This window comes from Pseudophryne corroboree, chromosome 10 (assembly GCF_028390025.1).
Source record: "Pseudophryne corroboree isolate aPseCor3 chromosome 10, aPseCor3.hap2, whole genome shotgun sequence".
Lineage (NCBI taxonomy): Eukaryota > Metazoa > Chordata > Amphibia > Anura > Myobatrachidae > Pseudophryne > Pseudophryne corroboree.
In genome coordinates this window covers 268,010,873-268,082,961 of record NC_086453.1, presented here as the reverse complement: position 1 = coordinate 268,082,961, position 72,089 = coordinate 268,010,873, and the positions used below count along the sequence as shown (strand labels likewise).

Here is a 72,089-nt window from a genome sequence, read left to right as displayed (position 1 = left end):
GGGGGGCGGGCACTGCGCTTGGCGGCTGAGTGAGGAGAAGAAGCAGCGGCCAGCGAGCGGGAGCAAGAGGCCACATCAGCAGTGACTCCAGGCGGCATCATCGGACAGCGGGGATCGTCTGCCACTGTGACGAACAGGTAAACCCCCTGTCCTGCCAGCCCCTGGATCACTGCTTAAGCTGCCATATAGGTTTAGGGGTGGGGAGGCAGCTGAGTTAAAAACTAAAATATGGGTTTAGGGGAGGGAGGGGATAGGGGGGTAGGGACTGTCTGCCGTAATGTGTAAAAAAGGGTGATGCTGTCTGCCGTAATGTGTAAAAAGGGGGATGATGTCTGCCATAATGTGTAAAAACGGAGGCACTGTCTGCCGTAATGTGTAAAAAGGGGACGCAGTCTGCCATAATGTGTAAAAAGTGGACGCAGTCTGCCGTAATGTGTAAAAAGGGGGACAATGTCTGCCGTAATGTGTAAAAAGGGGACGCAGTCTGCCGTAATGTGTAAAAAGTGGACGCAGTCTGCCGTAATGTGTAAAAAGGGGGACAATGTCTGCCGTAATGTGTAAAAACGGGGCCGCTGTCTGCTGTAATGTGTAAAAAGGGGGATGATGTCTGCCATAATGTGTAAAAACGGAGGCACTGTCTGCCGTAATGTGTAAAAAGGGGACGCAGTCTGCCATAATGTGTAAAAAGTGGACGCAGTCTGCCGTAATGTGTAAAAAGGGGACGCAGTCTGCCGTAATGTGTAAAAAGTGGACGCAGTCTGCCGTAATGTGTAAAAAGGGGGACAATGTCTGCCGTAATGTGTAAAAACGGGGCCGCTGTCTGCTGTAATGTGTAAAAAGGGGGATGATGTCTGCCATAATGTGTAAAAACGGAGGCACTGTCTGCCGTAATGTGTAAAAAGGGGACGCAGTCTGCCATAATGTGTAAAAAGTGGACGCAGTCTGCCGTAATGTGTAAAAAGGGGAACAATGTCTGCCGTAATGTGTAAAAACGGGGCGCTGTCTGCTGTAATGTGTAAAAAGGGGGACGATGTCTGCCGTAATGTGTAAACAGGGGACGCTATCTGCCGTAATGTGTAAAAAGGGGACTCTTTTTGAGTATTTTGTGTGTGGCCCTCGAATATTCGTTGGAAGTGTTAAGCAGCCCCCCAGCTGAAATAATTGCCCACCCCTGCCTTAGAGGAAGAAAAATGAAAGATTAGGAGTGGGCAACAGGATTCCATCTTTCACACAAATTACATAAGCATCCTTTATAGGAAGGGACGGACTGGGACTCTAAATCAGTCATGGCACGTCACTGTGCATGAGCGCACATAACAAGAGGATAGTAGTCATGTCTTGCGGGGGCGCGCCATCAGTCATGGGGGTCCTGACCTTGCAGCACACCCCATCTCTGTATGCCAGGCAGCTGAGCAGAGCACCAGAGGCAGAGATGCTCGGCCAACCACTGTCTCCCTGTGCTAGTTGGCCGAGCAGAGTGTTTTAAGGTGAAGCTGCTCAACGCTGGTTCTCTGTGTGGCCGGACTCGCCTATCAAGCCATTGACCCTTCTGGCATTTGCCAGAAGAACCAGATGGCCAATCAGTCCCTGTTTATATGATAAATTACGTTTTTTTCATTCTGCATATGCTAATTGTTTTATTCTTTCTTATGTATTCTTTTCATTATGTAGCACCCTTTCAGAAATAATGGGAATGGTAATTATGTCAACAGTGTTCAAGTTCACTGACCTTTCTCTGTCGTGTAGAAATGCCTCCACCCAAGTCTTCAATGTTGGGTTGATAATGAGTGTAGATGTAGTCATACTACACCCTGTTAAATGGTCACACTAGAAAAATGTTGCGGGACAAACCACTATGGCGCATTTACTGTACACGGTAGAGCTAAATACAGGGATAGTGTTAAACTAAATTCCAATTGGGCATTTGGATATAAACCATTGGGAAACACAGAGTAATACACAATGCAACATTAACAGAAATCACAATAATTCAGTGATGTGCCAATGAAACACTATACTTCTCAATCCTATAGAAAGTCCATTTAGTGTAGCTGTACAGTCTTGTTGGGTACTGTTGGTACATGTAATATAGGACCCAGGTACCCGAAGTATGAGGTCCCTGTTAAAGTAGTATCTAGTATACAGTTGAAATTCAGTAAATACATAAAACATTGTTTATTAGATGTTAAAATACAGTATAATTATATCGGTCTTGTATGGACAGACTTATTATTAAACAACTTTGCATCAGATGCCAGCTTGTTACCCTTGTAAAACCTAACCGCAAGTCATCAAAATGATTAACAAATAGGCAAAATTGGTAAAGATGAGGGAATGGAAGAGAGGGAGTAGGCATTGTCCTCCACACAGGACTGGACAGAACATACATTAAGGCCCAGAGGGTGGCACTGTTGCATCCCTATGACACAAGGATCTGGCATGGCACCCTGCAGCCTAGAGTGCCATCCCAGAGCATCCCAGGTACATTATGGGCACTCAGCTCTATCCTGTTCCTGGCATCCCTACACCCTCATGGTGACATAATGACTATGGCCCTGCATCTAGCTAGATGGTGTCGCTGGTCAGCCCAGCCATACTGAGAAGGAAAGAGTAAAGCTATGAACCATCATTTTGCTGAACCACTATTATAACCACTTGGAGGGGGTCTTTTATTTTTCAGAGCATATGATTGTATTTATTGTGACGTGTGTAAGATTTTATATATAAATGACTATGAAGTAGCAACTCATTTGTGATTTATTATCATTAACAGTATTATTAATATTGCTACTTACCAGCCCATCAAAATGATGGAACAACATAACAGTAATGTCAGCGCCGGAGGCTGTGTGTGTCCGAACAGAGCAACACTTGAATTGCTCTGTTGGGCTCCATCTAGTAGCCGCCAGCATTCAAAACACTTGAATTCCCCCCAGAGAGGTGAGGTGCATCGTTAGCTTTTATTTTTTTATTATATAGGATTATTATTATTATTATTATTATTATTATTATTATTATCTAAAAATGTATGAAGGATTTACCATAATAGGTCCCATTTTAAAATGTAGACAGCAATGCAAAGACCTGTGCTGATTAAAATCACGTAAGGGCAGATGTAATTTTTGCTCAAACATATACTTAGAACCTCACTTATACTCCATACTGTTTGTACAGTTTATCATAATTATTTTGACTATCAGTATTCTTATTAGATATGTGCAGTTCGGTTCTCTAGAAATCTGAACCCGCCCAATTTTTGTGGATCCGAACAGAACCAAAACCCGTCCCAGATCTCTGGAGAAGATCCGAACTGAGTCCCAGTTCGAACCTTCCCACGGTTCAGAATTCAGATTTTAAATCCGAATTTTGATTTTTGGATTCAGTTTGGATTGCAAAAATAACACGATTTTAGCTGTTTTTGATAAATAAAATAAAAAAAATCCGGATCCAAAGCCAAAGCAAAAACCAGTGAGGTGGTTTATCCAAAACCCTCCGACGAATTAGAACCAAAACTAAAACCAGCAAAAATGGGCCAGCATACATCTCTAATTCTTATTATGTTTAAAATGATGGTGGCCAATCCAAGCCCCCCTCCCCCCTTTCCTATGACAGAAATGTGTCACATCACATTTACAAAATCTAAAAAGGGAAAATGGAAAAAGAAATGATATATAAAAACAATTATACATACGAGACTATACTAACCATTTCAACTCAAAGTCTGCATTAAGACCATTAGGAGATAAGGTATTGAGTAGGTAAATATCAGAGATGTATAAAGAGCCCCTGTGTTTTGGTTTTGGATCTGTAACTTCGTGTTTTGGTTTTGACAAAAAAAACACCCTCAGGGGTTTTGGTTTTGGATATTTCTCATACGTCCTAGAGGATGCTTGGGACTCCGTAAGGACCATGGGGTATAGACGGGATCCGCAGGAGACAAGGGCACACTAAAAGACTTTTACTGGGTGTGAACTGGCTCCTCCCTCTATGCCCCTCCTCCAGACCTCAGTTAGACTTTATGCCCAGGAGTGACTGGACACACACTAGGGGAACTCTACTGAGTTTCTCTGGAAAGACTTTTGTTAGGTTTTTTATTTTCAGGGAGACCTGCTGGCTACAGGCTCCCTGCATCGTGGGACTAAGGGGAGAGAAATCAGACCTACTTCTTCTTAGTTCAAGGGCTCTGCTTATTAGGCTACTGAACACCATTAGCTCCAGAGGGTTCGATCACTTGGTGCGCCTAGCTGCTTGTTCCCGGAGCCGCGCCGTCAGTCCCCTCACAGAAGCCAGAAGAAAGAAGCCGGGTGAATATGTGAAGATCAGAAGACTTCAGTGACGGCAGAAGACTTCAGTAATGGAGGTACAGCGCAGCGGTCGCGCTACGCTCCGTGCTCCCACACACCAACGGCCCTCACAGGGTGCAGGGCGCTGGGGGGGAGCGCCCTGGGCAGCAAGTTACTGATGGTCTCTCCACTGGCACAAGATACATATTCGGTGCCCGGGCACCATGTACGATACCCCCGCCAGTATACGTATAGCAGCGGTCGTGCTGCACGCCATTGCTCCCACACACCAACGGCTTTACAAGGGTGCAGGGCGCTGGGGGGGGGGGGGGGTGCCCTGGGTAGCAATATATGACCTCAAATTAGGCTGGCAAAGCATGTATACAGTGCATAGGCACTGTATACGGACCCCTGCCACCATAAAAAGATATATTTATAGCTTGGGCTGAAGCGCGCCGAGAAGGGGCGGGACTTAGCCCTCACAACAGATTTCAGCGCCATTTTCTCAATGTCCCCGCCAAAGGCAATGTGTACAGTACAAACGAGGGGGGGCACAGTTTTTTAGTGCTTTATAGAGGAAATATAGCACTATTTTAGAAATGGTCATCTAATCCTTGTGTTGTGCATATATATATATATATATATATATATATCTGTGTGTTTCCTGTCAGATATACCCACTATACCATTTTGGTCCACATATGTCAACACAACCGGCTGTGGGGATCACTGTCGGCATCGCCGGCGCCTGTGGGTGCTTGATTCGGTAGATGCAGTATCAGCTGGTCGGTAGTTGTATGCTTATCAAAAGTAAACACTGTATGGGAACCACAGTAGTATGTGGGTGACTCTGTCGGCATCAACTGTTATTACTGGGTGTAAATTAACATGTGTAACTACCTTATACCTGTATATATATTTATGTGTATATGTATGGTACGGTTCCCTGGGCCTGTAGCTCGAGCACAGACATGGTAGTATATGTGGGGGATTGTTATTAAATTTATTTATGTATACTTCCCTCGGACCCCTCGGGGTTGCAAGAATATTATTTTGCCTGGTTACTACTCCCTGCTGTCGACGAATACTAGGTTTTCTGTCGACCATAATGTTTCCTGGTAGATCCACACTCGCATTCAGTACATGGTCATACACATTCAGAACACATTAATGTCACTAGGGACCCGAAGGTTCCGGACAATCCGCTTATATGTATGTTATATATATATATATATATATATATATATATATATATATAAAGGATATGTGTGTAATTGTGTATTACATTATGTATATTTATATTATGATTTATAATGAATGCTGAGGTAATAGTAATCCTTCTCATGTGCTGGTCGCTCTGTTAATAAAGCTCTAGGTCGGCCGTGACGAGTCCCAGATCCTCTCAAGGAGTCCGAATGTTTATTCTTTTCCCGCCGCGGATAGAATACTATGAAATACTCCTGGTCGACACGGGGCTCTGTCACAAAGGATCGTATGCAGGAAGCTAAGTGATATTTTATTTCTATGTTTTGGGCTTATTTGCATTACATGCACATGAGGGAGTGTTTATATTCGGAAAGGCATCCGATAGAATTACCCTAAAGAGAGAGGGGATGTTTCTTCTGTTGCTTCTTCTCTATAACATTGCGGCAGGCTGCCGTGCGCATACAGGAGGTGTGGCCGGGGGAATGCTGAGGCTGACTCCGAGAGATACTGGAGTTTTTCCCGGTGACGGTGTACCGCTGTTTGGGGATGCCTCAGTTCAGTCATTCTCGGCGGATACTGCTGGTAAATCTAACTTCGTGAGTTAGTCTCCTTCACAATGGTTGGTGACGCATTCTTTTGTGGGATGCAGTCGTTTTAACCGTTCGATACCGTTCTTTTTTCCTTTTCTGTGCAGACAGTGGACGGTGAAAAGGTAAGAGTTCTGCAGCCTTGTGTGGTTCACAGAAGCGGGTGTCGTTTTCTGTTTCTACCACATTCACCACATGTCGCTGAGTCTATCTGGCTGGAGCCCACTCTGATGGGAAACTCGTCTGCTACTTTTCAGTCAGACCGGGAATAGACTAGGACCTGTGAGTTAATTATAGAATCCAAAGCGGGGACATTCTGGGGTTACAGATGTTTCCCCGCACTGATTTTCTAATAGATCTTGCCGGTTCCCCTCTGGAAGGGGAGGTAGTACGTGACGCCATACCAGCGGTGCGTCAGGTTCAGGGCATTGTCCTGCTGTCCCTGGTTTAAAAAAAAAAAAAACAACGAAGAGGTTTTGCGTTGTTCTCCGCATTCAGATTACCTGGGTGGATACTCAGGATTGTCTTTGCTATATCACCGGAGTGATGGCAGTGGGGTGGTATTTTTTCAATAGTAAGAGCCATTGATGTTCTGTACTGGGACACTCTCCTGATTAAGGCGAGGTCAAGACACAAGTGGTGCAAATCGTTGTTTTCTCTCTGTCTGTTCTTCAACACAGGGGAAGGCTGTTGTTCCCAACGACGCAGGCGTTGGAGGTGGGTATCAGAGTAGATACGGAACGGTTGAAGTTCTGTGTGTTCCTGTGGAAAGAGATCTGAGGACTCGGAGTCAGATGAGATTTGCAGTGACAATCCATCAATATGTTCCGTTGATGAAGAAGAAGATTGGTGCAGCTGGTCAAATGCCAGACTGGTTTTCACGGGGCCAGTTGGAAATGTGGTCCGGGTCTCACCTGCACATGTGCCGGAATATAATCCTAATGGCCAGGTTTTCCCTCCTGTGGTGTCGGCTCAGTTCTAACCTAGAGGGACGAAGGTTCGGAATCCAGGATGAGATCCTGGTATCCATGCATGCAGATCTCCGAGACTGGGGAGCAGTCCGTGCAAGGGAAATATTTCCAGAGGAAAAGGTCAAGCTGGGAAGCTTGTCTGCAATAAGCTTTCTTGAATTAAGAGCTATTTTCAATGTACATATGCTTCGTGATCTGTCCGTGTTAATTCTGTCGGATGACTTGACAGCAGTGGTGTAAGTAAGCCGCTAGGGCAGAACAAGGAGCAAAGCGGCGATGGCAGATGCCGGAAAACGTTTTCCGCTGGGTGAAAAGACTGGTAAACGCTATATTAGCAGTCTTCATTCCAGATGTGAACGACGGAGACTTAGATTCCTCTGAAGACGCGATCTCCATCCGGGAGAAATACGGTCGTCATCGAGCAGTTTTCACTGAAGTCTTTGAGGAGTGCCTCAATTGGACTTGTTGGCGTCTCGCCTCAACGAGAGATCTCAGTGATATTGTTCCAGGTCAGAAGACACTCAAGCTATAGCAGTGGACGTCCTCAGGACACCTCGTTGTTTTCAGTTGGTCTATGTGTCCCCTCAGTTTTCACTCTTCTGAAGGTGATAAACGTAAGAAAAACAAAGGTTCAGGTGATCCTCATTGTTCCGGTCTAAACGAGGAGGGCTTGGTATCCAGTTCTTCAGGATTTACTCATAGAAGATCTCTGGCCTCTTCCTCTATGTGAGGAACTGTTACAACAAGATCCGGGCGTGTATCAAGACTTACCTGCGGCTGCGTTTGACGGCGTGGCGGTTGAACGCCATATCCTACCCAGAAAAGGATATTCCCAGTGAAGTCGTTTCCACACTTCTTCGGGCTAGATAAGAAGTAACGGCAAAGCCTTACCACCGTGTTTGGAGAAAATGTGTGTCTTGGGGTGATTCCAAGAAGGCTACTACGGAAGGTTTCAGCTGGGTCGTTCTTCTCCATGCTTTGCAAGTCGGTGTGGGTGCAGGCCTAAAGTTAAACTCCATTTCAGTGCGGTTTTGGCCTTATAAATTTTCTTTCGAGAAAGAATTGGCAACCTTTCCGGAAGTTCGGTCCTTCGTGGAAGGAGTACTGCACATCCAACCTCCATTTGTGCCCCCATTGGCACCATGGGACCTTGACGTGGTGTTGCGTTTTCTTGTGTCAAACTGTTGGAACCTTTATGAAAGGTTGTGTTAAGAATTCTCTTTTGGAGAGTGGTCATGCTTTTGGCTTTGGCGTCCGCAGGGCGGATGTCGGAAGTAGCGGCTGGGTCTCACAAAAGCCCCTGTTTGATCATCCAGGTGGATAGAACGAATTTGAGAACTCAGATAATAGTTCTGCCAAAAGTGTTTTCGGTGTTTCGCAGAAACCTGCTAATTTGATGCCTGTGGTTGCTTAAGGATTGGCTGATTCAAGGTCTCTCGATGTAGTCAGGGCTTTGAATATTTATGTCGCCAATTTGGCTCAGATTGGGGAAACAGAGGCTCTGTTTGTCCGGTATGCCCCAGCGTGATTGGGGCGCCTGCGTCTATGTGGTCTGTTATACGCTGGATCTGTGATACGATTCAGCGTGCTCATTCTACGGCTGGATTGCCGTTACCGAAGTTGGTGGATACCCATTCTGCTAGGAAGATGGGCTCTTCGTGGGCGGATGCCCGAGGAGTCTCGGCGGTTCAAATTTGCCGAGCGGTTACTTGGTCGGGTTCAAACACTTTTGCTAAGCTCTACAAGTTTGATATCCTGGCTGATGGAGACCTCATGGTTGCTCAATCGGTGCTGCAGAGTCGTCCGCACTCTCCCGCCCGGTCCGGAGCTTTGTTATAAACCCCATGGTCCTTACGGACTCCCCAGCATCCTCTAGGACGTATGAGAAAATAGGATTTTAATACCTACCGGTAAATCCTTTTCTCTTAGTCCGTAGAGGATGCTGGGCTCTTGTGGTGTTTCTTTTCTGTCAGGCTGTTGCTGACGTTGTGCATGCCAGGGCATGCGGTGTCTTATTATTGGTTGTGTTGACACACTGGTTGTGTTACATATTCTCTCAGCATGGGGCTGTGTATTGTTCATGCCATTGGCTGGTATTCTATTGAATGCCACGTTCTACTGTGTGTTCGTGGTGTGAGCTGACACTCACTGTGTTTACACAATAAATTCTTTCCTCAAAATGTCCGTCTCCCTGGGCACAGTTTTCTAACTGAGGTCTGGAGGAGGGGCATAGAGGGAGGAGCCAGTTCACACCCAGTAAAAGTCTTTTAGTGTGCCCATGTCTCCTGCGGATCCCGTCTATACCCCATGGTCCTTACGGAGGCCCCAGCATTCTCTACGGACTAAGAGAAAAGGATTTACCGGTAGGTATTAAAATCCTATTTATTTATTTTTTATTGATAAAATCACATAATGTTGGTCTTCTTTTGTTCCTACAGTATTATTCACTTTAATAACATTCATTTCCAGTTATTTCCACTCAATTTTGACTACCTCACAGCTCAAAATATTGTTCACTAACACAAGCCAAAGGTTGGCTAGCTAAACTAAGCAGCAGAGCAGCGGCACAAAGACACGGCAGTTATTTTTGTTTGAAAATGTTTTGCGCTTACAATGGGAAGTGGCTCTGTGCACTCCCGGGCGTGACTAGGAGGACGGATTGCCTAGTCACGCTGGGAGTGCACATGTGCGCCCCAGCCAGCAATGATAACAGAGGCTCCATCTGTAGCTCTTTCCAGTTCCCTCCATATCTCACTGCCCTCCCACCCTGCACAACTCACAATTTCCTCCATCCCAGCACACTACCCCATTAAACCTTTCTGCCCATATAACTGCTTCCCCACCCGTCACTGCCCCCTACTGCTCACATTGTTCCCATCACAGCTCACTGCCCCATCACCCACCTCCGCCCGCACACTGTCTCCCTACTGCTCACACTGCACGCACACTCTACACACATACAAACACTGCACATATCCACACACACAATGCACATACATACAAAGCATGCACAGATACACACACTGCACATATACACAAACACTTACCTCACAAGCAACCGAGGATCTGCAGCAGCTGCCTCCACCTCTCTGACAGCAGCCCTGCCGGGTCCCATGCAGCTCCGCCCCCCTGCCCATACAGTACGTGTCTCTCCCTACCAGTCTCTACCCTAGTAAAAAAAAAATGGAGGCCTGCTGCTCAGATGCGCAGGCGGAGACCTGGGTTTTTTGGTAGTGGGAAAGGGTCCCTCAAAAAAAAAAACAGTTCAAGTGACCCGGGAATCCTACCCGGGTAGCTACCTGGGTTGGCCAAGGGAATGACCCGGGTGAGGGTGTAGTGTAAATGGGTTACCTGGGTCATCCCACCAGGGACATTTTTACAGCATGCCTAGAGCCCATATCTCCATGGCCGCAGTGTTCCGCGGGCAGTCAGGAGGTTGGGGGACTTGGCGCATGCTGTCAGCGCTGCTGTTATCTGCCCTGCTATGCAGACAGCAGCGCTGGCCGGGAAAGGTGTGTGCCGGAGGCTGGGGGCAGGCAAGTAGCTTCCAGAGTGCTGGGCTTGCCCCAAGCATGACGGTGGGCATCTTCGAATTGGGGGCGTGGCCTAACGGGACTAAGGACATGCCCCGAGGGTCCCGATCTGCCAGTTTTCCCGGTGCTTGGAGATGATGTCACTGCAGCGACCCGGGATATTCCCGGGTTGTACCGTAGAGGGAAAAGGGTCATGTCTCGGGTCTGACCTGGCTTAGAACAGTGTTCCAAATCCCGGGTCAGACCCGCGACTTTAGTGGAAAAGGGTATTTGGTTAGGATAGCCCATTTTATTATTGGACCAAATACAAAAATATAGGGGGTCATTCCGAGTTGTTCGCTCGCAAGCTGCTTTTAGCAGCTTTGCACACGCTAAGCCGCCGCCTACTGGGAGTGAATCTTAGCATAGTAAAATTGCGAACGAAAGATTAGCAGAATTGTGAATAGACACTTCTTAGCAGTTTCTGAGTAGCTCCAAACTTACTCGGCATCTGCGATCAGTTCAGTGCTTGTCGTTCCTGGTTTGACGTCACAAACACACCCAGCGTTCGCCCAGACACTCTATTCGTTTCTCCAGCCACTCCCGCGTTTTTCCCAGAAACTGTAGCGTTTTTTCACACACACCCATAAAACGGCCAGTTTCCGCCCAGAAACACCAACTTCCTGTCAATCACATTACGATCACCAGAACGAAGAAAAAACCTCGTAATGCCGTGAGTAAAATACCTAACTGCATAGCAAATTTATTTGGCGCAGTCACACTGCGGAAATTGCGCATGCGCAGTAGCGACTATTCACTCCGTTGCGACAAAAAAATAACGAGCGAACAACTCGGAATGACCCCCATAATGTAGTGTAATAATGAGTAGAGTAGGCAAAGCAAGTTAATCATATTTTTATTATGTATTTGGCATTCAATCAGAATCATTGAGTGATTGCTACAATATTGAAAATAAACCTAAAGCACTGAGCATTACAAATTGCAGTCACACCTAATAATAATACCTATTTGGTAAAATTAACATATATAATAAATGTTTGTTGTCATGAGACATATTTTTTCTTTTTAATCCATTAAAGCAACATGATATATATATATATTACCTTGGAGAGGGCGGCACTCAAAGACTTGGCAAAATGATGTAGGTGAAGAAAAAACCCCGCAGGGCAACCTTTATTGTGACGTTTCGGGGACTAACCCCTTCCTCAGACAACCTATATATATATATATATATATATATATATATATATGTAGATATATATATATATATAGATATAGATATATATTAGATAGATAGATAGATAGATAGATACATATATATAGGGTGGTCTTCAGTTTGCCGGCGGCCGGGCTCCCGACCGCCGGCATACCGACAGCTTTTCTCCCTCAGCGAGCCCGCAAGGGGCTCATTTGCGCTCACCCAGCTGTCGGTATGCCGGCGGTCGGGATTCCGGCACCGGTATGCTGGCCGCCGGGAGCCCTACTGCCGGCATCACATACTACATATATATATATATATATATATATATATATATATATTTATTTTTTTTATATACTATTATAATTAGAGTCACGTCCAGTCACATATAGGTTGGGATGTAATGAAGTCCGAGTTCAGTGGCTGTACGGGATGCCAGTCGAACTTGGAAGATTTTTTTAAAGGAGCAATCATGTGCAAGGCTAAACCATGCCTTGTATATGATTGCCCCCTTAAAAAATGTCTGAGTTGAGTTCAGACATCATCCTGCACAGCTGCCAACCTCGGACTTTGTGTATACTATCGTGTATACTTGTTTAATTGCCCTCCATGAGATCGTAACCTCCAATATATGCAACTTGATGGTGGAACTCCGAGACTGTTATTGCTGTAAAAATTGCTTTATTTGTTCAACGCTTTGGCATAAGACCCATCCTATATAGTTAGATAGATCAATAGATAGCTATCTGTATTAGTATACTGCAATGCATAGAGGCAGCTTATTTGGCCTAGTTGTCCAAGGTCTTCTTGGCCTGAGAGTCACGGAGCCGGTACATTTTATACAAGATCACACTGGCGAACACCAGTGCAGCCCCCAACATAGCAGCAATAATGAGTCCAACGACGAGTCCCATCAATGTTCCTTGGAGCTGTTTTGCTTCAGCGACACCTGAGAGAAGAGGCAACAGTTATTTTCTTTTTAAATTATGGCAGACATTTATGAAATGTATTGAAGTCATAGAGAGTAGATATGAATTTTTTTTATTTTTATAAATTCATTATTGAGATAAGGTATTTATCATGGGCATTTTTAAATACACACCAGACTTTGTCTGTAAAATCAGTGAAGGGTTTCGCTTTAGGCCTGAGCCTGAGCTAACTGTTGATAGGGAAACATGCTAGTCTGCAAGTTTTACTCACTGACTGGTGTTTGGTTGCTTTAAGTATCAGTTGCTGTCTCTCGAGGATGAGGAGAGCACACTTTTCTCATATAGGGGGTCATTCCGAGTTGTTCGCTTGCTAGCAGATTTTAGCAGCATTGCACACGCTAGGCCGCCGCCCTCTGGGAGTGTATCTTAGCTTAGCAGAATTGCGAACGAAAAATTAGCAGAATTGCGAATAGAAATTTCTTAGCAGTTTCTGAGTAGCTCCAGACCTACTCACAGATTGCGATCAGCTCAGGCCGTTTCGTTCCTGGTTTGACGTCACACACACGCCCAGCGTTCAGCCAGCCACTCCCCCGTTTCTCCAGACACTCCCGCGTTTTATCCTGGCACGCCTGCGATTTTCCGCACACTCCCAGAAAACGGCCAGTTTCCGCCCAGAAACACCCACTTCCTGTCAATCACACTCCGATCACTTCAACTATGAAAATTCTTTGTTCGGATGTGAGTAAATCTACTAAGTTTTGAGCTAAAATACTTAGCGCATGCGCCCTGCGTACCATGCGCATGCGCAGTTAGCGGCTAATCGCAGTATAGCGAAAATCGGCAACGAGCGAACAACTAGGAATGACCCCCCATAGTCACAGACAAGTTCCCGGTCTGAAATCTGAAGTATATAGTAGTAGTAGTATATAAGGAAAGCAAGTTACTCACTGTTAGACTGACTTGAGCTCAGGTCAGTTGCTTCTAGAAAGAAAAATGAATATGGAGAACAAATTGTTAGAAATTCATAATGTCACACTTAAAGGGGGTATTTATCAAAGCTTGGAGAGAAATAAAATTGTGAGAGATAAAGGGGTCTATGTACTAAGCTCTGAAGGGAGATAATGTGGACGGAGATAAAGTAACAACCAGCCAGCTCCTACAGATGTAGCCATGTACAGCTTTGCCGCAAAGATATAGGGTGATCACAAAAATACTCTTGGTACTGTGCAGTGGCGCACACATGGAGGGTTTCTGAGCACCCAGAAACACCCCCCCCTCCACCCAAAAAAAAATATATATAGATTTTTTTTTTGCTGCATTTTGTGAGCCGAGTATTATTAATGGCTGTCTAGTGTCCTCTGCAGCCTGCTGTCTTCCTGGTGGCACTTGTAAGTGCTTACTAAAAGTTTACTTTATTTTAATTATAGTACATATATATCCATGTTCATACATATATGCACATGTATATACATACATATAAACACACACACACATATATGATATATATACATGTGTATATATACATGTACTGTATATATATATATATATATATATATATATGCATGTTTAATATGCTATGTGTATACGTATTTATTTATATATATATATATATATGTGTGTGTGTGTGTGTGTGTGTGTGTGTGTGTGTGTATATACGGTATATATATGTGTAGATATGTATATGTGTATGTATGTATGTGTATATATATATATATATATATATATATATATATACACACACTGACACACTAGTTTTACGGACCCAGCATATACTGGGTCACCTCAGTCCCCACCCCCGTGCTTGGCTCCACCCAGTTCTGGAAATCCCCCCATGCAAATCCTGCGTTTGCGACTGCTGTGTGGCCATCTTAAGACTGCACCTTGTATTGTAAATAGGTCACGAGGCTGCTCTCTGTTATATGTATATATCAGTCACTATACTGTTCTGTGTATTGTATTTTGGACACTAGGATACTCTCTATACTGTACACAATTCAATAAGGTGATCTCTGAATTGTAGTGCAAAACATTCGGTATACATTGCTAAATCAGCTAGTATAGGAGCACTTATGGTAAAAGTTTTGCTAATGATGACTGTGTTTGCACAAACCAGGAAAGAAGTAGGGTAAAATAAGAATGTGGAAAGGTGGGGCTTACACACCCTAATTGTAAACATAATAAGAGATGCTGAGATTTGCAGGAAAAAGATAATGCAGGTGCACACTATTAGCACTAAAAATACTGATTGTTAAAATAATAATGATAAACTGTACAAGTTTCATGCAGTATAAATAAGGTTCTTAGCACATTTCTGCACAAAAATGCATACCAATCTACTACGATAAGGTGAACCTCATCAGATGGGTCCCTAACATCCCAAATATTGACACATTATATTAATTTATCAAGGATTTACCATAATAGTGCCCAATCCAATAAGAAGCGTTTATCCATACTTCCCAAGTATCCCTATTCCAGCGGTATTGTCCCACTATTCAGACACTATCCCGCTGTCCCACCGACGAGCCACAGTGTCCCTCAGGCAGGGGAGGAGGTTGGGGAGCCTATGATCACTTTGCAAAGCAGCGAGTTATCCCTGAACAGGTGAGGTGCATATGTCCACAGCATCTGTACAGTGCAGGGAGGTGAGCCAGGGGCTGCCCAACTGCTCGGGGAGCACTGGGCACAACCCCAAAATGCTGAACACAGGTAAGTCCTGCCCCTGCCACCTGAGGCCACTCCCTCTCCCACTTGCGGACACATCCCTCCCACTTGAGAAAATGCACATGAGAGGGTCCTGATCTGGTGAGGCCGAAAGCTGGGAGGTATGGTTTAGCATAAATATTTTGCCTATCAGTATTCTTAGCGCTTATAGTGTGCACCTGCATTTTCTTTTTCCTAAAATAAGAATATCCTACAAAGTATGGCTCACAGTAGGAGCTCCTAGTTTTTTGGTGCAGTGCTGAAACAGTTTCATAAAGTTCCATATTAAATTCCCAATCAATTTTCACCTGAGTGTAGTGCACAGTCACTAGATTAAAATGTATCCACTTACATTGCCCAGGGCCAGGAGCACTGGAATTGTGGCAAGGCCACAACTACTTCAGTGTGTGTCACTACTTTACAGTGTGAAGATTCTGCATACGTCACTCAATAGGGTGTTGCAACTTCCCCAAGCCTTTGCCATGCCACCACACTAGGGAGATCTCTTGGCGGCACTGACCAAGGCAGCAATAGTAATTACAGCCTTACGAACTCTCAAAACAGATGAGTTAATATCAGTAATAAGTAAAGTGTTTTAGAGATAAGTAACTGCATTCAGCATCAATCCAGACAATATAATGAAAAAAAAAAAAAACAGTTCACACAACAGTACAGTAGTTTGCTTAGGTCATCAAATCTACCCTCTAAAAAGTAAAATAATTATTGGTACCCATATCTGCTTATCTTATGAGTTTTTGGTGCATTAGGATTAAGGGAAAATAAGCATTGTACAAATGTGACCTTACTAAGTTTTGCTAAAATTGCACCAAAGACCCCTCTATCTCGTTACATAGTAATGGATACAGTGGCACCAGGTTATTAGTGGATCACGAGTTCTCTCAAAAGATTCTTGTTTGTCTATACTAAATATGCAAAAAAAATCAAATCAAATAACTAAAACTAGCAAAAAATTAATAGCAAAGAGCATTAGGACTACTCAGCGTCTATTCAAGACTACAAATGCGGCTAAACATGGAAAATCACAATGTACAAGCGACGCAGGGACCTATGACATGTGACAAACAACAATTGTAAAGCACAACGGAATTTGCTGGGCTATATAATGAAGAATTTGATTTTCCATGTTTAGCTGTATTGTCTTAATGTTTTTGTTACTTTTTGCAAATATCCTGCTACCTTTTCGCTAAGCTGTTTTTACTTTTGTGCGAATATTCCCAATTGAAAGTGCAAAATATTGAGCATTGGAGAAGCAGTGCAAAAATACACTCACAAAACCTTAGTGCAAGGTGGTGTCATTAACGGAGCACACATCTGTTGTCGCTCCATTGTAATGTGTAAGCGCAGAGAGCAAAGCTAAGGAAACATCTGTAGGTTATAGTATTGAATTGATACAAAGAAACAGGGTCACGTGATTGCATACTGCAGGTCTTGAAGGCAACTATTTTATACTGTACACCAGGCATGTCCAAACTGCGGCCCTCCAGCTGTTGTGAAACTACATATCCCAGCATGCCCGGACACAGTTATGCTGCCAGAGAATGCTAAAGCTGTGTCAGGGCGTGCTGGGATGTGTAGTTTCTCAACAGCTGGAGGGCCGCAGTTTGGACATGCCTGCTGTACACAATCCATCTTTTCCAAAGGCCTTACCTGTATCTGTGGTGTATATAGGACCAGACGAGACAGTGACGCGTTCCGTGGCCCCATCATTTTCTGCAAGTGCTACGTCTCTCCTTCTTCTCCCTGAAGTAGAACTTGGAGTGTTGCAAGCCTATTTGTTAAAAAGAAACCGAGTATAAAATATCCTGCGCAGACATAAATACATTATGGTCAGCGTTCCTGCCTCACAGTGGATTCCGACATGGGTGCGATGTGTGGTGTTTGTATGTTCTCCCCATGTTTGCATGCTTTTCCTCCAAGTGTTCCGGTTTTCTCCCACACTCCAGGTACATGCTGGTAGATTAATTGGCTTCTGACAAAATGGACCCTAGTATGTGTCTGATCCGGAATTTAAACTGTATCCCCCAAAGGGACAGAGACTGATTGAATGACAATCATTTACTATACATCGATGGATAATTTGATTGGAGCCATATAAATAAATGATAATATAACATTAGACATGATCAAGAGGTTCCTTTACCAAGGTCAGGGTCCTGTGTACAAGTCATGGAGTACACGCAGTATGTGACTTCTAGAATTTTTGCACTCTAAGCAATACTTGAAATCAGTGGCGTGACTATAATGGGTACAGGATATGAGGGGCACATGGGCCCCTCAGGTCCAGGGGGTCCACACCAAAGAATCACGGCACCCCCAAACACATCACTGTGAGGGCATGTCCAGCACTCACCAAGATGCAGGGCTCAGGGCAGTCGAGAGCCGGGCTGGGCCCAGGTACTTTTCAAGGGGCGTGGCCTAATCACAGGAGGTGTGGTCATATACCCTTAGAAAAAAATACTGAAAAAAAAAAAGTAATTTAAGCACCTCCATGGCCACACTGCAGCCCAGTACACAGCAGCGTGTGCTGGTGCTGAGGAGAAGAGCTGCAGCTGCTGCTGCCAGGTAAGAGGGAGGAGGTCCAGGGCTCCCTCTGAGCCCCCACTGGGCCCGTCCATCAGACTTGGGCACGGGTAATTTATACCCTCCCCCCCCCCCCTCTCTCGCCACCACTGGCTGGCCTGCCCGCAGGCTCCCCGCTGTGAATAGATGCCGTATGCATGTGCATGCTTCTATTCTCCTGCTGCTTACTGGCAGCATACACCAGTGGTATGGCCCGTGGGTGGGACAGCAGGTCAGCCACAGAAAAACTGAGGTATGATGCAAGCCCTTCTATGTTACACTATGTGGTAAGGAGGGTGTTGTCAGCACATAAAGGAAGAGATGGCTATACCAAAACGATACAACCTCGATTTTCAGTGGTGAATCACAAGAGTTTGTAATAAAATGTGGCCATGGCTGGATGGATTGGTGAAGCTTAGCCCATACACTGCTGACTGCCTAAGTCTAAGTACGTACCCTGTGCCAAAATATACAGCTGTTAGCACAAAACACACCTGGATATGAGGAATATCTCAGCAGCTGTATGCTGAAGTGAATAAAATGCAGAAAATCTTAGGGGCTGTTTTATCAACGAGTTTTATCATACAAGCTTTTATACTCAATGGGGTATATTTACTAAGCTCCCGATTTTGACCGAGATGCCGTTTTTTCATCAAAGTGTCATCTCGGTAAATCTCGGTAATTTACTAAGCACTAATCACGGCAGTGATGAGGGCATTCATAATTTTTTGCTAGTTCAGGTAAAAAATTACGAATGAATACACCATCGGTCAAAACGCGGCTGTTTAAGTATGAATCTCGGTCATTTACTAAGAAGTGCAAAGCAAAAAAACACAAAACACTGCCGTGAAAAATTACAACTCGTAAAAAAGTCCTAAAAAAAAACAGACCTGCTTTTTTTATCCGTGATTTGAGATGCATGCAGGGATCCATGAGATCCGTGCATGTATATCAGTGGGAAGGGGTGTGAAAGTGCTTATTTTTGCTAAAAAAATTGCGTGGGGTCCCCCCTCCTAAGCATAACCAGCCTCGGGCTCTTTGAGCCGATCCTGGTTGCAGAAATATGGGGAAAAAAATGACAGGGGTTCCCCCATATTTAAGCAACCAGCATCGGGCTCTGCGCCTGGTCCTGGTCCCAAAAATACGGGGGACAAAAAGAGTAGGGGTCCCCCGTATTTTTAAAACCAGCACCGGGCTCCACTAGCTGGACAGATAATGCCACAGCCGGGGGTCACTTTTATACAGCGCCCTGCGGCCGTGGCATCAAAAATCCAACTAGTCACCCCTGGCCGGGGTACCCTGGGGGAGTGGGGACCCCTTCAATCAAGGGGTCCCCCCCCCCCAGCCACCCAAGGGCCAGGGGTGAAGCTCGAGGCTGTCCCCCCCCCATCCAATGGGCTGCGGATGGGAGGGCTGATAGCCTTTGTTGTAAAATAAAAGATATTGTTTTTAGTAGCAGTACTACAAGTCCCAGCAAGCCTCCCCCGCATGCTGGTACTTGGAGAACCACAAGTACCAGCATGCGGCGGAAAAACGGGCCCGCTGGTACCTGTAGTACTACCACTAAAAAAATACCCAAAAAAAGACAAGACACACACACCGTGAAAGTATAATTTTATTACTTACATACACACATACATACATACTTACCTATGGCCCCACGCAGGTCGGTCCTCTTGTCCAGTAGAATCCAAGGGTACCTGTTGAATAAATTATACTCACGAGATCCAGGGGTCCAGGCTCCTCGGCAAATCCAGGGTTAATCCACGTACTTGCCAAAAATAAAAAAACGGTGTCCCGACCACGAACTGAAAGGGGACCCATGTTTGCACATGGGTCACCTTTCCCCGAATGCAAGAAACCCACTTTGCCTTCTGGCTAAGTGGGTTTCTTCAGCCAATCAGGGAGCGCCACGTTGTAGCACTCTCCTGATCAGCTGTGTGCTCCTGTCTTCACTGACAGGCAGCACACGGCAGTGTTACAATGTAGCGCCTATGCGCTACATTGTAACCAATGATGGGAACTTTCTGCCCTGCGGTTGACCTAAAGTGACGTCACCGCTGAGCAGAAAGTTCCCATCATTGGTTACAATGTAGCGCATAGGCGCTACATTGTAACACTGCCGTGTGCTGCCTGTCAGTGAAGACAGGAGCACACAGCTGATCAGGAGAGTGCTACAACGTGGCGCTCCCTGATTGGCTGAAGAAACCCACTTAGCCAGAAGGCAAAGTGGGTTTCTTGCATTCGGGGAAAGGTGACCCATGTGCAAACATGGGTCCCCTTTCAGTTCGTGGTCGGGACACCGTTTTTTTATTTTTGGCAAGTACGTGGATTAACCCTGGATTTGCCGAGGAGCCTGGACCCCTGGATCTCGTGAGTATAATTTATTCAACAGGTACCCTTGGATTCTACTGGACAAGAGGACCGACCTGCGTGGGGCCATAGGTAAGTATGTATGTATGTGTGTATGTAAGTAATAAAATTATACTTTCACGGTGTGTGTGTCTTGTCTTTTTTTGGGTATTTTTTTAGTGGTAGTACTACAGGTACCAGCGGGCCCGTTTTTCCGCCGCATGCTGGTACTTGTGGTTCTCCAAGTACCAGCATGCGGGGGAGGCTTGCTGGGACTTGTAGTACTGCTACTAAAAACAATATCTTTTATTTTACAACAAAGGCTATCAGCCCTCCCATCCGCAGCCCATTGGATGGGGGGGGACAGCCTCGGGCTTCACCCCTGGCCCTTGGGTGGCTGGGGGGGGGGGACCCCTTGATTGAAGGGGTCCCCACTCCCCCAGGGTACCCCGGCCAGGGGTGACTAGTTGGATTTTTGATGCCACGGCCGCAGGGCGCTGTATAAAAGTGACCCCCGGCTGTGGCATTATCTGTCCAGCTAGTGGAGCCCGGTGCTGGTTTTAAAAATACGGGGGACCCCTACTCTTTTTGTCCCCCGTATTTTTGGGACCAGGACCAGGCGCAGAGCCCGATGCTGGTTGCTTAAATATGGGGGAACCCCTGTCATTTTTTTCCCCATATTTCTGCAACCAGGATCGGCTCAAAGAGCCCGAGGCTGGTTATGCTTAGGAGGGGGGACCCCACGCATTTTTTTTTGGAATTTTACATTGTTTAATTTAAAAAAAAAAAAATACGAACCCCAGCACGGATCACACAGATCCAGCCGAGATTGATTGTAAAAAAAAACGGCAGTGTTTTGCTAATCACTGCCGTAAAATTAGGTAAAAAAACACGAATGACATCGACATCGGAAGCAAAGAAAAACCCGAATACGACAGCTTAGTAAATCCATCGTAATCAATTCAAAAAGTTGCAGTTTTACACTGTCGATGTCATTCGTGATTGAACTTTGACCTTTTTACGGAAATTACGAATCTTAGTAAATAAACCCCATTGTGTATGATGAATGGTGCTCTAGCCAATCAGCTCCTTTCTGCCATTTTTCAAATATGTTGAGGAGCTGATTGGCTGGAGCATCATTTATCATATGCAACAAAGCTCATTGCATATGATAAAACTCAATGATAAATCAGCCCCTTACACTGTAATAAAGCTCTAATGGGCCCAGGTACTGGGGGAAGGGAGGGGGGGGGGGCAAATCTTCCGGGGGGGGGGGGGGGGGGGGGCAAATCCAGGAAGATATGGTATAACTTGGTTTTATATCCACCTAGACTGAATTACATGTATTTGTTTGTATAGACGATGCTGAAGAACTTGAATCAATTCCTGCAGTTCAACCAAACAATGCATGTATTAGGAGAATACTGTAGTTATTAAATGTCGGGTTTTAGACCTGATAATTGTAATTTCATGTGGCTGCTTATTGTGGCAATAAAATAAGAATTTACTCACCGGTAATTCTATTTCTCGTAGTCCGTAGTGGATGCTGGGGACTCCGTAAGGACCATGGGGAATAGACGGCTCCGCAGGAGACTGGGCACAATTAAAGAAAGATTCAGGACTATCTGGTGTGCACTGGCTCCTCCCCCTATGACCCTCCTCCAGACCTCAGTTAAGATACTGTGCCTGGAAGAGCTGACACAATAAGGAAGGATTTTGAATCCCGGGTAAGACTCATACCAGCCACACCCATCACACCGTACAACTCGTGATATGAACCCCGGTTAACAGTATGATAACAACGGAGCCTCTGAACAGATGGCTCGCAATAACAACCCGATTTGTGGAACAATAACTAATTACAAGTATTGCAGACAATCCGCACTTGGGATGGGCGCCCAGCATCCACTACGGACTACGAGAAATAGAATTACCGGTGAGTAAATTCTTATTTTCTCTGACGTCCTAGTGGATGCTGGGGACTCCGTAAGGACCATGGGGATTATACCAAAGCTCCCAAACGGGCGGGAGAGTGCGGATGACTCTGCAGCACCGAATGAGCAAACTCAAGGTCCTCCTCAGCCAGGGTATCAAATTTGTAAAATTTAGCAAAAGTGTTAGACCCTGACCAAGTAGCCGCTCGGCAAAGTTGCAGTGCCGAGACCCCTCGGGCAGCCGCCTAAGATGAGCCCACCTTCCTTGTGGAGTGGGCTTTTACTGATTTTGGCTGCGGTAGTCCTATTGCAGAATGCGCAAGCTGAATAGTGTTACAAATCCAGCGAGCAATGGTCTGCTTAGAAGCAGGAGCACCCAGCTTATTGGGTGCATACAGGATAAACAGCGAATCAGTTTTCCTGATTCCAGCCGTCCTGGAAACATAAATTTTCAGGGCCCTGACTACGTCCAGCAACTTGGAATCCTCCAAGTCCCTAGTAGCCGCAGGCACCACAATAGGTTGGTTCAAGTGAAACGCTGATACCACCTTCGGGAGAAACTGAGGACGAGTCCTCAACTCTGCCCTATCCATATGGAAAATCAGATAAGGGCTTTTACACGACAAAGCCGCCAATTCTGATACACGCCTGGCCGAAGCCAGGGCCAACAACATGACCACTTTCCACGTGAGATATTTCAAATCCACGGTTTTAAGTGGCTCGAACCAATGTGACCTCAGGAATCCCAAAACCACATTGAGATCCCAAGGTGCCACAGGAGGCACGTAAGGAGGCTGAATATGCAGAACTCCCTTGACAAAAGTCTGAACTTCAGGCAACGAAGCCAGTTCCTTTTGAAAGAAAATCGACAGAGCCGAAATCTGGACCTTAATGGACCCCAATTTGAGGCCCATCGTCACCCCTGCTTGCAGGAAATGCAGGAAACGACCCAGTTGAAATTCCTCCGTTGGGGCCTTCCTGGCCTCACACCAAGCCACATATTTCCGCCAAATGCGGTGATAGTGAGTTGCAGTCACATCCTTCCTGGCCTTGATCAGGGTAGGAATGACTTCCTCCGGAATATCCTTTTCCTTCAGGATCCGGCATTCAACCGCCATGCCGTCAAACGCAGCCGCGGTAAATCTTGGAACAGGCAGGGCCCCTGCTGCAGCAGGTCCCGCCTTAGCGGTAGAGGCCATGGGTCCTCTGAGAGCATCTCTTGAAGTTCCGGGTACCAAGTTCTTCTTGGCCAATCCGGAACCACGAGTATAGTTCTCACTCTTCCCCTTCGTATTATTCTCAGCACCTTGGGAATAAGAGGCAGAGGGGGAAACACGTAAACCGACTGGTACACCCACGGTGTCACTAGAGCGTCCACAGCTATCGCCTGAGGGTCCCTTGACCTGGCGCAATATCTTTTTAGCTTTTTGTTGAGGCGGGACGCCATCATATCCACCTGTGGTCTTTCCCAACGGTTTACAATCAATCGGAAGACTTCTGGATGAAGCCCCCACTCTCCCGGGTGAAGGTCGTGTCTGCTGAGGAAGTCTGCTTCCCAGTTGTCCACACCCGGAATGAACACTGCTGACAGTGCTAGCACGTGATTTTCCGCCCATCGGAGAATCCTTGTGGCTTCTGCCATTGCCCTCCTGCTTCTTGTGCCGCCCTGTCTGTTTACATGGGTGACCGCCGTGATGTTGTCTGATTGGATCAGAACCGGTTTGTTTTGAAGCAGGGGACTTGCTTGGCATAGGGCATTGTAAATGGCTCTTAGCTCCAGGATATTTATGTGTAGTGAAATCTCCTGATTTGACCACAGCCCTTGGAAATTTCTTCCCTGTGTGACTGCTCCCCAGCCCCGAAGGCTGGCATCCGTGGTCACCAGGACCCAGTCCTGTATTCCGAATCTGCGTCCCTCTAGTAGATGAGCCCTCTGCAGCCACCACAGTAGTGACACCCTGGTCCTTGCCGACAGGGTTATCCGCTGCTGCATCTGGAGATGCGACCCCGACCATTGGTCCAACAGGTCCCACTGGAAAATCCTTGCGTGGAACCTTCCGAATGGAATTGCTTTGTACAAAGCTACCATTTTTCCCAGGACTCGCGTGCATTGATGTACCGACACCTGTCCTGGTTTTAGGAGGTTTCTGACTAGAGATGACAACTCCTCGGCTTTTTCCACTGGAAGAAACACTTTTTTCTGGTCTGTGTCCAGAATCATTCCCAGGAACAGAAGACGTGTCGTCGGGACCAGCTGTGACTTTGGGATATTGAGAATCCAGCCGTGCTGCTGCAGCACTTCCCGAGAAAGTGCTACCCCCCCTAACAACTGTTCCTTGGACCTCGCCTTTATCAGGAGATCGTCCAAGTACGGGATAATTAAAACCCCCTTCTTCCGAAGGAGTATCATCATTTCGGCCATTACCTTGGTAAAGACCCTCGGTGCCGTGGATAACCCAAACGGCAGCGTCTGGAACTGATAGTGAAAGTTCTGTACCACAAACCTGAGGTACTCCTGGTGAGGAGGGTAAATGGGGACATGCAGGTAGGCATCCTTGATGTCCAGGGAGACCATGTAATCCCCCTCGTCCAGGCTCGCAATAACCGCCCTGAGCGATTCCATCTTGAACTTGAATCTTTTGATATATGTGTTCAAGGATTTTAAATTTAAGATGGGTCTCACCGAACCGTCCGGTTTCGGTACCACAAACATTGTGGAACAGTAACCCTTTCCTTGTTGAAGGAGGGGTACCTTGACAATCACTTGCTGTGAATACAGATTTTGGATAGCCACCAACACTGCCTCCCTGGCAGAGGGAGTTGCTGGTAAGGCAGATTTTTGGAAACGGCGGGGGGGAGACGCCTCGAATTCCAGCCCGTACCCCTGAGAAACTACTTGAAGGATCCAGGGATCCACCTGTGAGAGAGCCCACTGTGCGCTGAAATTTCTGAGACGGGCCCCCACCGTACCAGGGTCCGCCTGTGAAGCCCCAGCGTCATGCTGTGGACTTAAAGGATGCGGGGGAGGACTTCTGCTCTTGGGAACTGGCTGTATGCTGTAGTTTTTTCCCTCTACCTTTGCCTCTCGGCAGAAAGGATGCGCCTCTAGCCCTCTTGTTTTAATGGGGCCGAAAGGACTGTACTTGATAATACGGTGCTTTCCCCTTATAAGGCAAAACTTCCATGTGCCTTTTTTCTGGCGGCAATGGACATCGCGCTTATTTTTGATGCCAGCCGGCAAATATCCCTCTGTGCATCACGCATGTATAAGACAGCGTCTTTTATATGCTCTATTGTCAGCAAAATATTGTCCCTATCCAGAGTATCAATATTATCCGACAGGGAATCTGACCACGCAGCAGCAGCACTGCACATCCATGCCGATGCAATCGCTGGTCGCAATATAATGCCCGTGTGTGTATATATAGCTTTTAGGGTAGCCTCCTGCTTTCTCTCAGCAGGTTCCTTTAGGGCGGCCATATCCGGAGACGGTAGTGCCACCTTTTTTGATAAACGGGTAAGCGCTTTATCTACCCTAGGGGGTGTTTCCCAACGTGACCTATCCTCTGGCGGGAAAGGGTACGCTGCCAATAACCGTTTAGAAATTATTAATTTCTTATCGGGGGAAGTCCACGCTTCCTCACACACCTCATTTAATTCCTCAGATGCAGGAAAAACTACTGGTAGTTTTTTCTCACCAACATAATACCCTTTTTTGTGGTACCTGGGGTACTATCAGAAATGTGTAATACATTTTTCATTGCCTCAATCTTGTAACGGGTGGCCCTATTGGAAGGTACACTAGTCTCATCGTCGTCGACACTGGAGTCGGTATCCGTGTCAACATCTGTGTCTGCCATCTGAGGTAGCGGGCGTTTTAAAGCCCCTGATGACATTTGAGACGCTTGGACAGGCACAAGCTGAGTAGCCGGCTGTCCTATGTCGTCAAACCTTTTATGTAAGGAGCTGACACTGTCACGTAATTCCTTCCATAAGTCCATCCACACAGGTGTCGACCCCGCAGGGGGTGACATCACATTCACAGGCATTTGCTCTGCCTCCACATCATTATCCTCATCATACATGTCGACACAGCAGTACCGACACACAGCACACACACAGGGAATGCTCTGACAGAGGACAGGACTCCACAAAGCCCTTTGGGGAGACAGAGGGAGAGTATGCCAGCACACACCAGAGCGCTATATAACACAGGGATATCACTATACAGAGTGTTTTCCCCTATAGCTGCTTGTATTATATATATACTGCGCCTAAATTTATTGCCCCCCCTCTCTTTCTGTAGTGCAGGACTGCAGGGGAGAGCCAGGGAGCGATCCTTCCAGCGGAGCTGTGAGGGAAAATGGCGCCAGTGTGCTGAGGAAGATGGCTCCGCCCCTTTTTCGGCGGGCTTTCTCCCGCTCTTTGTGTAAATCTGGCAGGGGTAATTTACACCTATATAACCTCTAGGGCTATATATGGTGTCAGTTTTGCCAGCCAAGGTGTTAATATTGCTGCTCAGGACGCTCCCCCCCCCCCCCCCCCCCCAGCGCCCTGCACCCATCAGTGACCGGAGTGTGTGGTGTGCATGAGGAGCAATGGCGCACAGCTGCAGTGCTGTGCGCTACCTTGGAGAAGACAGAAGTCTTCAGCCGCCGATTTTCCGGACCTTCTTGCTTCTGGCTCTGTAAGGGGGACGGCGGCGCGGCTCCGGGAACGGACGACGAGGTCGGGTCCTGTGTGCGATCCCTTTGGAGCTAATGGTGTCCAGTAGCCTAAGAAGCCCAAGCTACCACCAGTTAGGTAGGTACGCTTCTTCTCCCCTTAGTCCCTCGCTGCAGTGAGTCTGTTGCCAGCAGGTCTCACTGTAAAATAAAAAACCTAAAATAAACTTTCTTTCTAGGAGCTCAGGAGAGCCCCTAGTGTGCATCCAGCTCGGCCGGGCACAGAAATCTAACTGAGGCTTGGAGGAGGGTCATAGGGGGAGGAGCCAGTGCACACCAGATAGTCCTGAATCTTTCTTTAATTGTGCCCAGTCTCCTGCGGAGCCGTCTATTCCCCATGGTCCTTACGGAGTCCCCAGCATCCACTAGGACGTCAGAGAAAAGTAGAAATGAACGTTCATCAGAATGTATCAAAAAATGCTTTTCATTCCAGAGCTTGGTTAAGTCAATATTTTAGCAGCCCCCATAGAAACCTATGAGAGCTGCTTTTGTGATAGACAATGGGATTGCAGCAGATACTGTAGACGTGCCGCAGTCCCAGCGAATATACATCTGAGTCGTACTTAAGTTTTGCCGATACAAAAGGTATTTCCTGGAGATATTCCGCAAATATGCTTTGATGAATATGCCCCTTAGTATGATACAAACAATGCTGCACTGCACTACAATCTTAGAGCAAGCTGAATGTACACTGTAAATGGGATCCGATTAGGATCCCGGTGATCGGGATCCCTGCAGTCAGAATACCAATGCCGGAATCCCAACACTGCTTGGAATGCCGACACCTGCATCCCAAATATTGTCACCAGCCCAGACCAGGGATCCCGAATGAGCATCCGCCGGGACGCCGAAGAGGTAAGCTGGGGGGTGGGTTGGCTTTAGGCTGTGGGGAGAGGGTTAGGGTTAGGTCGCACGGTGAGGGGGGGAGGTTAGGTTTAGGCACCACCGGGGAGGATTAGGGTTAGGCTGCTGGGATGGTTAGGGATAGGCTGCTAGAAGGGAGGGTTAGGGTTAGAGGGTCAGTGGGGAAAGGTAAGTATACTTACCTTACCCTGTCTGGATTCTGATCATCGCGATGCTGCGATCGGTATTCTCACTGATGGCATCCAAAATGCCGGCATTTCAGTAGAGATGAGCGGGTTCGGTTCCTCGGAATCCGAACCCGCCCGAACTTCAGCTTTTTTTACACGGATCCGAGCGACTCGGATCTTCCCGCCTTGCTCGGTTAACCCGAGCGCGCCCGAACGTCATCATGACGCTGTCGGATTCTCGCGAGGCTCGGATTCTATCGCGAGACTTGGATTCTATATAAGGAGCCGCGCGTCGCCGCCATTTTCACACGTGCATTGAGATTGATAGGGAGAGGACGTGGCTGGCGTCCTCTCCATTTAGATTAGAAGAGAGAGAGTGAGATTGAGACAGAGACACTTGATTTACTGGAGCTAAGGAGTACTAGAGAGTGCAGAGTTTACTAGTGACTGACCACTGACCAGTGACCACCAGTGCAGTTTTATTTAATATAATCCGTTCTCTGCCTGAAAAAAACGATACACAGTGACTCAGTCACATACCATATCTGTGCTCAGCCCAGTGTGCTGCATCATCTATGAATAATATCTGACTGTGCTCACACAGCTTAATTGTGGGGGAGACTGGGGAGCAGTTATAGGTTATAGCAGGAGCCAGGAGTACATATTATTAAAATTAAACAGTGCACACTTTTGCTGCAGGAGTGCCACTGCCAGTGTGACTGACCAGTGACCTGACCACACTGACCACCAGTATAGTATACTATATTGTGATTGCCTGAAAAAGTTAAACACTCGTCGTGTGACTTGTGTGGTGTTTTTTTATTCTATAAAAAAACTCATTCTGCTGACAGACAGTGTCCAGCAGGTCCGTCATTATAATATATACCTGTCCGGCTGCAGTAGTGATATATATATATTTTTTATATCATTATTTATCATCCAGTTGCAGCAGACACAGTACGGTAGTTCACGGCTGTAGCTACCTCTGTGTCGGCACTCGGCAGTCCATCCATAATTGTATACCACCTACCCGTGGTTTTTTTTTTCTTTCTTCTTTATACATACTACATCTCATTATCATCCAGTCTATATTAGCAGCAGACACAGTACAGTACGGTAGTCCACGGCTGTAGCTACCTCTGTGTCGGCACTCGGCAGTCCATCCATAATTGTATACCACCTACCCGTGGTTTTTTTTTTCTTCTTTATACATACTACATCTCATTACCATCCAGTCTATATTAGCAGCAGACACAGTACAGTACGGTAGTCCACGGCTGTAGCTACCTCTGTGTCGGCACTCGGCAGTCCATCCATAATTGTATACCACCTACCCGTGGGTTTTTTTTTCTTCTTTATACATACTACATCTCATTATCATCCAGTCTATATTAGCAGCAGACACAGTACAGTACGGTAGTCCACGGCTGTAGCTACCTCTGTGTCGGCACTCGGCAGTCCATCCATAATTGTATACCACCTACCCGTGGTTTTTTTTTTCTTTCTTCTTTATACATACTACATCTCATTATCATCCAGTCTATATTAGCAGCAGACACAGTACAGTACGGTAGTCCACGGCTGTAGCTACCTCTGTGTCGGCACTCGGCAGTCCATCCATAATTGTATACCACCTACCCGTGGTTTTTTTTTTCTTCTTTATACATACTACATCTCATTATCATCCAGTCTATATTAGCAGCAGACACAGTACAGTACGGTAGTCCACGGCTGTAGCTACCTCTGTGTCGGCACTCGGCAGTCCATCCATAATTGTATACCACCTACCCGTGGTTTTTTTTCTTCTTCTTTATACATACTACATCTCATTATCATCCAGTCTATATTAGCAGCAGACACAGTACAGTACGGTAGTCCACGGCTGTAGCTACCTCTGTGTCGGCACTCGGCAGTCCGTCCATAATTGTATACCACCTACCCGTGGTTTTTTTTTTCTTCTTTATACATACTACATCTCATTATCATCCAGTCTATATTAGCAGCAGACACAGTACAGTACGGTAGTCCACGGCTGTAGCTACCTCTGTGTCAGCACTCGGCAGTCCATCCATAATTGTATACCACCTACCCGTGGTTTTTTTTTTCTTTCTTCTTTATACATACTACATCTCATTATCAACCAGTCTATATTAGCAGCAGACACAGTACAGTACGGTAGTCCACGGCTGTAGCTACCTCTGTGTCGGCACTCGGCAGTCCGTCCATAATTGTATACCACCTACCCGTGGTTTTTTTTTCTTTCTTCTTTATACATACTACATCTCATTATCATCCAGTCTATATTAGCAGCAGACACAGTACAGTACGGTAGTCCACGGCTGTAGCTACCTCTGTGTCGGCACTCGGCAGTCCGTCCATAATTGTATACCACCTACCCGTGGGTTTTTTTTCTTTCTTCTTTATACACACTACATCTCATTATCATCCAGTCTATATTAGCAGCAGACACAGTACAGTACGGTAGTCCACGGCTATAGCTACCTCTGTGTCGGCACTCGGCAGTCCATCCATAATTGTATACCACCTACCCGTGGTTTTTTTTTCTTTCTTCTTTATACATACTACATCTCATTATCATCCAGTCTATATTAGCAGCAGACACAGTACAGTACGGTAGTCCACGGCTGTAGCTACCTCTGTGTCGGCACTCGGCAGTCCGTCCATAATTGTATACCACCTACCCGTGGGTTTTTTTTCTTTCTTCTTTATACATACATACTACATCTCTTTATCAACCAGTCTATATTAGCAGCAGACACAGTACGGTAGTCCACGGCTGTAGCTACCTCTGTGTCGGCACTCGGCAGTCCGTCCATAAAATTGTATACTAGTATCCATCCATCTCCATTGTTTACCTGAGGTGCCTTTTAGTTGTGCCTATTAAAATATGGAGAACAAAAATGTTGAGGTTCCAAAATTAGGGAAAGATCAAGATCCACTTCCACCTCGTGCTGAAGCTGCTGCCACTAGTCATGGCCGAGACGATGAAATGCCAGCAACGTCGTCTGCCAAGGCCGATGCCCAATGTCATAGTACAGAGCATGTCAAATCCAAAACACCAAATATCAGTAAAAAAAGGACTCCAAAACCTAAAATAAAATTGTCGGAAGAGAAGCGTAAACTTGCCAATATGCCATTTACCACACGGAGTGGCAAGGAACGGCTGAGGCCCTGGCCTATGTTCATGGCTAGTGGTTCAGCTTCACATGAGGATGGAAGCACTCAGCCTCTCGCTAGAAAAATGAAAAGACTCAAGCTGGAAAAAGCACAGCAAAGAACTGTGCGTTCTTCGAAATCCCAAATCCACAAGGAGAGTCCAATTGTGTCGGTTGCGATGCCTGACCTTCCCAACACTGGATGTGAAGAGCATGCGCCTTCCACCATTTGCACGCCCCCTGCAAGTGCTGGAAGGAGCACCCGCAGTCCAGTTCCTGATAGTCAGATTGAAGATGTCAGTGTTGAAGTACACCAGGATGAGGAGGATATGGGTGTTGCTGGCGCTGGGGAGGAAATTGACCAGGAGGATTCTGATGGTGAGGTGGTTTGTTTAAGTTAGGCACCCGGGGAGACACCTGTTGTCCGTGGGAGGAATATGGCAGTTGACATGCCTGGTGAAAATACCAAAAAAATCAGCTCTTCGGTGTGGAAGTATTTCACCAGAAATACGGACAACATTTGTCAAGCCGTGTGTTCCCTTTGTCAAGCTGTAATAAGTAGGGGTAAGGACGTTAACCACCTCGGAACATCCTCCCTTATACGTCACCTGCAGCGCATTCATAATAAGTCAGTGACAAGTTCAAAAACTTTGGCCGACAGCGGAAGCAGTCCACTGACCAGTAAATCCCTTCCTCTTGTAACCAAGCTCACGCAAACCACCCCACCAACTCCCTCAGTGTCAATTTCCTCCTTCCCCAGGAATGCCAATAGTCCTGCAGGCCATGTCACTGGCAATTCTGATGATTCCTCTCCTGCCTGGGATTCCTCCGATGCATCCTTGCGTGTAATGCCTACTGCTGCTGGCGCTGCTGTTGTTGCTGCTGGGAGTCGATGGTCATCCCAGAGGGGAAGTCGTAAGCCCACTTGTACTACTTCCAGTAAGCAATTGACTGTTCAACAGTCCTTTGCGAGGAAGATGAAATATCACAGCAGTCATCCTGCTGCAAAGCGGATAACTGAGGCCTTGACAACTATGTTGGTGTTAGACGTGCGTCCGGTATCCGCCGTTAGTTCACAGGGAACTAGACAATTTATTGAGGCAGTGTGCCCCCGTTACCAAATACCATCTAGGTTCCACTTCTCTAGGCAGGCAATACCGAGAATGTACACGGACGTCAGAAAAAGACTCACCAGTGTCCTAAAAAATGCAGTTGTACCCAATGTCCACTTAACCACGGACATGTGGACAAGTGGAGCAGGGCAGGGTCAGGACTATATGACTGTGACAGCCCACTGGGTAGATGTATGGACTCCCGCCGCAAGAACAGCAGCGGCGGCACCAGTAGCAGCATCTCGCAAACGCCAACTCTTTCCTAGGCAGGCTACGCTTTGTATCACCGCTTTCCAGAATACGCACACAGCTGAAAACCTCTTACGGCAACTGAGGAAGATCATCACGGAATGGCTTACCCCAATTGGACTCTCCTGTGGATTTGTGGCATCGGACAACGCCAGCAATATTGTGTGTGCATTAAATATGGGCAAATTCCAGCACGTCCCATGTTTTGCACATACCTTGAATTTGGTGGTGCAGAATTTTTAAAAAAACGACAGGGGCGTGCAAGAGATGCTGTCGGTGGCCAGAAGAATTGCGGGACACTTTCGGCGTACAGGCACCACGTACAGAAGACTGGAGCACCACCAAAAACTACTGAACCTGCCCTGCCATCATCTGAAGCAAGAAGTGGTAACGAGGTGGAATTCAACCCTCTATATGCTTCAGAGGTTGGAGGAGCAGCAAAAGGCCATTCAAGCCTATACAATTGAGCACGATATAGGAGGTGGAATGCACCTGTCTCAAGCGCAGTGGAGAATGATTTCAACGTTGTGCAAGGTTCTGATGCCCTTTGAACTTGCCACACGTGAAGTCAGTTCAGACACTACCAGCCTGAGTCAGGTCATTCCCCTCATCAGGCTTTTGCAGAAGAAGCTGGAGACATTGAAGGAGGAGCTAACACGGAGCGATTCCGCTAGGCATGTGGGACTTGTGGATGGAGCCCTTAATTCGCTTAACAAGGATTCACGGGTGGTCAATCTGTTGAAATCAGAGCACTACATTTTGGCCACCGTGCTCGATCCTAGATTTAAAGCCTTTTATCGAAAAAATGGAAGAAGGATAGTGTACCTAAATGGCGCAATGCTGCTGTTGCACTTGAAGATTTAAAATAAATGTCACCACATTTCACATACACAATTGAAACAAAGAATATAAACCTTCCTAGTGCATATAGCGCAAGAGCATATATCAAAGCAAAACAACAGAAAAGAATAAAATATGTACGTCCCTGTTTTAAAACCGTAGAATCAGATTTTTCATTCTCAGATTCTCCGAATAGACGATGTTCAATGTAGATGTCACAACCAGGGATATGAAAATAAAGAGCATAGAGACCAATGTGTAGTATTCAACACTAAAATTTGTTTCAATCCCAAATTTTCTTAAGATCAATATAGATGAATGGCTATTTAAATAGAGAGCGTACCCCAAAACTCACAAAGGAGAGTGGCGTACAGGACACATCAAGGTATCTTTTTAAAATCTGTGAATTTGTATATATAGCGTACCCAGACTCACACTTGGTGATGCGGAATGAATCCTATAAAGGTATCTTTTGGTTAATCTTCCTTTTTCTTATTCTTATTTCTTAACCGTGGATCATTGAGTGGATCTCAAATTACCTCAATTTGATATGGAAAAAGAACAAAAGGAAGACCAATGTGTAGTATATATAATAACCACATTCTCGTGGTGAAAAGGTAATATTGCAAACACACCAGACAATCCTTTCAAAAAATGGAATTCTTCAAAAGATAGCGTACCCCAACTTACACTTGAAAATGTAAGATGAATCCTATAGAGGTATCTTTTAGTGAGTCTACTCCCCCATATGTAGGAAATGGCACATAGTAAAGCAGATATCTTTATGAAGATGTAGTAATTATAGATATGGAGCGTACCCCAACTCACGCTGTGTAATATAAGGTGAATCCCATAAAGGTATCTTTTTAAACAGCCTCTCCTCCCGATGTGAATGAAACCAGCACACGTGATAGAAGAAAATAGAGAAGTATCTTTACAGATATATGATGATCTCCATATAAAGCGTACCCTGACTCACGTATATAAGTGAGGTGATGTTCCCATAAAGGTATCTTTATGTCATATATCCCAAATTTCACGTCCACACCACGATTTTTCTTAAAAGACTGGTTTTAATTCGGCTATATAAAACTTTCCACCAACTCCGCCGCGGAGTGTACAGAAATACAAAAAAATAAAATAAAAAATATTTTTTAGCCCTTAAACGAGACTAATTGCCAATTTAAAAAGTTAAGACATAAAAAAGATCAAAATTTCATCCAAGTTAAAAAAGGATAATTACTCACACTCCCAGATGTGTATTCAATCAACGCGTTTCGGTCATAACAACCTTTATCAAGATGAACTGGAGTGTACTGGGGTGAGATATTTATGGGACAAGTATCCAATCATAGTTCACAGGAAATGACATCATTCAATTAATTGTTAGGAAGACAAACAATATGCAAATCATAGTTTGCTATTATTCAGCATGAACAACTAACATAATAAAACAGAAGGCTGGCTCCATTGACATGATTTTCTTCACATATACCTGAAAAATACACAAACAAAGTAAAGTCCGGTTGCATTGCGTCAGAGTCCGGTGGCCGGAAGTTCCGGTCACTCAAAGGAAGCTGGGAAATGTAGTTTTCTTAGTGTCCATTATTGTGGTTCGGGCACTCGGTATGCGCGGCTAGCCGGGAGATGTAGTTTCATATATCTTAATTTTGTAGTTCCACGTGAATCCCGGAAGTGACGGGTCACGGCTTGGTATGCGCGGCTGGCCGGGAGATGTAGTTTCATACATCTTGATTTTGTAGTTCTACGTGAATCCCGGAAGTGACGGGTCACGGCTTATCCGGAAGTGACTGGTCATGTGGTCGATCATACCGAGGCCTCAACAATAGGATTATGGGAAATGTAGTTTGCTACGAGTAAACACAGCGCTGTTAATTCAAACTATCAAAATGAATATAGAGCTTGTAAAATGAATGAATATGTGTAAAATCAAACTTAAACAATATTGTTTTTATTTCTAACACAGAAATGTTTCATATATAGGCAAAAATTATTTTCTCCATTATTTATGTCTGGAATGAATTTCAATAAAACTGACCGGCTTCCAAGGGCTATAAAAACCACTTTAATTCGAAATCACTGTTAAGACCATTTGGGTCTAGAGTGTTGTAGTTGTAAATACAGCTCATTTCAGTTTTAGCCAGAGCACATGCTATATTTTTATTTCTTTATGATGCTATAACATGTTTAATGCCGAAAAAACCTGTGATCTCAGAAACCGAACAGTTGTGCACATTCTTAAAATGTAAAGACAAAGAATGTGTGACAAGACCTTTTTTTATATTTCGGATGTGCTCTCCTATTCTGATTTTAAGGGCACGAGATGTTCTACCAATGTAAAATAAATTGCATTTACATCTGATGGCATATACCACATTTTTTGTGTCACAGGTTATAAACTCTTTGATATCAATAACGATATTATTGATAGTAATGCTTGTAATTTTACTGGTACCCTGGCTCTTAATGTTCTTACAGCCGGTGCAACCTCCACATCTAAAAAAACCTTTTGACAAGGTTTTTGCTGTAGACAAAGAAGTGGGAAGTGCACTGGTGACTAATTTGTTTTTCAAATTAGGGGCTCTCCGATAAATATGAACCGGTTTTTCTGGTATAAGTGAACCTATTATGGGATCCTTTTTTATAAGATTCCAATGTTTTTTAAACACATGTTCTATGGATCTGTATTGAGAGTTGAATTCTGTAATGAAAGCCCAATCATATTTATCGTTTTTCACAACTGGTTGGGTTCTATTTGCTAAAAGATCTTTCCTATCTACCCTATTGGTCTTTTCCGTGGCCTCTTCGATTTTTTCTTTACTATATCCACAAGTTTTAAATTTTTGAACTAGTTCTTGAGCTTGATTCTGGAAAGACACTTCACTGCTACAATTTCTCTTGAGTCTTTTTAATTGACTCACAGGAATAGAATTAAGCCAATTCTCATGGTGGCAGCTCGTCGCTGCGATATATGTGCCACAATCAGTGGGTTTGGCAAAAGTCTTTGTATGGACTTGTTGGTCTTCGATGTAGACTGTGATGTCTAAAAAATTGATGGTTTTTTGACTCATTTCAAAAGTGAGTTTGATGTTTCTATCATTTGAATTGAGGGATGTACAAAACTCCCCTGCTATGGGCACCAAGTTCGCCCCGAGTTACGCGAACCTCTTTATGGGGTTGTGGGAGACCAAAGCCATCTGGTCTAGTCATGTACTCGGGGGGAACTTGGTGTCCTACACACGCTATATAGATGATATCTTCTTTGTATGGAGAGGGGATGAGACTATATTAAGGGAGTTTTGTACATCCCTCAATTAATTCTATTCCTGTGAGTCAATTAAAAAGACTCAAGAGAAATTGTAGCAGTGAAGTGTCTTTCCAGAATCAAGCTCAAGAACTAGTTCAAAAATTTAAAACTTGTGGATATAGTAAAGAAAAAATCGAAGAGGCCACGGAAAAGACCAATAGGGTAGATAGGAAAGATCTTTTAGCAAATAGAACCCAACCAGTTGTGAAAAACGATAAATATGATTGGGCTTTCATTACAGAATTCAACTCTCAATACAGATCCATAGAACATGTGTTTAAAAAACATTGGAATCTTATAAAAAAGGATCCCATAATAGGTTCACTTATACCAGAAAAACCGGTTCATATTTATCGGAGAGCCCCTAATTTGAAAAACAAATTAGTCACCAGTGCACTTCCCACTTCTTTGTCTACAGCAAAAATCTTGTCAAAAGGTTTTTTTAGATGTGGAGGTTGCACCGGCTGTAAGAACATTAAGAGCCAGGGTACCAGTAAAATTACAAGCATTACTATCAATAATATCGTTATTGATATCAAAGAGTTTATAACCTGTGACACAAAAAATGTGGTATATGCCATCAGATGTAAATGCAATTTATTTTACATTGGTAGAACATCTCGTGCCCTTAAAATCAGAATAGGAGAGCACATCCGAAATATAAAAAAAGGTCTTGTCACACATTCTTTGTCTTTACATTTTAAGAATGTGCACAACTGTTCGGTTTCTGAGATCACAGGTTTTTTCGGCATTAAACATGTTATAGCATCATTAAGAAATAAAAATATAGCATGTGCTCTGGCTAAAACTGAAATGAGCTGTATTTACAACTACAACACTCTAGACCCAAATGGTCTTAACAGTGATTTCGAATTAAAGTGGTTTTTATAGCCCTTGGAAGCCGGTCAGTTTTATTGAAATTCATTCCAGACATAAATAATGGAGAAAATAATTTTTGCCTATATATGAAACATTTCTGTGTTAGAAATAAAAACAATATTGTTTAAGTTTGATTTTATACATATTCATTCATTTTACAAGCTCTATATTCATTTTGATAGTTTGAATTAACAGCGCTGTGTTTACTCGTAGCAAACTACATTTCCCATAATCCTATTGTTGAGGCCTCGGTATGATCGACCACATGACCAGTCACTTCCGGATAAGCCGTGACCCGTCACTTCCGGGATTCACGTAGAACTACAAAATCAAGATGTATGAAACTACATCTCCCGGCCAGCCGCGCATACCAAGCCGTGACCCGTCACTTCCGGGATTCACGTGGAACTACAAAATTAAGATATATGAAACTACATCTCCCGGCTAGCCGCGCATACCGAGTGCCCGAACCACAATAATGGACACTAAGAAAACTACATTTCCCAGCTTCCTTTGAGTGACCGGAACTTCCGGCCACCGGACTCTGACGCAATGCAACCGGACTTTACTTTGTTTGTGTATTTTTCAGGTATATGTGAAGAAAATCATGTCAATGGAGCCAACCTTCTGTTTTATTATGTTAGTTGTTCATGCTGAATAATAGCAAACTATGATTTGCATATTGTTTGTCTTCCTAACAATTAATTGAATGATGTCATTTCCTGTGAACTATGATTGGATACTTGTCCCATAAATATCTCACCCCAGTACACTCCAGTTCATCTTGATAAAGGTTGTTATGACCGAAACGCGTTGATTGAATACACATCTGGGAGTGTGAGTAATTATCCTTTTTTAACTTGGATGAAATTTTGATCTTTTTTATGTCTTAACTTTTTAAATTGGCAATTAGTCTCGTTTAAGGGCTAAAAAATATTTTTTATTTTATTTTTTTGTATTTCTGTACACTCCGCGGCGGAGTTGGTGGAAAGTTTTATATAGCCGAATTAAAACCAGTCTTTTAAGAAAAATCGTGGTGTGGACGTGAAATTTGGGATATATGACATAAAGATACCTTTATGGGAACATCACCTCACTTATATACGTGAGTCAGGGTACGCTTTATATGGAGATCATCATATATCTGTAAAGATACTTCTCTATTTTCTTCTATCACGTGTGCTGGTTTCATTCACATCGGGAGGAGAGGCTGTTTAAAAAGATACCTTTATGGGATTCACCTTATATTACACAGCGTGAGTTGGGGTACGCTCCATATCTATAATTACTACATCTTCATAAAGATATCTGCTTTACTATGTGCCATTTCCTACATATGGGGGAGTAGACTCACTAAAAGATACCTCTATAGGATTCATCTTACATTTTCAAGTGTAAGTTGGGGTACGCTATCTTTTGAAGAATTCCATTTTTTGAAAGGATTGTCTGGTGTGTTTGCAATATTACCTTTTCACCACGAGAACGTGGTTATTATATATACTACACATTGGTCTTCCTTTTGTTCTTTTTCCATATCAAATTGAGGTAATTTGAGATCCACTCAATGATCCACGGTTAAGAAATAAGAATAAGAAAAAGGAAGATTAACCAAAAGATACCTTTATAGGATTCATTCCGCATCACCAAGTGTGAGTCTGGGTACGCTATATATACAAATTCACAGATTTTAAAAAGATACCTTGATGTGTCCTGTACGCCACTCTCCTTTGTGAGTTTTGGGGTACGCTCTCTATTTAAATAGCCATTCATCTATATTGATCTTAAGAAAATTTGGGATTGAAACAAATTTTAGTGTTGAATACTACACATTGGTCTCTATGCTCTTTATTTTCATATCCCTGGTTGTGACATCTACATTGAACATCGTCTATTCGGAGAATCTGAGAATGAAAAATCTGATTCTACGGTTTTAAAACAGGGACGTACATATTTTATTCTTTCCTGTTGTTTTGCTTTGATATATGCTCTTGCGCTATATGCACTAGGAAGGTTTATATTCTTTGTTTCAATTGTAGATTTAAAGCCTACCTTGGATCTCTCTTTCCGGCAGACACAAGTCTGCTGGGGTTGAAAGACCTGCTGGTGAGAAAATTGTCAAGTCAAGCGGAACGCGACCTGTCAACATCTCCTCCTTCACATTCTCCCGCAACTGGGGGTGCGAGGAAAAGGCTCAGAATTCCGAGCCCACCCGCTGGCGGTGATGCAGGGCAGTCTGGAGCGACTGCTGATGCTGACATCTGGTCCGGACTGAAGGACCTGACAACGATTACGGACATGTCGTCTACTGTCACTGCATATGATTCTCTCACCATTGAAAGAATGGTGGAGGATTATATGAGTGACCGCATCCAAGTAGGCACGTCACACAGTCCGTACTTATACTGGCAGGAAAAAGAGGCAATTTGGAGGCCCTTGCACAAACTGGCTTTATTCTACCTAAGTTGCCCTCCCACAAGTGTGTACTCCGAAAGAGTGTTTAGTGCCGCCGCTCACCTTGTCAGCAATCGGCGTACGAGGTTACATCCAGAAAATGTGGAGAAGATGATGTTCATTAAAATGAATTATAATCAATTCCTCCGCGGAGACATTGACCAGCAGCAATTGCCTCCACAAAGTACACAGGGAGCTGAGATGGTGGATTCCAGTGGGGACGAATTGATAATCTGTGAGGAGGGGGATGTACACGGTGATATATCGGAGGATGATGATGAGGTGGACATCTTGCCTCTGTAGAGCCAGTTTGTGCAAGGAGAGATTAATTGCTTCTTTTTTGGGGGGGGTCCAAACCAACCCGTCATATCAGTCACAGTCGTGTGGCAGACCCTGTCACTGAAATGATGGGTTGGTTAAAGTGTGCATGTCCTGTTTTGTTTATACAACATAAGGGTGGGTGGGAGGGCCCAAGGACAATTCCATCTTGCACCTCTTTTTTCTTTTATTTTTCTTTGCGTCATGTGCTGTTTGGGGAGGGTTTTTTGGAAGGGCCATCCTGCGTGACACTGCAGTGCCACTCCTAGATGGGCCCGGTGTTTGTGTCGGCCACTAGGGTCGCTTATCTTACTCACACAGTCAGCTACCTCATTGCGCCTCTTTTTTTCTTTGCGTCATGTGCTGTTTGGGGAGGGTTTTTTGGAAGGGACATCCTGCGTGACACTGCAGTGCCACTCCTAGATGGGCCCGGTGTTTGTGTCGGCCACTAGGGTCGCTTATCTTACTCACACAGTCAGCTACCTCATTGCGCCTCTTTTTTTCTTTGCGTCATGTGCTGTTTGGGGAGGGTTTTTTGGAAGGGACATCCTGCGTGACACTGCAGTGCCACTCCTAGATGGGCCCGGTGTTTGTGTCGGCCACTAGGGTCGCTTATCTTACTCACACACCTACCTCATTGCGCCTCTTTTTTTCTTTGCGTCATGTGCTGTTTGGGGAGGGTTTTTTGGAAGGGACATCCTGCGTGACACTGCAGTGCCACTCCTAGATGGGCCCGGTGTTTGTGTCGGCCACTAGGGTCGCTTATCTTACTCACACAGCGACCTCGGTGCAAATTTTAGGACTAAAAATAATATTGTGAGGTGTGAGGTATTCAGAATAGACTGAAAATGAGTGGAAATTATGGTTTTTGAGGTTAATAATACTTTGGGATCAAAATGACCCCCAAATTCTATGATTTAAGCTGTTTTTTAGGGTTTTTTGAAAAAAACACCCGAATCCAAAACACACCCGAATCCGACAAAAAAAATTCGGTGAGGTTTTGCCAAAACGCGGTCGAACCCAAAACACGGCCGCGGAACCGAACCCAAAACCAAAACACAAAACCCGAAAAATTTCCGGCGCTCATCTCTACATTTCAGTCCCAACCCCTGTAACCTTAACATGTGTTTTTGGCTAATTTCTGATAGCTTGAATGTCAGAGAGATGTGAAATAATGGTGATCTCTCTGATTCCCTGAAGAGTGTAACAATCTCGCTGAGCTATGGCTTGGTGTGCACAATACAGTGAAGACCCCAACACTTTCTGTCCAACACTGGGAAAAATAATAAGGAGGATGCGTGCTACAATATAAGAAAATCACCCCCACGCTCCAGCACCCTGATGGCTACATGAGTGGCTGCGTGCCCAAGGATGGGTGCTGCATTACAGGGGAAGCGTGATGAATTGCATGGACCTGGTGGAAGGGAGATCATTAGTGAGGGATATTTAAGACGCATTATATTTGTAATGCACAATCACGCCTATGATAAAAATAAAATCATGTCACATTACAGTTTAGATGAACTATGTCGTTTTCCGCACTACTATATGTAACTTATTTTGGGATCATTTGCTGCGCATAGGTTTTGCTTTCACAATCTCCCTGAAATGCTTTTCTCAAAATTTATCGAATTGCAGTGCGATTGCATGTGTTTTTAAAAACACATGCGATGCGCGATGGGCACCCGCCGGGAGCGGACGGAGGCCGCTCCCACTTGGCGGTGACATGCCCATCACGTGATTACCATGCGCTCTATCGCAAGATCGCATGGTATTCACCTTGGCAGTTCAGGTGTGATTTAATTGCACCTGAACTGCCGGTGCGATGCCCCGCGATGTCGCGCTGCGGGGCATCACACAAGTGTATGGGCACCAATGTTAAACATTGATTGTGCTCTTGGAAGATGCACACTGAGCACTTACATATAAGTCAAGCTTGTTCAAGGAAGATTTTACAATACATCATATATGCAGGATGGACGTCAAATGCAATCTTGAGAAAAGTATTCAAACTTCCAAACAACAAGAATTTCTTGTGATTCCACGTTCCTTGTATAACTTTAACTAGTTCAAATAATTTTGCTTAAAATGATTCAAGCTTCAAGTAAGAACCTTCTGGACTCCAAACTAGTTTTTCAGACCATTGCTTCTGTCATTGTGGTTTCTTTTTCTTTGTGAACATTACACATGTAAACACCTACCGTACCTGTAGCAATGTGGTGCATGTGTCAGGCTGGCAGAGCCTTGTGCTGCAGTGAAGGTAGATGGTGGATATTTGTTGACTGCTGTATTGCAAGAACCGGAATGTATCAAACATAAACTCAGCTGATTTTCCAAACCCATTTAGAAGTACTGTAGTCCTGTTTGCAGTAGTACACCTGTACAAGAGGAGAGTGAACACATTTTAAAGAAGATATCGATATAAACCAATTTTAGCTGCAAAAGACATTCATTTCCAGAATGTTTCTGAACAATACTATTTTCCACCCTGAAAGCTCTCCTTTGTCAGTGTATTCTTTAAGCTAAGCAAATTGTAAATATGAAAAATGTATTGCATAAATGATAAATAAAAACTCTCTAGTTCAGGGTGGTACTGAACAGCTGATTTTCAGTGTAGTCATTCATGGGTTGCTCTTTCTGGATTGTCCCTTTAACTGTTTTGTTTGCAGATGACTCATGTTAAAGTAACCAGAAGGACAACGGACTGCAATTGGAGCCTGAAGAAGACACCTGGGGCTGAAGGAACATGGGTGCAGAAAAAGCATTGCCCCTTTAAATATCATACCAATCTAAATGAAAGAAGTAATTTTTTTTAGTAAACTTTTCACATAAGTCATACCCAGCCAGGAGGACAAACTTGTCACTAGCGGTAGTTGTCATCAGTGGTAATGGAGTAGCAAAACATTCATCCAGGAGCACATTGAAACTAAAAACAGAAACAAATTACAGTAACTTAATGAACAATTGATTCTTAATGTTATATCTTGTGTTATTGCTATTGTGTATATATTGGATGCATTTGTAAGTGCTGTTTCTGTTACATATCCCAGTGGAATGCATTGAAACTGAATGAAGTCCATGGTCTATAGGTCTCCACACATGATAATATAATTGTTGGCCAATGAATTCACCTAATTTTGATCAATCATTATATAGTGTGTTTGGCCCCATTCAAAAAATTTGAGTAGAATGAAATGAATTCCAATATAGCCAGCTTTGATCTGTTGCAGTGGCTGCTTGTGACATCACCCCCCCCCCCCCCCCCCGCCCAAAAATGGCCAGGCCCTGCCCCTATTTTTTATTCCACACCCCCACAATGCAATGCTGCGCCGCTGTAAGCAAACTCCTCTGTCTGTCAATCAGGCAGAGGCATTCACATCAATGTGATGCAATCGCATTGCTCTGCCCACGCACACGCAGAACAGGCCCTGTGCATGCCCACTGGACAGGAAATCGGCAGATCCATACTGAATAAGGCCCCATCTTGGCCGATGACCTTCATTGTCATGCACCATTTGCCAACCCGTACTTTGTACTGTAGCACATGCAGGTCTTTTCCATTACAACTCTCCATTACTTACACTCTTACAGTAATAATGTAATACAGATGTGTCCTCATACATCTTGCCTCAATACACCACATAGCGGCAGATGCCTGGTGTGAGTGAGCTGACAGGTCCCGTGCAACTCTGTTAGCATCGGGCCTCTGTTTTGCTGAAAATGCATCGCTATGTGAATAAGACATATAAGAAGACTCTGCTGATTAACATGATATGCGACATGCCTATACTCTGTATGTCTGCAGCTGTATCTGCAAAAGAAATGCTATGTTACAGTGTTTTCTAGGAAAACACTGTAGCATAGCATTTCATATGCAGATACAGCTGCAGTCGCACAAGGAATATAGGCATGTTGCATAACATTTTAATCAGTATAAGCTGCTTGTGTATCCTATTTGCGAATCAGATACATTTTAAAGGAAAGTCACACGAAAAGACGCTCTGAGCTACCAAGTCACTCCATGGCATAGTGTGACTAGAAGGGTTGTTTAACAAGCCAGGAGGCTAGATGTAAGCGGACACATCTGTACTGTATGTCACGTTTCTAGGTCTAGCGTACCGTATGCATTATCAGCTAGAATTGGCATAACCAAAAGCATGTGGAGTCAAATGTACTTGCGCTTTTCATCCATGGGCATCCTTGAGGTGAAGAAATGAACACAAACATACTTTTTCTTGCATCAGTCTATACCTATATATAGTACATTCAGGCTCAAATTATTCCAAATCCACTTGGACCTCATAGAGTCTTAAGGCTGCTTGATCTACCATAATTTGCATCTGACATAACTAGTTTACAGTTAACTCCCAGCAGGTAAACTATAATCAATATATCCTGATGTGTGACACTGGCTATATCTTATGGCTATCACTAACAAATGTAATCTATAATGGATATATCCTGATGTGTGACACTGGCTATATCTTATGGCTGTCACTAACAAATGTAATCTATAATGGATATATCCTGATGTGTGACACTGGCTATATCTTATGGCTGTCACTAACAAATGTAATCTATAATGGATATATCCTGATGTGTGACACTGGCTATATCTTATGGCTGTCACTAACAAATTTTGAAATCAATATATAGTATATTTTGGGCATACAAACTGCAGATAAAATCCTACTTTCTAGAATTTGTAGCTAAATTAAAGAATAGTAGAGGTAGACTTCCTTTAGCAAAAGCACTGACATATATCAGGGCCGAAACTAGGATTGTTGGCACCCGGGGCAAGGAAGCCATTCGGCGGCGCCCCCCCACCCCCACCCCCCTCACACACACACACATTTTTGTAATGCTGGTAGGCACCCCCTCTTCCCGCCCTAATCATGCTGCGTCTGTCGTGCACTGTAAACGCGATCACAGGACTCATTCCGCACAGGCGCAGTTCACCCACTATCGGATCCTTATGTAATCCATCAGGTCTGTGTAAAATCCAAATCAGGGCCTGTGTGCGGCAGTAGTATATACACAGCTGTGACTGACACTATTTAAAAATGGTGAACATTGACTCATTACCATTTGATGGCGACAAACATCGGAAAGTTGCCATCAAGTGGTAAAACTACTACCAACAAAACAAAAACATCGATGGTGTGAGCCATCGTCATTAGATGTCCATCCCTAGCTACAGTACTTAGCAACTGCACTAATGCATGTCACACTCACAGAAACTCAACAACTGTAGAGGTACAAACAAGAACAGCAACACATATTAGAAGCACATTATAAAAGTGTGGCCGGTCTCACCTGAGGCTAGGGGGTATATTTCATACAGGTCGATTGAAAATCGATTTCAGATCATTTAAAAACCGGTCTTAATCGATGTTGGGCTTCAAAAGGGATGTTGGGCTTCCAGGGGTAAAACAAGCATTTACTAACAATTAAAAAATATAAACAATAAATGTGTGTTTAAACACTGTAAACCCAACATCGATTTAAATCGATCTAAAATCGATTAAAAAAATTGACTTTTAAATATACCCCCAGCAGTCATTACACGCATCAGCTACGTGTCAGCAGTGTACAATATGTGACCGGGATAGTACTTGATGCTGCTGCCACTGAGAGAGAGTGAAGTGGACCGGGGGTACGTAGTGTGAGCAGAGGGGGAGCTGACGGGGATGCTGCCTGATGCCGCTGCCACTGAGAGTGAAGCAGGGTCCACTTCACTCTCTCTCAGTGGCAGCGGCATCAGGCACCATCCCCGTCAGCTCCCGCTCTGCTCACACTACGTACCCCCGGTCCACTTCACTCTCTCTCAGTGGCAGCGGCATCAGGCACCATCCCCGTCAGCTCCCGCTCTGCTCACACTACGTACCCCCGGTCCACTTCACTCTCTCTCAGTGGCAGCGGCATCAGGCACTATCCCGGTCAGCTCCCGCTCTGCTCACACCATGTCCCCCCATCCACGTACGCAGATCACTATGGTCAGATTAGCCGTCTCCCTTCCACACAAGGCAGGCTGTGAGGGGGGAGGGGGGACCGTTACCTTGCAAGGCGGCTGGTGGACGCAGCTACCGGTGCCCAGTGCCAGGCAGTGTTCTCGGCACCCCCTCAACTCCGGCGCCCGGGGCACGTGACCCCTTAGACCCCCCCTAGTTACGGCCCTGCATATATTCTACAGTATAAATACACACCTTTAAATGTTACAAAAAGCCTTTTCACATTGGGCTACTTGTATTTTAGGCATAATGGAGGTTTAACTTTGAAATATTTAAAAGTTAATGACTTTATTAGACAGATGCAGACAGACAGGCAGACAGAGAGCGATAGATAGATAGATAGATAGATAGATAGATAGATAGATAGATAGATAGATAGCCAAAAACTACTGTAGCTATGCTGTACAGTTTGAAATTAATGGTTAATAAGTATGTTATATATGTATGCTTTTATGTATACATATATGAGGCAGTGGCGTAACTACTGCCCCCGCAGTCCACGCGGTGGCTTGGGGGCGAGGGGCTGCGGGGGCGCCACTGATTTACTGCAGACTGACATGCGGACGAGCGTCCGCATGTCAGTCTGCAGTCTCCTTCCCTCCGCCGCTTTTTGGAGGGACACGGAGGGCACACAGCGCGCCTCCCTGTGTCCCTCCTGCTGCATCATCTCCGGCGGCCGCGGGTCTAATAGGGGGAAGTGCCGTCCGTGAGCTCTAATTGGCTCACGATCCGGCACTTCCCCCTATTAGACCCGCGGCCGCCGGAGATGATGCAGCAGGAGGGACACAGGAGAGACGAGCTGTGCCCTCCGTGTCCCTCCAAAAAGCGACGGCGGGGGGGGGGTAAATATCTGGCACTGGGGGCATATATGGCACGGGGGGGAGGGAGGAATATCTGGCACTGGGGCATTTCTGGCACTGGGGGGAATATCTGGCACTGGGAGCATATCTGGCACTGGGGGGGGGATATCTGGCACTGGGGCATATATGGCACTGGGGGGGAATATCTGGCACTGGGGGCATATATGGCACTGGGGGGGATATCTGGCACTGGGGGCATATATGGCACGGGGGGCATATATGGCACTGGGGGGAATATCTGGCACTGGGGGGGGGATATCTGGCACTGGGGCATATATGGCACTGGGGGGAATATCTGGCACTGGGGGGGGGGATATCTGGCACTGGGGCATATATGGCACTGGGGGGAATATCTGGCACTGGGGGGGGGATATCTGGCACTGGGGCATATATGGCACTGGGGGGAATATCTGGCACTGGGGGGAATATCTGGCACTGGGGGGGGTATCTGGCACTGGGGCATATATGGCACTGGGGGGGAATATCTGGCACTGGGGGCATATATGGCACTGGGGGGGAATATCTGGCACTGGGGGCATATATGGCACTGGGGGGATATCTGGCACTAGGGGCATATATGGCACGGGGGGAATATCTGGCACTGGGGGGGAATATCTGGCACTGGGGGCATATATGGCACGGGGGGAATATCTGGCACTGGGGGGGAATATCTGGCACTGGGGGGGTATATGTGTACCTGGCACATGGGGGGGACGACTATATTTGGCACTGGGGCATGTAAGTACCTGGCACCGTGGGGGAATATCTGGCACTGGGGACATATGTGGCACTGGGAGCACAGCCCTAGCAACAAGGACTACCTCCTAGCAACGAGCATGACACCCAGTGCATGAAACACCTGGCAACGAGCATGACACCCAGTGCATGAAACACCTGGCAACGAGCATGACACCCAGTGCATGAAACCCCTGGCAACGAGCATGACACCCTGAGCATGAAAACCCCTGGCACCGTGCATGGAACCAAGAGCATGAAACCCCTGGCAACGAGCATGACACCCAGTGCATGAAACCCCTGACAACGAGCAGGTAATTGAAAAGTAATTAGAAGCCTTACTGTAGGAATTAATGTGTAATGGGCATTACGGTGTGTGGCATAATGTATCACGGACATTGCGGTGTGTGTCATAATGTGTCACAGGCATTACGGTGTATGGTATACTATATCGCGGGCATTGTGATATGTGGTATAATGTCTCAGGGTCATTGCAGTGTGTGGCATAATGTATCACGGACATTGCGGTGTGTGTCATAATGTGTCAGGCATTACGGTGTGTGGTTTACTATATCACGGGCATTGTGGTATGTGGTATAATGTCTCAGGGTCATTGCAGTGTGGCATAATACATAACGGGCATTGCGATGTGTGGCATAGGGTATAACGGGCAGGGCATTGCGGTATGTGTCACAGGCATTACGGTGTATGGTATACTATATCACGGGCATTGTGGTATAATGTCTCAAGGTCATTGCAGTGTGTGGCATAATGTGTCACAGGCATTGTATGTGCTATAATGTATCGGGCATTGCAGTGTGTGGCATAATGTATCACGGACATTGCGGTGTGTGTCATAATGTGTCACAGACATTGTATGTGCTATAATGTATCAGGGGCATTGCAGTGTGTAGCATAATGTATAACGGGCATTGCGATTCCTGTCATAATGTGTCACAGGCATTACGGTGTGTGGCATAATGTGTCACAGACATTACGGTGTGTGGCATAATGTGTCGGGGGCATTACAGTGTGTGCATATTGTGTCGTGCATTATTGTGTGCGGCATAATGTCTAAGGGCCATTGCAGTATGTGGCATAATGTATACTCGGCATTACTATAAGGAGGAAAAATGACAAATAATGTAAGGGGCATGAATCAGGATTATTTTTCTTTCCTGTGGTGGCCAACGTATGGGCGTGCAGGTTGCAAAACTGGGGTATAAGGTAGTCTTTTCCTGCAATGCCACGCCCCTTTATGCGAAACCACGCCCACTCCAACAAAACCACACCCCTTTTTTGGCACGCGCATATTTATCCCTTTCTTGCTCCCAGTTATGGAGCATGAAGGGGGGGGGGGGGGGGGGGGGGGGCGCCGAAGAATTTTTTGGCTTGGGGGAGAAAAATTTCTAGTTACGCCACTGATATGAGGTACATATATGTGTGTGTGTGTGTGTGTGTGTGTGTGTGTGTGTGTGTGTGTGTGTGTGTGTTTATATGTTTAATGTTCTAGTAAATATATCATTGCAGCATGTTGTGTACATTTTAATATACTGTAGGTTATCACTTTGCAATGTATTTGATCAGAAGCAAGTGATTGTGGTATTTAGTAGCCTAAATAGTGAACCTTAGAACCATGAACTATGGAACCATGAATAAGGGTCTTACTTAGCAGTGAGGTTGGTGGCTATGACTGCAACATACACCTTCTTTTTCAGCTGAAGGGCGCTTCCATTAGATTGCAGTGGTACCGTTAAGTTTTGATCCTTTAAGAAAACAGGTAATAATATGTAAATTAATTTGCAATTGCAATGTGATACCACTGGATTTGTTATTGCAATTGTTTACTATTTCCTTACAAAGATGGAGGTTTATCAAAGGTTGGCGATAGAGAAAAAGTACCAACCAATCAGCTTCTAATGGTCATTTTACAGGCTGTCTTTGAAAAATATCAGGGTCTGATTGGTTGGTACTTTACTCTCTCCATGCTTTATCTCTCTCCATGCTTTGATAAATTTCCTCCCTTATGTGTTTACACATGGAAAATACATGACTCTGCAGTGGGACCTACTCCTTCCCAAACTGGTGAATGAAACTAATAATTTACAGTATAATAAGTCAATATGCATATTATTTACACAAAAATAGGAAAATAGACCTATTGCTTACACACAAATGCTTCATCTCACAAAATGGCCGCTTCCACTGTGCATAGGGGAGAGGTCCACTGTACCTTTATTCCAGATGTTCATTTCAAAATACATAATGGTGGTCACATGCACGGCTATAGTAATTGTTCAGCCTAATTATAAAGATATAGTTTAATTACACTACTGAAAACCCTTAGGGGCATATTCAACTGGCCGCAAGATTTTTGCCCCAAAACTTAATGCAACTATTGCAACCAATTTAAGCTTAACGCAGTTTTGTCCTGAATTCTCGCGCTATCCACTTAAAAAGAACCGGGTACGATCATTTTTTCTTCAAAACCATGTGCAAATTGGGGGGGGGGGAATGGAAAAAACAGCTTGTACCCTAAAAACTACAAATAAATATTGGATAATAGTATAGATGTCTGTTACTGTCCCAAACGTTTCAAATGGCTGACCCTTTAACCAATTATTCTGCACTTTCAGAATATCACCCCAATAATGACATGTAATTAGTGGCCCAATTAAGCTCATTTAAGACTTATAATCGCCCACTTAAGCATAAGGGAGGGGGGGCTGCACCAGGGGTTTTGAACAAGTCCTGGTAATTTTTACTTGTAATAACGATATTTCCCTACTATGCACCTGCTCTAGGGCTGCGAGACAAAAGTTTTGTTAAATCCTATAAAAATTACCATGGCTATAATTCCTGATAACAACTGAATATTGAAAATACCACAGACGGCCGTAACTGTTCATGCCATCGGAACAAAATACTGTAGTTTACACTGCCAATTAAATAGGACCCTTAGGATTTAGTAACATCAAAACCAGAAGTTTGGATTCAGTGCATCTAAAAAACATTCTTCTTAACATTGTATAGGAGTCTTAATCTCAAACTGGGGCATATGTACCAAAGCTTGGAGAGAGATAAAGTGGAGAGAGATATAGGGGTCTATGGCCCTCATTCCGAGTTGATCGCTAGCTGCTTTCGTTCGCAGCGCAGCGATCAGGCTAAAAATCGTCACTTCTGCGCATGCGTATGGTGCGCACTGCGCACGCGCGACGTACTTTCACAAAAGCCGATGCAATTTTACACAAGGTCTAGCGACGCTTTTCAGTCGCACTACTGATCGTTGAGTGATTGACAGGAAGTGGGTGTTTCTGGGTGGTAATTGACCGTTTTTGGGGAGTGTGTGTAAAAATGCAGGTGTGCCAGATAAAAACGCAGGAGTGGCTAGAGAAATGGGGGAGTGGCTGGCTGAACGCAGGGCGTGTTTGTGACGTCAAAACAGGAACTAAATAGTCTGAAGTCATCGCAAGGTAGGAGTAGGTCTGCAGCTACTCTGAAACTGCACAATTTTTTGGTGTAGCAGCGCTGCGATCCTTTCGTTCGCTCTTCTACTAAGCTAAGATACACTCCCAGAGGGTGGCGGCTTAGCGTTTTCACTGCTGCTAACAGCAGCTAGCGAGCGAACAACTCGGAATGAGGGCCTATGTACTAAGGACCTCATTCATAAAGGATTGCAAATTTTGTGATTCGCAATCTGTCCGATTATCAAATGACTGCGCATGCACAGCATTCGCATTGTGCACACGTGAGTAAAAATAGCGACAGTAATTGCATACACTTCGTGATCGCAATGCAGCCGCTGTTTAACTGACAGGAAGCCAGTGTTTCTGGCCAGAAACCTGCCGTTTTCTGGGTGTGTCTGAAAAAACGCAGGCGTGTTCAGGCATTTGACCACTTCCAGCCTCTTGTGTCTCAAGAATTGTGGATGACCTTGCCTGGGGCAGATAGAAAAAAATCTTTGATGTTCCGGTAATTGCACATGGTTTTGCAATCAGCCTGCATATTGCGATGCATTCACATTTTCTGCAATTGCCGTTTTTTCTCTATTTCTGTGTGACAACTATCTGATCGCAGCACCTGCTTTTTTGCAGAAATTGCAATCCTTACTGAATAAAGGACCTAATTCAGACCAGATCGTAGCCATGCAAAATTTTGCACAGATACGATCAGTTACTCAGACATGTGGAGCGATGCCCAGCACAGGGCTAGTCCGCCCAGCATGTCTGGCCCTACCCCCCCACCCGCACAAGTACTACAGCATCGCACAATAGCGATGCTTTTGTATTTGAAGAGTAGCTTCCTATCTGCGCGCTGGCAGGGAGCTACCCATCGCTGTCCAGGTCGCAGCAGCTGTTTGTGATGACATGCAGCCGCCGCAGCCCACCGCCCGCATGGTCCAGGCTCACCTTTGTTGCCCAGATCGCGCCCCTAAAATGCGGCCCAGCGCCGCCGGCCTGTCCCCTCCTGCCCAGCGACCGCCTCTGCCTGTCAATCAGGCAGAGGTGATCGCAGGACTGAGAGAGCGCATCGGCTGTCTGGCATGCGCCGGCACACTGTGTGAAAATGCACAGCAGCGATCAGGTCTGAATTAGGCCCAAGGTCCTAAGTATTGAAGAGTGATAATGTGGAGACAGAAAAAGTACCAACCAATCAGCTTCTGTCATGTTTCATACACAGCCTGTAACAAGGCAGCCAAGAGCTGGTACTTTATTTATCTGTCTCCAAGCTTTGATACATATGCCCCACTATATTTAGGTGCATTGAGAATCTCTGGTACCAAGGGCTGAGCTTTTATAGGTTTTAAGTGTTCAATTCTATGGGACATGACCACACCCACTACATGGCATGGCCACACCCCACTGATGGCAGTTCTGACATCATATGGACTTTGAGAGGTATTGCATAACTGTTAATAGGTTCCATTGTCCTCTAGTAAATTCTACAAATTTTACATTTCATTGTAATTGTAATCACTGTAAATGAGTACTACACATATCGCCAGACTCATCATTGCTGCGATGCTTATACACATGTATATGTATCGCGGCAATGATTAGTCGCACCTGGCTGCACCTATTTGCACCTGTGACTGCACCATTTAGATGCTTTCATACTCACAGTAAATAATTGCATACTCAAGGTGCTGATGAAACTGCCATTGTTTGTGTTGACAGCAACATTTGCTGAAGATCTGGAGGAAAATAATGATATTATTAGTTACTGAAGTTTAGAGTACTTGCTAGATCTATACGTAGCAGTGCAGCAATGGTGTATAAACCCACATGTAAAGGGGCCCTGTTATCAGTCTCTGCTCAGGTATAATCAATTGACCTTTATGGCACCATAATAATTGCTGATGCAATTGCAATTTCTGCTTGTTAGCAGGAATTAAAGATGCCTCCTGCCAAGTTCTCATTAGTGGTGGCTGCGTGTGACATCACGCAGTCACCGCGATCACGCCCCCGCCACACACCCGTTCGCCCCGCACTGCCCCGTTTGCCGGCCTCCGCCCTGCATGCGCAGGACAGGCGCTGCATGTGTGCCCGCATCTTTTTCCCAGCTTTTGAGGTTGGATCGCACACTGCGATCTAACCTGATCCAGCCCCTTTATTCGCATGTATGTGTATGTTCCATTTATTTTTATGTCAATGCATCAATAAATTGCAAAGTCATTTTTAAGTATCATCTGTCTTTTGGGTTTGTTACATGTGACCGGCAGTCATGAGACCGCCGGTCACCATACCGACGCGGGGATACCAAATGTTAGATGATCGTGCGAGGTGGCTGCGCTTACCATAGGTTTTATTTCTACTCTATGGGCATCGTGGATGCCCACAAGCGTAAAAGTAGTCCCTGTTGGTCGGCATGGCAGGTTATTCAGCGTTCGGGATCCTGGTGTCGGTATTGTGACCTCCATTCACATAGCCACATCACTGTCTATTCATAAGTTTTAGCGCTGTTCAAATATATATTTGTTGGTATTTCTTGTATAGGAGACGGGTACATTTACTAAGCAGTGATAAGAGCGGAGAAGTGAGCCAGTGGAGATATTTCCCCATCAACCAATCAGCAGCTCTGTATCATTTTATAGTATACAAATTATAGATGTTACTTCAGTGCTGATTGGTTGCCATGGGCAACTTCTCCACTGGCTCACTCCTCCGCTCTTATCACTGCTTAGTAAATGTACCCCTGACTAGCTCCCACAAACAGCAGCTAGGAAAAATGAGCTCTGATAAGAGCCTGATCATGTATTACTTGGTTAATATATATCCCTACAAAGTCACATACTATATATAAATTTTTTAATGATGTTATGGCTGGAATATTTGATATACTCACGTCAGAATTTGAGTGTTGTTAAGCATGTACTGCAGTGGGTAATAACAGGAGAAATTATAGTTCAGGTTAGTGCTGTAGCTGATGAGGGACGTGTCTAAGGTCTGTGGCGTGTCTACATAACCTGAGATGATTACTGTTTGTATGTTTGAGAAAGATTGGAAGATTCCCGTTCCTATATTACTCACAATCTGTAAAACAATAATTGGATAATATTCAGTTGAGATTATTCTGGCATGCTTTTTTACATGAAAATATATGTTACTATAAAACTAATATAAGGGTAGGTAAGGAAAATCAATTTGCTCCAAATGGAGCCAATTTCACTCCCTGGTGAAGTCAGATTAACCACTGGCGTTAAGGCAAAATGCGTTGAGATCATTAACCACTGGTGTTAAGGTGAAATGCGTTGAAGTCATATTAACCACTGGTGTTAAGGTGAAATGCATCGAAGTCATATTAACAACTAGGGCCAAATGTAATAGAGTGAGAGTTTCAAAAAGTGAGAGATTTGGTAAGGTTTTTCAGTTTTTTTTTAAAGTGACAATCATTAACACTGTAAAACCAGGTAGATCTTGCTGTGTAAAGGATTGACACTTTAAAAAAACTGCAAAACCTTACCAAATCTCTCACTTTTTGAAACTCTCACTCTATTACATTTGGCACCTGGTGTTAAGGTGAAATGCGTTGAAGTCATATTAACCACTGGTGTTAAGGTGAAATGGCGGTTAGCAGTTTGGAGTGCTAGAGTCTATACTAAGATATAATTCATGATATATGGACTGAAACTGACTGAGTATGGAGACACCATAACATATAAGAGACTAACATCACAGGGTAAATGTAATATCCTACGTGATGCAGGCATTTGCGAGTTCCCATAATTTTTCCGGTAAGTCTGTCTGGGGCAATAATTAAAAAGAAAAATAGGTTACTTTTGCCTTCTTAATGAATGCGCCCTTATAACATTGGGCAGACTCTCCAGGAACTAACCAATGCCTACATTGCCCAGATATTACATATTCCCCAGATAAGCAGTTTATATTGTCTTTAATGTGGAAAAAAAGGAATTTTAAAGGAATAAATTTAAAAAAAAAACAGGAACCCATACATGATCTGAAAAACTATTGTATAAATACGATATACTGTAGTGGCTGGTTGTATTTCTGTCACAATTAATTACAATTACAAGCCACATTTTTTGTGTATCTCAATTAATTTAATTGGAATTTTTGCAGGCATAAATATAGTTAAATAAATAAACAAACAATCAAGTTATACTTTAATTAATTCATACAATATCAATATGCTTTATATGGCCGTGGCGCCATATTCCCCGCGATCTGCGCATGTGCTGTAGACTCTAGGACAGCACTAGGGTTCCCTAGGCACCATAGTGCCCAGAAGAGTGCCGGCTAGAGTGGATGGGGCCCAGACGGAGCCTGTACACAGGCCTCCTCCTTTCTGGAAATGCCCCTGTAAGTAGTTATGTTTGCAATATGATTCTAGGGGATCAGTGCGAGATCCCAGCGGATGGTATCCCGGCGGTCGGAATACCGACACCGGGATCCCGACCGGTACAATCCCGACAGGGGGGCGAGTGCAACGCAGCCCATTGCAGGCTTGCTGCGCTCGCCACACTAATTTATTCTCCCTCTATAGGTGTCTTGGACACCCACAGAGGAAGAATATGTCGGGATTGTGGCGGTCGGGATCCCGGTGGCGGTATTCCCACCGCTGGGATCCCCTCCGGCGGGATCTTGACCGCATCCCAATTCTAGTTTACAGGCTAAAGTGATAGGGTGCAAGTTCTATACAGGTGCTAGTTTAGCGCTACACTCACACATTTACAGAAATCGCACATGTAATAGGCTGTGAGAATATCGCACAGAACTAGTAAAACAAAAATTGTGAAAAAATAGACAAGCTTCTGGCTAGCCAGTTTGCCCGTAGCATGCACAGATCAGCGAGATCCGTGTAGGCTTCTGTCTGTAAAAGTAATTCATCAGTTACATTTCAGGGAAAAAATGGCACAAGGTCCCCCCTCAAGATCATAACCAGCAGCGAGCTGGTTATGATCTAGAGGGGGGACCCTGTGCCATTACTGAATTGCTATCAACTCGACACACACCAGGGCCTTGTGTGCCATGGAGAGGTGAGACCTCTTTATTGGAGGGTCCTCACTTCCCCAGGAATCCCGGCCTGGGCTGACTAGTTAGGGGGTGATATATGTTTCAGCCAAGGTACTCCGTCAAGTGTGTATCCTGGCTGTGGTATTACTCCCCTGCTAGTGGAGCCCAGTGTTGGCTTTAAAAATACGGAGAACCCCTACTCGTTTTGATCCCCGTGTTTTTAGAACCAGGGCTGACTCCTAGAGCCTAGTGCTAGTTCATTAACTACAGAGGAATTTTATGCATTTTTTCCCTGTATTTATTGAACCAGGCCCTGCTCAAAGATCCCTGCACTGGTTATGCTTTTGAGGGGGACCCCACTCTGGTTTTATTATTAAATTAAAAATTTTAATTAATTTTACAGACAGAAGCCTACCCAGATCTCAGTGATCTGAGCAGGCTTCTGTCAAACTCGCATTACAAGGGGTGAGTTTACCTACAATAAAACTCTCATGGACTTGCACTTCTAATAGCCTCGAACTCTCAAATTTGCAGGCTATTACATAGGGGTTCATTCCGACCTGATCGCACGCTGACGTTTTTCGCAGCGCAGCGATCAGGTCACTACTGCTCATGCATATGCATCGCAATGCACAGGCGCGTTGTACAGGTACAAAGCGGATCATTGCTGGGCGATGGATTTAATGAAGAATCCATTTGCACAGCCGATCGCAAGGAGATTGACAGGAAAAAGGCGTTTATGGGTGTCAACTAACCATTTTCTGGGAGTGTTTGGTAAAACGCAGGCGCGTCCAAGCATTTGCAGGGCGGGTGTCTGACGTCAATTCCGGGACCGGACAGGCTGAAGTGATCGCAGCGGCTGAGTAAGTTCAGACCTACTCAGAAACTGCACATACTGTTTTTGTACTGCTCGGCTGCACATGCGATCGCACACTTGCACAGCTAAAATACACTCCCCTGTGGGCGGCGACTATGCATTTGCAAGGCTACAAAAAGTAGCTATCGAGTGATCAACACGGAATGACCCCCATAGTGCGAGTTGCAGTACAAACTCGAGGTGAGTAAGTGGACTTGCACCTATCACATTTAGCCCTACTAATGAGAGGATGACAATAATTGCTGTATTGCTGACACTCAGGTAATTGCTTGATTTATTAACTTTTTATATGTATACATTTTGGTAATTTTTTTTTCTATTATTATTGGTGATATTTGTTCATGATTTTGTATTACATATTATTGATAAAACAGCACTTCCTATGGATTTATATTTTATTATTAATCAGGTACCTATTACACAAATGCAGCAAATTATGTTTATTTCAATTGTAGTAAAAAAAAATACTTTATACACTGATTTATAAAAAATAAAAAATAAAATACACTTTGACTTTAGATACTTACACTAATGACATTTCCACATGCATTTTGTGTGGTGTCATTAAATGGAAATACAAACTGTACGACAGGGGGGTCAAAGGTAGTCTGCAGAATTCCTATGCAATTATTCATGCTGTGTTTCCCATTTAGAGCCAAGGTCAAAGGATCAAACATTGCATACTGAACTGGGCAGGCATTGATGCTGAGCGTAATGGTAGTTGGGCCACAGTTTACTGTGATATCACTGTCCACTGAAGGAGACAAGAATATTCATTATTCTTAAAAATGGTTATTTGCTGTAATTATCATAAAGTGACACATTGTTTATAAAAGCCATTCAGAAGTTACATCTATTATAATGTCTTATGTTTGTTGATAACTACATACCTGTAATTAAAAAATGTGTAAAAGTTTTTTTATCAGATAATTTTGTTTATTTGCTTCAAGACTTATGAAAACTGAAAATTTATCACATAATATTGCTTACTGGGGTCTACAATTCCTCCTTATACTGTAGGTAGTCTGTAACTCAAGGGGGTTTATTTACTAATATTCGTGTTTTGGCCGTTTTAAAGGGTGTTTGAACTCGAATGGTATCGTGTGCATTTTACTGCAACTTTTTTAATCCTGATACGATCATTCACTAAGCTGCCGAGTTTTGCACAATCGTTTTTTCCGATGTCGATGTGATTCGTAATATCAGGCAGTGTTTTACGGGAGTGATGAGTAAAACACTGCCTGAAAAAACACAAGGAATCCCGGCCGGATCTGTGAGATCCGTGCAGGGCTTCATTGTGTTCCTTAAAAAGTTGATTAAAGTCTTAAAAAATCTGGAAAAAATTGCGTTGGTCCCCCCTCCTAAGCATAACCAGCCTCGGGCTCTTTGATCCGGTCCTGATTGAAAAAATATGGAGAAAAAAATGACAGGGGTTCCCCCATATTTAATCAACCAGCACCGGGCTCTGCGCCTGGTCCTGGTTCCAAAAATACGGGGGACAAAAAGCATAGGGGCCCCTGTATTTTTAAAACCAGCACCGGGCTCCACTAGCCAGGTACATAATGCCACAGCCGGGGGACACTTTTATACTGGTCCCTGCGGCCCTGGCATTACATACCCAACTAGTCACCCCTGGCCGGGGTACCCTGGAGGAGTGGGGACCCCTTCAATCAAGGGGTCCCCCCCCTCCAGCCACCCAAGGGCCAGGGGTGAAGCCCGAGGCTGTCCCCCCCATCCAAGGGCGGCGGATGGGGGGCTGATAGCGTTGTGAAAAATTGTGAATATTGTTTTTAGTAGCAGTACTACAAGTCCCAGCAATCCTCCCCCGCAAGCTGGTACTTGGAGAACCACAAGTACCAGCATGCGGTGGACAACCAGGCCCGCTGGTACCTGTAGTACTACTACTAAAAAAATACCCCAATAAAAACAGGGGACACACACCGTGACAGTACTACTTTATTACATACATGCACACCAACATACACACATACTTACCTATGTTCCCACGAGGCTCGGTCCTCTTCTCCATGTAGAATCCTTGGGGTACCTGTGAAAAAAATTATACTCACATAATCCAGTGAAGAATCCGACCTTTGAATAATCCACGTACTTGGCAAAAAAAATAAAACGGAAACCCGACCACGCACTGAAAGGGGCCCCATGTTTACACATGGGACCCCTTTCCCCGACTACCAGGACCCCCCCTGACTCCTATCAAAGAAAGTCCCTTCAGCCAATCAGGGAGCGCCACGTCGTGGCACCCTCCTGATTGGCTGTGTGCTCCTGTAGTGTCTGTCAGACAGCACACGGCAGTGATACAATGTAGCGCCTATGCGCTCCATTGTAGCCAATGGTGGGAACTTTGCGGTCAGCTGTGAGGTTACTTTCGGTCAACCGCTGACCGCAAAGTTCCCACCATTGGCTACAATGGAGCGCATAGGCGCTACATTGTATCACTGCCGTGTGCTGCCTGACAGACACTACAGGAGCACACAGCCAATCAGGAGGGTGCCACGACGTGGCGCTCCCTGATTGGCTGAAGGGACCCTCTTTGACAGGAGTCAGGGGGGGTCCTGGCAGTTGGGAAAAGGGGTCCCATGTGTAAACATGGGGCCCCTTTCAGTGCGTGGTCGGGTTTCCATTTTATTTTTTTGCCAAGTACGTGGATTATTCAAAGGTCGGATTCTTCACTGGATTATGTGAGTATAATTTTTTTCACAGGTACCCCAAGGATTCTACATGGAGAAGAGGACCGAGCCTCGTGGGAACATAGGTAAGTATGTGTGTATGTTGGTGTGCATGTATGTAATAAAGTTGTACTGTCATGGTGTGTGTGTCCTGTTTTTATTGGGGTATTTTTTTAGTAGTAGTACTACAGGTACCAGCGGGCCCGGTTTTCCACCGCATGCTGGTACTTGTGGTTCTCCAAGTACCAGCTTGCGGGGGAGGCTCGCTGGGACTTGTAGTACTGCTACTAAAAACAATATTCACAATTTTTCACAAGGCTATCAGCCCCCCATCCGCCGCCCTTGGATGGGGGGGGGCAGCCTTGGGCTTCACCCCTGGCCCTTGGGTGGCTGGAGGGGGGGACCCCTTGATTGAAGGAGTCCCCACTCCTCCAGGGTACCCCGGCCAGGGATGACTAGTTGGGTATGTAATGCTAGGGCCACAGGGACCAGTATAAAAGTGTCCCCCGGCTGTGGCATTATGTACCTGGCTAGTGGAGCCCGGTGCTGGTTTTAAAAATACGGGGGACCCCTACGCTTTTTGTCCCCCGTATTTTTGGAACCAGGACCAGGCGCAGAGCCCGGTGCTGGTTGATTAAATATGGGGGAACCCCTGTCATTTTTTACCCCATATTTTTTCAACCAGGACCACCTCAAAGAGCCCTAGGCTGGTTATGCTTAGGAGGGGGGACCCCACGCAATTTTTTTTTCTGTTTTTACACTAAACAGACCCTTTCCCATAGATAACCATGCACAGATCTCACTGATCCGTGCATGGTTATCCAAACTCGACTGGAAAAAGCAGGTCTATTTTTTTGCTGCTTTTTTTAACGAATCGAAAAAAAATAGACCCGCACTTGAGCACTCAGAAACTAACACCCAAATACGAATGAATAGTGAATGCCCGTATTCTATGAAATAACAGCCGCGTTTGACCGATGGTCTATTCATTCGTATTTCGGAAGGTTGTCATGCAAACCATTACGAATAGACCAGACACTGCCGAGATTGGTGCTTAGTGAATTCCCGGATTGGGACTTAGAAAAAAAAACACAAATCGGCCAAACTCGGATTTTTAGTAAATACTGGCCAAGGTCTGTATTTGCCCAGCATTACTCTATTCTCTTGTATGTTCCTAACATTGAGCTGTGCTGACAGACTTTCTTCCCTGACAACATGCCGGAACCTATTTATGTGGCTTATTTATATACAGCCAGTGTCGGACTGGGACATGAAGGGTCCACCGGGAAAATGCATTGGAGGGGCCTATGTTTAGGGGTGTGGCCAGTCTCCAGAGGGGGGGGGGGGGGCACCCCCCCCACCCCAGAAGATTGGCTAACCATTATAGAGAACATGGTCTGGACCCCTTGATAAACATAGCAAATACTGCTAGTACATGTATGATAGCATACCAGATTAGTAACAGCAATGACTGTAGAATATACACCTTAGCCCTATGCAGTATAAGGTAACATATGTATAGTGTATAACTCAAGTGCACAATCTGGAACCTGATTCCTAGATGAGATGGGCCCCCACCTGTACCCCGGTCCAACATCGCATACAGCACAGCTCTGTCTCCCGCCCACCCCTCTGCTTCTCTTCCTTTCCTGTCCTGTTACCCCACTTTCTGTTGCCTCTGCCCCTCCATGGGCCTACTACCCCACCATTCAGCCCTGCTCACTACTCTCTCTCCCTGTCACCTCACCTCACCTCCATGCGCATCACACTGTACTCCCTCCCTGCTAACCTCTAGCAGTTTCCCTTTCTAATCCAGAAGCGTGCACCACCACTAAATCTTCATCACTTCCATCCAAATTGATCTTATCCCAACGCTACAGCAACCCTGATAATCTCATTCACATCTCTCCAACAAACTCTCTACCTCTCTTCTGTGCCTTCTGGAATGCCAGATCTGTCTGTAGCAAACTGGTCCCCAACCATGACAATTTAATCTCCAACTCCCCAAACCTCGTAGCCATTACAGAAACATGGATCTGCTCACCACTTCTCTTGCTGCTCTCTACACAGGGGGCCTTACATTCACCCCCCCCCCCCAGCCTGGGGGTCATACTGGTGGTGGTGTTGGGCTAGTCCTACCAACTCATACCCCAAGAACCATTCCTTACATTTTCTACATTTGAGGTCCATGCTATACACCTCTTCCAACCTGTTCACCTTTGAGTAGCTGTCATTTACAATTCCCCTGACATTCTCACCAAATTTCTCAACAACTATGATTCCTGGCTTACTCACTTCCTATATTCAGATCTCCCCTCAATTATCTCAGATAATTTCAACATCTCAATTGATATCCCCACAAAACCCTCTGCCGCTAAACTCCTTAACCTCACATCATAGCTTAGTCTCTGCCAGTGGACGTCCTCATCCTGTCATGTGAGTGGGTACTCACTTTCACTCACCATCGTGATATTTCTGACTACTCCAACTTCCCATTTCCCCTCTCTGACCACCACCTGTTCTCTTTTAACTTTTTTCTCTCTGCTTCTCCACCTCTGCCTCCTAAGTATACCATTAGTAAGCGTAACACCATTTCGACACCTTTCCCTTATCCTTTCTGTTTGATTAACTTCTCTCTCCTATTCTCTCTCTATCTGACCCTGAACAAGCCACTTTTCGATACAATGTCTACCTTACTTCTGCTCTTGACTCTGTTGCTCCCGTGACCATTACTCACCCTCGCAGATCAATACCTCAACCCTGGCAAACTCACCAGAGTCTGCTAAACTGTTCATGTACCGCCAAGCGTTGTTGGAGGAAATCACAGTCTAAGGCAGACTTCCTACATTTCAAATTTTTGCTCTCATCCTACCGTGCTGCCCATTCTCCCTCTAAAAAGTTGTATTTTAAGAACCTTATCTCCACCCAGTTTTCAAACCCCCGGCGGCTCTTTGCCACTGTGAACTCCCTCCTCTGCCCACAACCACCATCTTAAAAACCCTCCTCACTCTCTGACCTTGACTTTGCCACCCCACTGACTTCACATCCTTAATTGACGCCATACGTCAATACATCACTTCCCACCAGATCCTCAACAATCGCCCCCTCCTTTCCCAGACCACTCCTCCCCATCCTTCCTACAAACATCCGGTCCTCCTCTCGACCATCTCTCTACCCTATACACTCCCGCCTCCTCTGCTACATCTCTCCTTTTGCCTGTTCCCATCTTGCCCACCTACTCAATCTCTCTCTCTCTCTCTCTCTCTCTCATCATGCACTGTCCCCCCTGCATTCAAGCATGCCCTTGTTTCCCCTATTCTTAAAAAACCTACTCTCAATCCTAACACTCTTTCCAACTACAAACCCATCTCTCTGCTCCCTTTTGCCTCCAAACTTCACAAGCATATTTTCTACAACCACCTTACTGCCTTTCTTTACTCCCACTCCCTTCTTGACCTACTTCAGACTGGCTTCTGACCTCTCCATTCCACTAAAACTGCCCTCACAAAAGTTTGCAATTACCTCATTGCTACCAAATCCAAGGGCCACCACTCTGCTGCTTTTACCACTGTGGACTATACTCTCCTTCTACAAATCCTTCACTCCCTTGGTCTGTGTTATCCTTCCCTCTCCTAGCTATCCTCCTACCTTTCTGACTGTTCCTTTTCTGTCTCCTCCCATGACTCCATCCCCCCCCCCCACTTCCTCTAACAGTAAGTATCCCCGAAGGTTCTGTTCTTGGATCTCTCCTGCTCTATACATCCTCATTATGTGAGCTCATTAGCTCTTTTGATTTGTTATTATCATCACTATACTGATGATACTCAAATCCATCTTTCCTCTCCTGACCTCTCCCCCTCTCTCCTAACGCATATCTTCAACTGTCTCTCTGCTACCTCTTCCTTGTTAGGATATGGTGCACTCTGTACCTGTCTCCTTCTGTGTATAAGTCTATGGGTGCATCCCCTAGTGTTAGACCTCTAGTGCCAGGAGTCACTCGGAGGTGGAGTCATATGATGTAGTGTTCCTCCACCTCAGAGAGAGAGAGTGAGGAGAGTGTGACACACACAGAGACTGAGAGACAGAGTCCTGGTATACAAGTATGCAGCACTGAGACTGGAAGCAGATCTCAGCTACAGAGACTCACAGTGTTCCAGTGCATGCATCATATACTCTACAGCGGAAGTCAGACTGCACTGCTAAGCACTGTCTACCTTTTACCTGTCTAATTTTTGACCCTTTTGACCATATGGGGTCAACATATAGACTGTCGACCTATACATTGGATCCCCATGACCCCACCCCCTCTTTTTAATGCCACTGTTCAAGGAATAGCGCAGTGGGGCAGTGGTAGAGCCTTGATAGGACAATTTGCATAACCTCATCACTGGCCACTTTAATCTTCAGGATCTCCCGAAGGACAGATAAACAGAGTAGGCAAGTGTGCTTTGTATGCAGAGAATATACACACTATGGAGGTCATTCCGAGTTGTTCGCTCGCAAGGCGATTTTAGCAGAGTTGCTCACGCTAAGCCGCCGCCTACTGGGAGTGAATCTTAGCATCTTAAAATTGCGAACGAAGTAATCGCAATATTGCGATTACACACCTCGTAGCAGTTTCTGAGTAGCTTCAGACTTACTCGGCATCTGCGATCAGTTCAGTGCTTGTCGTTCCTGGTTTGACGTCACAAACACACCCAGCGTTCGCCCAGACACTCCTCCATTTCTCCGGCCACTCCTGCGTTTTTTCCGGAAACGGTAGCGTTTTTTCCCACACGCCCATAAAACGGCCTGTTTCCGCCCAGTAACACCCATTTCCTGTCAATCACATTACGATCGCCAGACCGATGAAAAAGCCGTGAGTAAAATTACTAAGTGCATAGCAAATTTACTTGGCGCAGTCGCAGTGCGGACATTGCGCATGCGCATTAAGCGGAAAATCGCTGCGATGCGAAGATTTTTACCGAGCGAACAACTCGGAATGAGGGCTCATATACACAAACCTGGATATCTTTGATAGACAGATGAGCAGTTTAAAGTCTCTGCCAGGCGTTGTTGTACAGCTAATCCAAGCAGAACAGCAACAAGGGTCTTCATTATACCTAGAAAACAAACAATGAACTACTTAGATTGTAATGAATTCATGTATCAGTAGCTCTACAATAGTTTTTATAAACAGGGACATGCTTTTGTGTTCCTCACAATTAATAATACAATGGCACTACCTTTTCTACATGGTGCATTAATAAAAAAAAGTTGTAAATAACATAATTATATTTGGGCAGCGCATATTAGTGTAGTGATTATTATTACTGCCTTATAGCACTGAGGTCACTTCCCCAGCACAGCTATGGTGTTCAGTTTTATGTTCTCCCTGTGTTTCAGTGGGTTTCCTTTGGGGACTCTGGTTTTGAGTTAATTGGCTGCTGAGAAATAACATTAACCCTTGTGTGTATGTCGGTCCGTGAGAATAAATACATATTGTAAGCTCCACTGGGACAAGGACTGATGTGAGTAACTGTTGATAAGTAAAAACTGTAAATGGTAAAAAGTTCTGCTTTCTATTGCTAACAATTGTAAGTGATATATGGAAATGTAAAGAGAATACTGTAATATAAAAAATATACAAGAAATAATGTAATAGTGTAATATCCTCAAAACTTCTTTTAATCACCTAATATCATGTGAGCAAATATTGCAAAGTGTTTGAGAGGAAGGCAACTTTTCTGATCATAGAGTATATCACATACACATAATGTGACGAGGTATGGCTACATCCAGGGCCAGCTTTATCATTAGGCAGCTTTAGGCAGCTGCCTAGTTCACCAAGATCTTGGGGGTGGGTGGGCTGAGTCTGCTTATCACAAAATGAAGGATAACTCTAGGAGATGCATTTTTGTTTAACCTACTGCAGGCTGCAGCTGTTGAATGTCTAAGATGCTGCCTCCATACTTTCACCTGCGGGGCTGGCTAGTGGGTACTGGTGTATGTTATTTTTTTTTTTTTTGGGGGGGGGGGCAATTGAGGGGGGATGACTTGGGGAGGCAGCCATCTGAAATTTTGCCAAGGGTGTCAAGAAACCTTGCACCGGCTCTTGCTACATCTTTTCTCCTACTAATATCATCATGTGCCAGGTGGTGTCAATTTATCACTGGCTATAATGAAAAAAAGATATACATTTTATTTATAAATGTACATTCAAATTATTTTTCCAGTAAAGCATTTTACAAATGTTAATAAATATAAATGTTTTATTTTAGTGAATAGTTATCATGTTTAGCCATCCTTAATATTCTGGTTTATACATTTATCTGTTTGCGAGTACCCATTTTTATCTTTAATTTATCAATTATCCAAACATTCATTATGCATTATTTTATATTACTTCTATTTTAAAATAAAAGCCTCTAGATAAATTCTGTTATTAATAGTTTGATTATTAAACAGTAAAAAAAATAGTTGATTAGATTAATATTATAAAATGACAAGTGATGCCCAAACTGCAGCTGATGAGTTCCTTTTATGCACCATAGCACAAAACAGTAATGCCAGCTTATATTTTATCCGTCATTATTAAGTAGTGGGGGCGTAATTAGAATGTACACATTTCACTCATATGTGTGGTAAGAAAAACATGTACAAGTACTGTATAGTGAATGTGTGCTTTTATATCAAGAAATAGTGCATACATTCCCTGCATATTCCAGCACATCCATGGGTGCTGGCTCCAGTACGTATTTTATATGCAAATTTGGCATTATAAACAAAAGAACAAATGTGCAGTCCAACCAATGAGAACCACTTATAATTTACACTCATTCACTGAATTAACATAAATTAATTAAAGTCAATTTGCTTTGAGATCACTTGCCATGGATTATTGCACATTGGTACTTTAGTATATTTGAATAGATATCCACACGCAGACACTAAAGTGTGTGTGTGTGTGTGTGTGTGTGTGTGTGTGTGTGTGTGTGTGTGTGTGTGTGTGTGTGTGTGTGTGTGTGTGTGTGTGTATCTCAACGTGTGTGTATAGATACATATATATATATATATATACACAGTATATATATATATATATATCTACACTATATATATATATATATATATATATACTGTATATCTACAGTATATATATATATATATATATACAGTAGTATACAGTATAAATACTGTATACTACTGTAATTAGTTACACATACATGAGTATGTATTCACATTATTACATAACAAGCTACAGTCACTGTAATATGTGGATGTGAGATACGGCAGTGTGTGAGTCTTACCAGTAGATGACATTGTGGTGGCTGTGACTCCTGTGCCCTCTCTGTACTGTATACGAATCCTTACATAGTCATATATACTAAGAGGATGGGAAAGTGATATTTTAGGGAAGAGAATGAAATTATAACTACAGGGCAGAGAGGTGGTATGTATTTCAGTTTCAATATCATACAGAATGGACAATACTTAAAAACAGATATCATTTTTTCTGTAAGAATCAGTGCGTGTAATATTAGTCTATTGGGAATTTGGCTGTGAGCACTGTGATGTGGGAGAAGGGCTTCACCCATCCACTCTGTGAATAAAGGTACATTATGTTTAGACGTAGCTTTCATAACGTAAAACAACTATCTACAGAAACTGTATACACCAAAACTTGGAGTCAAGCACACCGTAAATGTTCTCCATTCCCCCAGGTGTATAAGACAAGCATCATAATATAATTGCAACACTTATTTATGTAAAATATAGGTATTAATGACGAACGCACCAGGAAATAGTAATACAATAGCAGATTCCTTATTGTGTTTATATGGTACTGTAAAGTCTGTTTTCAAGTCTTCCAACTTTTACGTTAGAACGCCATTGGTGGGGCGCAATCCGGAAAACGTAGGCATGTCCGGACCGTAGCAGGGGCGGGCCGTGGCAGCTGCATGACGTCACACGCAGCTGCTGCGACCCAGAACTTGGCGGGTAGCCACCTGCCAGCGCAACTAGGCTGCACAGGTAGGGAGCTACTTGGCAGGTGCGAAAGCATCAACGAACGCCGTGGAAGGGGGAAGGGGGGGTGTGCAGGGCCTGACAGGCGGGGCAGACTAGCCCTGTGCTGGGATCCCCCTGCATGTCAGAGAAACTGACATCTACGATCAGGTCTGAATCGTCCCCTTAGTTTCTCAGTATACACAGGAAGCACTCATATATATATATATATATATATATATATAAATAGTTATAGACAGACAGACAGAGAGATAGAAAGATAGATAGATAGATAGATAGATAGATAGATAGATGATAGATAGATAGATAGATAGATAGATAGATAGATAGATAGATAGATAGATAGATAGATAGATAGAAAAAAAATAGGCGCTATAAATGTGTATAGAAGCAGTGGGGTAAATTTACTATGATGGGAGTTCTATTTAAGATGGGATGTAGCTCATAGCAGCCAGTCAGATTCCAGGTATTATCTTCTAGAAGGTGCTAGATAAATGAGAAGTAAAATCTGATTGGTTGCTGTGGGCAACGTCCCAACTTAATCAGAACTCCCATCTTAGTAAATTCACCCCAGTGAATCCAAATGAAAACCCACCTGAATAATGATAAAGTACATTGGAAAATCTACACGTATGGGATGTCACAACTGAGGGCCTGAGCTGACGGGAGGCAGCCTCAGTTGTAGGGGCTGAGATGTACCGGAACCTGGGAGGTTGTATCAGACCCCTGGACATGTAAGTAACATGAATAATAACTGCCCGAAGGCGTGACCACGACAACTTGGATAAAAGTCAATGATGTTTATTATGACAACTCCGCAACACAGCAGCAGTAAAAGAAAACGTAAAAGTCAGCAAAGAATAAATACAGTTCCTGGGTACTACAGGATGGCAGGAGCCACAGGGCACTGGTAGTGTGAGATAGTTCTTATGATCTTCTAGATGGAAAGTCCTTACCAGGCCCGACTGTAGCAATGGAGATAACCCAGGATTGTGCCAGCTGGTGTTCCAGGAAAAGCTGGGTTGCTGAAGATAAAACAGCTGCTGTGGATACTGGCTGGAACCAGACTGTTGTTAGCACGGAGTGGATACTGGCTGGAACCAGTTAAATAATAAATGAACTTGGGAGCAATGAAATATGAACTGAAATGTAGAACTTGAGAGCGGAGAAATAATAATATCGGTGGAGAGTGGTAAAGTGTAGAAAGGACACCGGCCCTTTAAGGGAAGCTGTACTCTGCTGGAAGCTGAGCTGGAAGCAGGTAATGTTGTAGCTGGAAACAGATGAATCCACAATGGATTGGAGAGTCAGGCTACACCGCAGGTGGAATGCTGGTGCGGGTCTCTATGGTGGAAGTCTTGAGACAGGAGCTGGAACCTGGAAGACAATCACAAGAGAGAGACAAACAGGAACTAGGTTTGACAACCAAAGCACTGACGCCTTCCTTGCTCAGGCACAGTGTATTTATACCTGCAGCAAGGAAGGGATTGGCTAGGCAATTATGCAGATTATCAATACTGAGAATAGATTGGTGGAAATGATCAGCTGACAGAATCCAAGATGGCTGTGCCCATGCAGACACTTGGAGGGAAGTTTGGTTTGTAATCCATGTGGTAATGAAAACAGTAATGGCGGCGCCGGCCACCGGAGACAGGAGGCGCCAGGCTGACAGATGCACATCCAACCACGCGGACACAGCGGTGGGCCGCGGCTGACGTAATCGCCACTCAGACACTCTGCATGCAGAAGTTCAGGGATGGCGGCGGAGGCCGCGGGAGACGCCATGCCAGGTGTAATATGGCGTTTACTGTGACAGCGTCCCAGAGTGACAGGAGAGGATACAGGAATGTACACATCAGGATAACAGATGGGATCCGGTCCTGGAGCGCTGAGCCAGCCTTAGGAGGCATCTGATGGGTAAGAAATGGCGTCCAGATACCCGGATCGTGACATGGGACAACTGAGCTCCTCGTCCAGATGTACACCAGCTACTGTACTTCAAATCTAAAAAAACAAATAAGAAGGGCGCCTCCTAATGCAGTATTGTGTAAACACCACACATAAGTGCAAAAAACTACAAGTGGACCAGTACCATATTAAAATGAATACTGGCTTATCTGCTTGCTTTGAAAAGATTCCACACAGAGACCCAGCAGTGTAAGTGTTCGTATATTTTAATAAGTCTCCAAATGACATAAAAGACATGTAAAAAAACATATACAATGTAAAACAAATGACAAGAAAAAAACTCAAAACATACATAAAATGCTCTTAATATGTATAAAAGAGAAAAAGTAGCTTATCTGAAAAATGGCAAACAGCTAATTTACCCAACACATTTCATAAAGATTGAGCTATTGCTCTGCCTCATTAGTAATCAATAATATAGTATTTTAGCTAAGACCGTGATATATAAAAGCTTTATAAATACTGTATATGCGTACCAGAAATATGCTTAGATCATTTGCAAGCCTTGGCAGTTTTTTCACTGAAAGACCAAAGCTGTTCAATGCAGTTACACAAATTAGAACAGACATGAACATTCATTTCACACACAGCATAACAGATTTCAACTCCTACAGTATTCTCCAGCCGGGAAAACCCTACTCTGTTCAACGTGCCCAAGTAGTGTAGTATAATGCCAATCATCTGATAAAGTTGAAAATCATGGAGTGTACCCAGCATAGGGCTGCTGATGGCTCAGATGGGTAGTCCCTGATGCAAGGATGGGTGTATTCATAACATGTTGGTTTAATTACAAAGAAGGTATATGATGCTACAAAGTGGTGCTGGTGGCTGGCAAAGCCAGTTTTGATGCAGTCAGGCTGGCAGACCAGTTCCGTAACTTCCAGATACATTGGAGGCACTGGCCAGCAAGCTCAAGTTGTCAGAGGGGCACCAAGAAAGAAAGACCAAGGGGGCTGCTGAACTAGGACAGATCTCTCTCCACTCATTTCATAGAAATGTGGTATAGCCACTGCTGACTCACAAACCCCCTTTGCAGCCCCCTTCAGCTTAAGAGTCTTGGAATGTGTGTGATAACACATCAACATGTGTACTGTATAGTGAGATATAGCTCTGCTGTTGTGTCTTACATGATGAAAGAAAGGAGACTAGAAGAAGTTTTAAGGAGATGCACTAATTATTATAATAAAACTTTTAGGGGGGTTTTATCAAAGCTTGGAGAGAGAAGGCATTGTGAGAGATAATGTACCAACCAATCAGTTCCTAACTGTCATTTTTCAAACATAGCCTATAAGCTGTAAGTCAGAAGGTGATTGACTGGTACTTTGTCTCTCACAGTTTTATCTCTCTCCAAGCTTTGATAACCCCACCCCCTCAGGGCTCTATTTATTATCATTTGCAGCCAGTACCTGAAAATAAAGATTCCTTAATGCCATAATTAGCTGCAATAAGGAATCTTTATTCTTTCAGATGTACCACTGGCAAATTCTTGGGACGTCAGCACTTGTGCAAGTTGGAGCCACTGACTGGGTACCACCTTCTATTTGCCCTCCAGGCACCTGGTATAAACTAGGGATGAGCGAATCCGGTTCTCCCGTCTCAGAGTCAGGGTCGGTTTTTCACACCTAACTCGGATCCGAAAATGAGGCAAAACGTCATTGTCCCGCTGTCGGAACTCGCAGGTTTTGGATTCTATATATAGTCCCGGTGATCAGTGCCATCTTCACACTGGACTTGAAGAGCGCACAGTAAGGATGTGTTTGTTCTGTGCTGTATTCTGTGCTGTAATCAGATAGGCTGGTTAGGGAAGGGGGGCAGGAGAGAGCAGAGGGGTTGCAGCTGGAGAGTTTAGTTAACCTGGGGAAGTGCTTGTGTGGGTGTGCTGTGACTGTCACTGTGTTAGGGCTCTGCATAGTGGACATTGCATTGCATACAGCATATTGTGGCTGTATATAGGACCAGGTGTTGTTCTCTGTCTATAAGGGGCTGTGTACTGCAGTACACTACTGCTATACATCCTCTGTATGTGATCCAAAGCAAAAAATATATTTCTATGGGTGCGTCACTCTGACTACAAGTACTGCAGCTGCCG

At 44.6% G+C, this 72,089-nt stretch overlaps 1 protein-coding gene across 1 annotated transcript; it reads right to left on the bottom strand.

Annotated features, from left to right (window-relative positions):
- Positions 1-12,177: 12,177 nt before the first annotated feature.
- LOC134965509 (zona pellucida-like domain-containing protein 1) lies at positions 12,178-65,126 on the bottom strand. The gene is made up of 10 exons (XM_063941904.1): positions 65,032-65,126; positions 57,869-58,095; positions 54,336-54,523; positions 53,112-53,184; positions 49,659-49,756; positions 43,224-43,310; positions 42,591-42,762; positions 17,079-17,199; positions 13,656-13,688; positions 12,178-12,727 (listed from the first exon to the last, which is right to left on the bottom strand). Exons 1-10 carry the CDS (start codon positions 65,123-65,125, stop codon positions 12,567-12,569), a joined length of 1,254 nt encoding a protein of 417 aa, XP_063797974.1. The 5' UTR covers position 65,126; the 3' UTR covers positions 12,178-12,566.
- Positions 65,127-72,089: the final 6,963 nt, after the last annotated feature.

What these genes read in the sequence shown, in the direction of transcription:
- LOC134965509 (XM_063941904.1), bottom strand. Translation starts at nt 65,125, where the DNA reads ATGAAGACCCTTGTTGCTGTTCTGCTTGGATTAGCTGTACAACAACGC. An exon ending in TGAGTATGCAATTATTTACT is followed by an intron (nt 49,757 to 53,111) that starts GTGAGTATGAAA and finishes GTTTTCTTAAAG; the next exon opens with GATCAAAACTTAACGGTACC. An exon ending in GAGCTCAAGTCAGTCTAACA is followed by an intron (nt 12,728 to 13,655) that starts GTGAGTAACTTG and finishes CTCTTCTCTCAG; the next exon opens with GTGTCGCTGAAGCAAAACAG.